Genomic DNA, 67485 nt, shown 5'->3' with positions numbered 1-67485 from the left:
GAATCTGTTCAGATGTGATCACTTTCCCGGTGTTACAGGAAACACCTGGTGTTCCAGGTGTTACAGTGTTGTTCTCCTAGGTAGGTCTCAATGCCAGGCAGATAAAGAAACTTCGATGATTTTGAGAGAGTTTATGGGGGGAAGGGAAGGTCAGAGAGACCGTGAGGCTGATTCAGTCAGTCCAGTATGTCAAAATGCCACATTTTGGGGGTAAAACATTTCTAATTTCCTTCATGTCATACACAGACACAGCCCTGAGCCCATGAGGACAGACCGGTGATAAAAGGGCCTTAGGCTGCTGCCCAATTGCCCACTTCCTGAGACATTCCAGCAACAGGGAGGCTGCATTAGACCTCAGAGAACACCAGATTGGCCCCGCAGGCTCCAGTAAACCATTTTGGAACCTCATTTGCAAAGATTAAATCTCTGCTTTCAATATATTTGTAAATAATTTAAAATGAATGAGGAAATAAAGCTCTGCCCAGCATTAAGAAGCCAGAGGCTTTGCCGTTCTCTCAAACCCATGGAACAAAACAGGGATTCAGAAACAGATCCTCATTCATACAGTCAATGCATTTTTTGATCAAGCCACAAAGTAGTTACATAGGGACAGGAAATACTTCTAGGCACTTGATGCTGGAAATACTGCCTACCCATAAAGAACCTTGGTCTCTACCTCACACCGTACACAAAAATTAATCTAAAATGGATCAAAACTACATACAAAAAAGCTTAAACTATGAATCTTCTGGAAGATAACCTACAAAAGTATGTAGGTGCAGGCATAGATTTCTTTGACATATTCAAAAGAGCACTACACCCAAGAGTAAAGAAAGAAAAATCAACTTCATTAAAACAAGAACATCTACTTAACAAAAAATATTGATAGGCAAACCACAGTCTGGAAGAATATTTGTAATATCTACAAATACTGTATGCAGAATATACATATATAACAATTCACTAATTAAAAGATACATCAATAATAAAAAAACATTTAACAAATGGGCAAATGATTTGAAAGATATACCCTAAAGGAATGCATGCAAATAGCTAATAAGCACATACAAATGTGCTTAACTTGCTGCACTTCCTTAGCTATATTGCTTACCTGCTTTCCTATCCTCCCTCACTGCATTGGCTGGATTTTGCCCCTTGAGTGCTTCAAGTACTTACCAGGCCTTCTTGCTGGGCTCCCTACTTGTTGGTTCTGGCAACCTCTGCACAGGGCTTGTCCTTCGAAAGTTCAACCACCAGCTGTGAGGCACCTCCAACCCTCTATCCAAGCACCAACCCTATAGAACATCTCCTCTGAGATTCTAGAAACTGGTTATGCTTCCTATTTCCATTTATTCAGCAGTCCTGGGAGTGGTAGCTTTTCTCTGCAGTTTTTTAGTCTTCCTATTTTCTCAGAGTCAACATTTTGCTCTTTTCCCCTCTCAGTATCAGAATAAATAACTCTCTGTTTTGAATAACTTCCTTAGGAAACACATAACACGCTATCACTTTTGTCTTTTTTTCCTCTGGGCCCATTTTGACACAGGGAACATATTTTATGTGATTTTGAAACACTGTCTTGCCCATGTCACATCATACAATCTTCACCAAATAGAACACATGAATCCCCAATGATAGGGTGTAGTCATTTAACTATGTAGTCTTTTCTGCCAAAATCATTTTTAAAAAGTCTTCTCCCCTTCCTGGGTTATAATTAAATCTAGGGATACTGATAGATCCCTTTTCACTACATAGGAATGCCCATTTGAGACTAAAATCCAAGCAGGGCAAAAGCGGGACAAGAGACACGCCTTCATGATATGATTGATTCTACCTTGTCTAGCCATACTAGAAGCCATTTGCATTCTTGACTGGTCAGTTTTATAGATCTTTTTGGCAAGGGCTGCTTTATCAAGGTAAGTTTGACTTGGATTCCTGTCACTCAGATTGAAAGAGCCCTGAATGTACATTGAGCCACATTGTGTGATATTCTACATTGTGTAACACAGTTCTTCATAGTGTAGTAGTTAAAAAAAACAACTTTGTGTTTATAAATACCAAGTATGAAACTTGCTCTGACAGTAGCTATTTTGACCTTGGAACGATCAATTATCCCTCCTAGGTTTGAGTTTCTTATATGCGAGACAGGGATGCCTAGTTTAGAGGGTTATTGTAAGGGTGAGATGAGGAAATGTATATAAAGAATTTAGCACTGTGATTGGGAAATAATAACTAATGGTGGTACAAGTCTCAATTTCCTTGTTTATCTCTCTAATTAGATTGAGGAATCCTAGGGGCAAGGTCTACATCTCATTCTGCTTATGTTCACAGTCAATTGCAACCTAAATGTTTAAAAAATTAATTGTATGAAATAAATCCATAAAAAGTGTATGATACAGACTATTTGTAGGGTTTTAGTTCTCATGCATCATCTACTCAGAGTATAATAGATCTGCTCAAGATCTAGAATTTTCTGAAAAGCAGTTATGTTCAGACTATATGGACAGACCAGTGCTTCTCAAGTATGGGTAAATTTGATACCCAAGGGAGATTTGACAGTAAGGAATATTTTGATTATAGCTACTCATATGTGTATGTGTTGGAGGGACACTATGGGCAACAAATGGATAAAGCAGAGATGCTATGCATCTTATACTGCACAGGACAGCCCCACAGCAAAAAAAATGATATAATCCCAAATGTTAAAAGTTACAAGATTGAGAAACCTTGATTCATATGAATATGGATGAGAAACAGGGAAAGGGATACTAACATCTATCAGGCTCTTTTAATGTGTCGGGCACATTTATAATACTTTATGTGAATTAACTCAGATAACTACCACAACAACTCTATGAGATAGGTTTTTTATTAACCTCAATTTAAAACCACACATAAATATATGTAGATCCAAATATACATATATGAAGGTCAGAGAAGTTCAATCACTTGTCTACAGTCTCACAATAAGGAAGTTAATAAGTCTGGATTTAAATTCAGTCTGACTTGAGAGCTTATTCCCACACTCACAACCACTTTACAAGAACTCATTATTTAGGTCAAATATGCACACATGTGTAGTGTTAAAGCTATGACCTAATATTTGACTAATGCAATCCCGGAGGCCTGTGGAAAAGTAGTAGAAATGGCAAGGGACTGAGCTCCTAGACCTTATCTTGTAGAATGAAGCACAGACTCCAGGGGATGAGGAGGAGGGTGACAAAGGGGTCACCCACTACTCTGCATGGAGAACTAGAATTTCCCGGGGTGAAATTATAAGCTAAGTAGAACATTGAGTCCTGAAGGACCTGATGTTAGTTCTGTGAAAAAGAATGTAAACACAGGCTCAGTAATATCTATCCTCCAGGGCCTCATCAAACTTGGGAAGAAATCATAAAGCAAAGAATAGTTCTCTGTGCTTCTAATCAATTCTACCAGAACTGCAGAGTGTGAGATAGATTTCCATTTGAGTTAGCTCTTTCGGAGGTTCGGATAAGATAGTTGTTTTCACCCTTGCAAGTGAAGAGAATCATATGGGATAATTCTCAAATAGAAATCATGGCATATTCCCTGGGATACCTCTTCTAGCATGCCAAAGACTGAAGACTGCTCTGATGGCTATTACATCCCATCATCAGAAATCTTGACCCCTGAGGACAGTGGGGAGGAAGGGCCCTAAGGGCCAGAAGCGGTCGGTCCTCCAAGGATAGGAAGGTGAGCATTGAATCACGTTTGTCTTGATAATTATCTTTGAAATACAAAACTATATAAATCAATGGTTCTGGGGGCCACATCATCTATTTATTGCTCTATCTAGCCCTAATCCTTAGAGAAGCCTAAGGAGAAGAGAGGGAAAGACGTGCAGAGACATTGGGATGTCTACTAGCGTTCTCTTTGCACAGAGACATACGTGGGTTGGAGGACAGAAAATGGGAAACACTCAGGAATCACCATGAAAAGCCTTGCTTTTTAGATGCCTTGTTGTGTGTTTTCAGACAAACCCGAGATTGCAAACCAGCACATTCAGCTCTCCCTCTGGATATAAAAAGGAGGGTCCATTGTTAATGTCGCCTTCTACCCTGTTCCTGCAGGTCACACCTGTGGAGTGAATGGCTGTGGAAAATGACTCTTCAGTGACAGAGTTTGTTCTCATGGGATTAACAGATCAGCCTGAGCTCCAACTGCCCCTGTTTTTTCTGTTCTGGGTGAACTACATGGTCACTGTGGTGGGAAACTTGAGCTTAATCAATCTAATTTGCCTGAATCCACACCTTCACACCCCCATGTACTTTTTCATCTTCAATCTGTCCTTCATTGATCTCTGTTACTCATTTGTCCTTACCCCCAAAATGCTGATGAGCTTTATTTCAGAGAGGAACACCATCTCCTTTACAGGATGCATGACTCAGCTATTTTTCTTCTGCTTTTTTGTCATCTCTGAGTGCTATGTGCTGACAGCCATGGCCTATGATCGCTACGTGGCCATCTGTAAGCCCCTGCTGTACACGGTGGCCATGTCCCGTCAGAGCTGTTCTCTGCTGATGTTGGGCTCATACCTGATGGGGTTTGCTGGTGCCATGGTGCACACAGGGTGCATGATCAGGCTCACCTTTTGTGATTCCAACATCATCAACCATTACATGTGTGACATCTTCCCCCTCCTCGAGCTCTCCTGCAGCAGCACCTATGCCAATGAGCTGGTGAGTTCTGTAATTTCGGGCACAGTTGCCATGGTATCTAGCCTCATTATCACCATCTCTTATGCTTTGATTCTTTTCAGTATCCTTCACATGTCCTCAGCTAAGGGTTGGTCCAAAGCCATCAGCACCTGTGGCTCCCACATAATAACTGTTGGGCTCTTTTATGGCTTTGGGCTGCTCACTGATCTTAGGCCATCATCTGCTGGGTCTATGGGCCAGGGGAAATTTTTTTCAGTGTTTTACACGAATGTGGTTCCCATGTTGAACCCTCTCATTTATAGTCTGAGGAACAAGGATGTCAAACTTGCTCTGAAGAAAACCCTGAAGAAAATGAGAAACTGAGCAGAGCCAGTGGTGCTGCCTTAGTCCCTGTCTCCAGTGCTGGGACTTTCTCTCCTGTTCCTGCTCCTCTTCATCCTATTCCTCCTTTTCTTCTTTTCATCTTTCTTCTAAAGTCTTCTTGGCAAGATTTCTACTTTAATATCTTCTTTTCTCTCAACATGCAATGTAACCATGTGGGCGTATTCTAGGACTCAAGAGTCATCTCAGCCCCACGGTGGCCCCAACCAGATCCTTATTCTCCTTACCAGATAGAGATCCTGAGCTGATAGACTTTCGTATGTAAGGATAATGCTACTGCCTATATTTTCTTATCTATCTTCATCGCTCAAGATAAGCCAGGGAGTTGGATGCTGTCTGACATTTTTTTTTATTTCTCGCTTTCTTTGAAGCAATAGCATAGAGCCCTTTCTTGTTCCAAGGATTTTATTAATTATTTATTACTGCATTTAAACAGAGAAGGGATGACGAAAAATTGTGTGGACATGTGTAAAGTTGTAAAAATATCCAGAATGTTTCATGGTTCTTTTAGTAATGGTTCTAATTAAGGATTTTTAGCCTCACATCTATAATGGAACTGTATACCTTATTGTACTGAGGTCCTATTCTTATGGATGTTTGTGGATGGACTGGGCTTATCACTCTGCTCACCAGTAATGACAATGCATTGGTCTACTTATATTTTGTTATAATAGAATTGACATTGTCACTGACTTGTACCTATGCCTGTGATTCTGCTTAAAAATTACACAGTCACATTCTTGGTGATAGAATCATTTCGCATGCTTTGTCAAGATTCTTTGATAGCCTAGCTGTGTAGCAAGGGTTCTCATTTGGAAAGGGAGACCTAATACTTCTTTTAAAACACAAAAGAAATGTATATGGTAAGAACCTTATGTGTTTGGGGTTTATTGCTTCAATATTGTTTCAAATGTAAATTTCACTTCTCCTTTTGTTTCTTAAAATAAAAATTTAAATATGAGGCCCATCCTGTCTGCCACTTTTTAAAAAATAAAATCTATTACACATCAGTCTCATTATCCTGTTCTTCAGATGAGGGGATTGTATGTGACTTGATCAAGGCCACACAGCTAAAGATACTGAGCCTGGTTTTTGAACCCATTGTTCATCTCATGAAGAAATGGAAGAGAGGAAAATAGGCTGGTGAGGGAACAAAGAGAACTTCTGGAGAGTTACTTCAGAATGAGCCTCAAAGCGGGGGGCTGTTTGGGAATGATGCCTTCAGTCAAGTTGCCTGTGACAGAGGGAGAGATGATCTTGAAGGCTTTGATGTCCAACTAGAAAAATGCACATCCTTCTGCAGAAGTTTGATTTCAAGGTTGGCTTGAACAGGGTTGGCTACAAAGAAATGTTTCATGCAGATCTTTTTGTAATAGTGACAATTTCCTGGGATGGTGAGGCTGAGCAGTTTGAGTCAAACCTTCCTAGTGAGGCATGTCACAATTTCCATAATATCATGTATCTGTACTGTAAGAAGCCTATTAGGTATTATGCCATTATTTGGAAACAAAAAGACTTATTCATAATAAAAGCAATAGAATATTGGTCTACAAAATTTTATTTTATGTGTTACTCAGAAATTAAATTGTCAATTGTCCATTGCTATTTTGGATGAATTTGGTGCAAGATGCCTTCCAAAGTATATATCATAGGCAGGAGAAATGGGTAATTATTGCTGTAATTTTTGTATTTACACAAAGATAGCATAATTATGGAAAATTCTAAAACATTGGTTTATAGAAATAGCATTAAAATGATGCTGCCCGTAAAATAATTTATGTCAATGTGATGAAATGTATTGCTATTAGGGGAACAGTCAAATATTTATATTTATTGTAATATTTATCTCATTTTTAAATTTCGGAATATTAAGGAGGTACAATTGTTTTGGTGATATAAATTGTTTGTGTACTGTTTGAGTCAAGTTTTAAATGTTCCTATCCCCCACATAGTGTGCATTGTACTCATTAGGTATGAATTTACTCATCCCCTCCAGCCCCCCACCTGCTTGATTTCCAATGAATGTTATTTTCATATGTGCACCTAAGTATGGGTTGATTAGAGTCAATTTAGTGGTGAGTAAACTAAATGTGGTGTTTGCTTTCCCATTCTTGTGATACTTCACTTAGAAGAATGGTCTCCAGTTCCATCCAGGTTAATACAAGAGGTATTTCACCATTTTTTTTATGGCTCAGTAGTTTGTTTAAAACGTTTATTTCTCAAGCAGAAGCTGAATGCCTAGTCTTTACCTCTATCCTTCTTTTGCCTACATTCATTATAGTGCCTGGTTAAACAGAAAGCTTCAAAGTGTTTTATTTGAATTTTGCTCTTAGAAGTTCACATGCTTTAATAAAGACATAAAATGAGGTGTATAATGCCGATGTCTATAAACCCTTGTTACTTATCAAGAAAGCAAAATGTGATGTGCAGGCATAGCATATAGTTTGTGGTCTGAGTACTATATTGGAGTTGCCAGTAATCCTTGGTGGAAAATGAATCAGCAAATAAATTGACTCAGTTTGTGAAGTCAACAGGCTTTTTTCTCAGGTTGAATTTCCTATATTGACCTATCAAAACTAATCAATTTAAATTTTTAATTAAAACCACACTTATAGATTGGCTCTTTTATTTGACCATCAATCATATAATACACATCTAAAAGTTCAGAAAACATTCATTTATAGTTTAATAAGGAAAAAAGTCAATGTAATTTCTATTGAAGTCATAAATTATTGCCAAAATTGTTTATTCAGTATTTTCCGCTCTTTTTTTTCCCCCCATGTGGATTTTTAGGTCCCCAAAATCTAGCCCAAAAATATGAAATAGGTAAGTTGTTAAAGCACTTATGTGGTCCAATTAATACAACTAGACTGGGTGCACTCACTGCATACTTCAATCTGTGGTGAATGTCTTCATAGTTGGAGAAATATTTGTATAAACAGATTTCTTCATTGTTAAAAAAGAAAGGTGCTGTATACTATAGTTTTATGAGTTTTTATAAGTGTCCTTCCATTAAATATTTGGTAGACTTTAACATTACACATAATCATATTAATAATGTAGCCAGGAGAGAGGATGCCTAGCTGAAGTTAGACGGCTGTGTCGCCATGGCTCTTTCCCTCTGAATTCTCCCAAGGCCCCTTGGGTTTATCTCCCTTTGATTCCCGCACCTGAATTGTTACACCTGGCCTTTCAAAATATGTTGATAATATTGTTTTGTGTCTGTCCAGGACCCTACTTTTGTTACTATTTTTTACCATATGATGGTTTTTCCTGCTGGACTTTTCAAGAAAGAAACTGTTAGAGAAATAATGAAAACTAACGATAAATATATACAATCTAAAATAATCAAGTTTCCAGAACTGAGGAGTTTTCTACAGGTTCTGATGGACTCATGCAGCTTTGTAAACACTTAAGCTGAGTCTTCCTTCCAGATTTTCTCAATGTATATTATTGTTTCTCTTAGTGTTTGAGCTGGATTCATCTTATGTGCCTAAAATGAATATATTAATCTTCTCAGCTTGTCTATTTATTGACAAACTGTAATTGTTCCTCTGATCTTTGTTTCCTCTTTCTCAATTGTCTCCACCACTGACTTCTCATTTCTAATGTTCTGACTTAAGTAATTGTCTAGTTAACCCCTAATTTTGAAGGATGCTGGCTTTGCTCTAGTCTTAGAGAGAGAGGAGGCTCTTTATGGCTTTAATTAGGCTGACGAAATATGAGGCACTTGGTGACAGTGCTTTTCAATTGTCCTCTCTTTCCAGACAGAGGCCGGCAGCCTTTGTGTTGAACGTTCAGTGGACATCTCATAGGCAGAAAACCTGGTGAGAACAGAACCTGCATCAAGGGAGCAGAGCCAAGAAAATGGTCCAGATAAACCAGGCTGTCGTTACCTCATCTGAACTGTTTGATCAGGCTTCACCTGAATCCAAGGAAATATTTGAATTTTTAATTCAAGTGATGCAAAAACTTTATTTTTTTGTTGAAAATACTTTTCCCCCAAATACCAATTGACTGGTTCTGTAACAATTAAATGTGCTCTAATATGAATGTATTTACTTACATTATGCAGCTTTATGCATGATAAATTTATAAAATCTCTTTGGTGAAAATGGATGGAAAAGCAGAAATTCTTATTCACAATGATTAAGAAATTCAATTAAGGCCAATTTAAATTGTTAGCCATAAATATATATACAGTAATTTTATAGCTCTACCTCCACTTGGCACTTTACTACAAGACTGATCAAGAACATTAGTCTGTTCTTTTTTATTATTATTATTATTTTTATTTTAGCATATTATGGGGGTACATGAGTTAAGGTTACATATATTGCCCATGCCCCCGTCCCCTCTCGAGTAAGAATCAAGCATGTCCATCTCCCAAATGTTGCACATCTTGCCCGTTGTGGTTGTATATACCCATCCCCTCCTCCCCCTCCCACCCTCCTGACACCCGATAGATGTTACTCCTATATGTCCACTTAGGTGTTGATCTGTTAATACCAATTTGCTGGTGAGTACATGTGGTGCTGGTTTTTCCATTCTTGAGATACTTCACTTAGTAGAATGGGTTCCAGCTGTATCCAGGAATATACAAGAGGTGCTACATCACCATTGTTTCTTAAAGCTGAGTAGTATTCCATGGTATACATATACCACATTTTATTAATCCACTCATTAATTGATGGGCACTTGGGTTGTTTCCACAGCCTTGTGATTGTGAATTGTGCTGCTATAAACATTTGAGTGCAGGTGTCTTTTTCATAAAGTGACTTTTGATCTTTTGGGTAGATGCCCAGTAATGGAATTGCTGGATCAAATGGTAGATCTACTCGTATTGCTTTGAGGTATCTCCATATTGCTTTCCACAGAGGTTGAACTAGTTTGCAGTCCCACCAGCAGTGTAGGAGTGTTCCTGTCTCTCTGCATCCACGCCAGCATTTGTTGTTTGGGGATTTTTTGATAAAGGCCATTCTCACTGGGGTTAAGTGATATCTCATTGTGGTTTTGATTTGCATTTCCCTGATGATTAGAGATGAAAATTTTTATATGTTTGTTGGCCGTTATTCTTTCTTCTTTTCAGAAGTTTCTGTTCATGTCCTTTGCCCATTTTTTGATAGGGTTGTTTGGTTTTTTTCTTGTTGATTTTCCTGAGTTCTAAATGGATTCTAGTTATCAGCCCTTTATTAGATGTGTAGCTTGCAAAAATTTTCTCCCATTCTGTGGGTTGTCTGTTTGCTCTCTTAACAGTTTCTTTGGCTGTGCAGAAGCTTTTTAATTTGATCAGGTCCCATTTATTTATTTTTGTTGCTGTTGTGATTGCCTTTGGGGTTGTCTTCATAAATTCTTTGCTGAGGCCAATGTCTAGAAGTATTTCCAACATTTTCCTCTAGAATTCTAATAGTTTCACACCTAAGGTTCAAGTCTGTTACCCAGCATGAGTTGATTTTTGTGAGAGGTGAAAGGTGTGGGCCTTCTTTCAGTCTTCTCCATGTGGCTATCGTTTTCCCAGCACCATTTATTGAATAAGGATCTTTTCCCCAGTGTATGTTTTTGTCTGCTTTGTTGAAGATAAATTGGCTACATGAGGATGGTTTTATATCTGGGTTCTTTGTTCTGTTCCACTGGTCAATGTCCCTGTTCCTGTGCCAGTAAAAAGCTGTTTTAATGACTATAGCCTTGTAGTATAGTTTGAAGTCTGGTAAATTGATACCTCCTATCTTGTTTTTATTGCCTAGGATTGATTTTGCTATATGGGGTCTTCTCTGGTTTCATAAAAAGCGTAAAATTATTTTTTCTATATCTGTGAAAAGTGATGATGGTATTTTGATAGGAATTTCATTGACTCTGTAGGTCACTTTGGGTAGTATAGACATTTTAACAATGTTGATTCTGCTGACCCATGAGCATGGTATATTCTTCCATCTATTTATGTCCTCTGCTATTTCCTACTTCAGTGTTTCATAGTTCTCCTTGTGGAGGTCTTTTATCTCCTTAGTTAAGTATATTCCAAGGTACTTTATTTTCTTTATTGCTATTTTGAAGGGAATTGAGTCTTTGATTTGGTTCTCACTTTGACTGTTGTTGGCGTATATGAATGCCTCTGATTTCTGTGTATTGATTTTGTATCCTAAGACTTTACCAAATTCATTTATCAGATCAAGGAGTCTCTTGGTTGAATCCTTGGGGTTTTCTAGATATAATATCATGTCATCAGCAAAGAGTGAGTATTTGATCTCTTCTGCTCCCATTTGGACGCCCTTAATTCTGCTCTCTTGTCTGACTGCTGTAGTGAGGACTTCCAGCACTATGTTAAACAGAAGTGGAGATAGTGGGCAACCTTGTGTTGTTCCAGTTCTAAGTGGGAATGTTTTCAATTTTTCCCTATTCAGTATGATATTGGTTGTGGGTTTGTCTTATATGGCTTGTATCATTTTTAGGTAAGCCCCATCTATGCCTATTTTGTTGAGCATTCTTATCATAAAAGGGTGTTGAATTTTGTCAAATGCTTTCTCTGCGTCTATTAAGAGGATCATATGGTCTTTGTTTTTGCTTCTGTTTATATGGTGAATTACATTTATAGATTTGTGTATGTTGAACCATCCCTGCATCCCTAGGATGAAGCCCACTTGGTTGTGATGAATTATTTTCTTGACAAGCACCTGGATTCGATTGGCTATGACTGTGTTGAGAATTTTTGCAGCTATATTCGTAAGGGATATTGGTCTGTAGTTTTCTTTTTTTTGTTGCATCCTTTCCTGGCTTTGGTATCAGGGTTATGTTCACTTCATAAAATGTGTTGGGGAGAATTCCATCCTTCTCGATGTTGTGGAATAATTTCTGCAGAGTAGGCACCAGTTCTTCTTTGTAGGTGTGGTAAAATTCAGGTATGAAACCATCTGGTCTAGGACTTTTCTTTTTAGGAAGGTTTTTTATTGCTGTTTCAATTTCAGTACTTGATATTGGTTCGTTCAGGAATTCTATTTCTTCCTGGTTGAGCCTGGGGAGGCTGTGTGTTTCTGAACAATAAAGGAGAAATTACAACTGATGCCACGGAAATACAAGATATAATTTATGAATACTACAAATACCTCTATGTACACAAACTGGAAAATGTGGATGAAATGGACAATTTCTGTTCTTTATACTTTATACTTCTTTTAAATTTACAGTTTTAACATAACTAAGGAACAGAATACTTCACTGATAGGTTTTTGATGTGAGACATCTTTTCTTTTTCAAGGTTGGCACTTAGGTGGAATAAATTGACCTGTACATGCTATATTTAAATATATTACACATATTTTGTGTTTACCTTTTCTTTTACTTTAAAAGTTTATCTGATTTTCGTTTTTATTTTGTCTATTTTCTTTTTAGAGGTTACTACTTTTTTTCTGGTGCTAACTTTATTTTTATTCACATATCATACAATTCACACATATAAAGTATAAAGTTCAATCATTTTTCTTTATTCACAGAATTGTATGAACATAAACACAATCAGAATTTAAAACACTTTTATCAGCCTCCAGGAAAACCTGATACTCTTTAATACTCACCTCTCTATTCTCCCACCCTGGGCTCTAGGCAACCACTAATCTACTTTCTGTTTCTATAGATTTACCTATTTTGGAAATTCAGTATAAAATAAGTAATTGAATATGTGGTCCTTTGTGACAGGCTTTTCTCATTCAGTATAATGTTTCCAAGGTTCATCATGCTTTATTCATAAAGGTATTTCATTCCCCCACTCCTTCCCCCTCCTTTATTTTTGCAGGATAATATTCCATGGTATGGATATACCACATTTTGTTTACCAAATTACTTGTTGGTAGATATTTTTTTCTATATTTTTACGATTATAAATCATGGTGCTTCAAATGTTTATATACAAGTTTTTGTGTCAATATATGCTTTCATTTGTCTTAGGCATATAACCGGGAGAAGAATTATAGGGTCAAATGGTAACTTTATGTTAAACCTTTTGAGGAACTGCAAATCTGTTTTCCAAAATAGCTGCAACTCTTACATTCTCACCAGCACTGCATAAAAATTCCAATTATTCTCATGTTTGCCAATGCTTAGTTTTACCTTTTTTTACTAAAAAATTATAGCCATTATAGGGTGTATGAAGTAATATTTCATTGTGGTTTTGATTTTCATTTTTCTGAATACTAATGATATTATCTTTATGATAGTATCTTTTGATACTATATTTATTGATATTTTATACTAAATGCATACATAATGATATGAGTATCTTTTGATACGCTTAAGGGCATATGAATAACTTCTGTGTAGAAATGTCTAATCGGATCCTTTGCCCATTTTAAATTGGGTTTTTGCTTTTTATTATAGAGTTGTAAGAATTCTTCAGGAATTCTAAATACATTGCATGATTTGCAAATATTTCTCCTTTTCTCTGGGTTGTTTTTTCACTTTCTTGATAATGTTTGGAAGTGCTCTTTATTTTGAGCAGTGTGAAAACTTGCAGAGAGTCTGTGGTTTCTGTGGCGTTTTGGCTAATGAGGGGATGCTCTCTATATAAACACTCAATGATTCCCTTTCCCTGCGAATTCATATAAGAAATATATATGTAAATATATCCTTAATGTCTGTGTGTGTGTATATATATATATATATATATATTCACATATATATTTTTATAATGGTTTTAATATGCTAAGGCAGGTGGGTTGATTTAAAGCTTAAAAGACTAATTCATTTAACATTAACAGCCATATTCTATAGCTAGATTGAACAAACACAATTTCCTATTATAAATGTTTTCATGAGCTTTTTTATTAAGAGAGACAGCATTGGTGTTCTACCCAATAGTAGACATTATTCTTTCCCTTATCCCTAATGACAGAAAATTCCTTTCATGATAGTGGCTAAACATGAGAGATGGTTGTTTTGTCAGTTGTCTTTGCAACTCTTTGGCCATGTGTTATAAAGGGATGTCATCTATTGACTTCCAGAGAAGATTTACTTCATAATAGAAAGAGATATGTGAGGAGAGTTCTTTTGCCTTGTTCTCTTGCTTTTGTATTTGGATACAATTGTGTAGAAGTGATTCAAGAAGGTGTGGCAGCTCTTTTGTGACAATTGAAGTTCAAATCCTGAAAATTAAGGCCAAGAGACTGAGGACAATCAAATGGCAGAGCCTGGGCTCTTGATGAGAATATTCAGTTACTGAACCAACCCTAGGACATTCTACTTCCAGATTTACTGTTACATGAGAAAAATAAGCTCATTATTTCATTAAAAATGAAATAATGTTAAATAGATTTTTACCTATGTATTCTGTAATGTGAGACTAAAGATTTTCTAATTGATAACATTCATTTAAAGTTATATTCCCAGGAAATAAATGGAACAAATATTTCAAAAGATGAATATCTTGAGGATGTTTTTGGTCCTTTTGGGTAAACATTGAAGGGAAAAAAGTATAATTTATTTATATGAGTAGTTTATGCAGATTTAAACTTAAATTTTAAATATAATCTTACATGACTAATGTTTTTTAGATTTTTAATATACTCTTGTGAACTCTGAAATGTAAGCATTCTCCAATACTTACTTTTCTCTATTTGTTGGAAGAGTAAGATTTCACACAGTACTTAATGTACTTAGAATACTTCAAAATAATTCATGACTTCTTATCAACTATCATGTGACTCTATTTCATCATTAATTTTAATCAAGACTGAATTATAGTATTGAGACTGATACTTTTAGTACATAGCCTCAATGCCCAGTGGGTAATGGAGAACCACTGGAAGTTCTCACACTAGGGAGACACAGAGGTGCACTTTCAGAGCTTATTCCAGGAGCATGGACTAAATAAGAGAAGTATATGGAAAAATGCTAGAATAACAAATAGAAGACACTATAATTAAGTAGTACAGTCCAGTTAAAGCCTAAAGGAATGGAATTCATGGGTTTGTAGATTCTATCCTTATCATATTAGAAATGTGCAAAAGGTTCTGAAGGTTTTCAGAAATTATAAAGAATGTAATTTCCATAAATATTTAAAGAGTTCCTATTATGAACTTTGCACTGTACTTAGCACGAGGAGCAAAGTAATACGCAGAAGTGATCCTTATCTTTACATAATTTAAAGTTTTTAGGGGGACACAGGAATTAAAGGAGAAAATATTTCTAATGAGTGTTACAATCAGGATCTATCCAAAGCTATGGGAACATAACTAATGAGAGCTGACATTGATTGTTTATTTACCATGTGTTAGGCACCATGCCACAATTTTACTTAATCTCATTTGGTCATCACAATCCAGTGACAATGAATAGGACAGGCTATTATTGGTATCACTATCTTAGAAATTATACACCTGAATCATAGAGAAGTTAAGTAAATTGCCCAAGACATTATACTTAGTAAGCATAAGGGGAGGAGGGATTCAAATATAGGATTTTGAACACCAGAGCCCACTCTTTTCTACGAAAAGAAGAAACTGATGATGTTATTACTGAAATGTCACATTTAAAGACAGAGCAGGACACTCACGTAGAAATTTCCAGTCGGTATTTAGAAGTAAAAGATGTTAGAAAAGACATAAGCCATTAAAAGTTGTTTTGTTGATGTATCAGGAGAGACAACATCTGAAGTGAATTACTTACAATCTTTGAAAATTTCCAGATAAAAAAATATAAGGAAGGCTGGAGATATATCTTTCTGTTGTTGTTATTGTTGTTGTTTATTTCAGAATATTATGGGATTACAAATATTTTGGTTACATATAATGCCTTTGCCTTGCCCAAACCAGGGCTACAAGTGTTACATTCCCTCATACAGTGCCCTCCGCATCCATTAGTTAGTTGTGCCTTTACCTACCCCTCCCCACCTGATTGGTACCCAATGAATATAACTACCATGTGAACACCTTAGTGTTGATCAGTTAGTACCAATTTGATGGTGAGTACATGTGGTGCTTGTTTTTCCATTCTTGTGATACCTCACATTGAAGGATGGGCTCAAGTTTTATCCAGGATAAGAGGTGCTAGTTCACCATTGTTTTTTGTAGAAATTTCCACTTAGGATGTGGGAAGAAAGAGAGAAAGAACCCAAACAATAGATTTCCTAATAGAGCAAGATGGTAGGGAGATGGGAGTTTATTTTTTGGCTCTGCCATGGTGGATGTACAATCCCTAGAGTGAAGGGAAACCTTGAGTAGAATATTGAATCCCTAAGCAGCTAAAGACAGAACATGGTCCCAGATGTAAATATAGTTCCCTTATTTCATTATTATTCCTAGAACTGTTCCCTGGGGAAGAGATTGAGTAAGCTCCTATCCTGTTTATAACCAAGTGCATTATATCTTTAAATTCACATGAAATGTATGTCTTATGTTGTGGTTAAAGTGTTAATAATGGAGACTATTTTTCTCTGTTGCTTGAGAGGAATCAAAGTCATAATCATAAATTATGATCTGTAGTTCAGAAATATTTTCAAGACATAGCAGAAATTAAGTCTGGACTGCATTTTCTTGGAATCAAAGGAACCCAAACATGGGATCCTGAAATTACTCTTCCAGGACCACAGGGAAATAACAAAGATAAGGAAGCACCAAGGTATTCTGGACTAAGAACAGTGAGTTCCTAAATTCTATTTATATCAATATCCTCCTTTTTGAGATGGAAATCCAGAGATCTAAGACATTGCATTAGTCTCCATATTGTATATTCTGGGACTCAAGTGAAACTAAAGCAAGTATGTGTTTGAGAAGGGGGCAAGGAATGATCAGAGGCATTAGTGGGCACAGTGGTTGCAGTGTCTCTATCAGTAAGTATGCTGCCCATGGACAGAACTCTCTCTGTTCTAGATTTATAGCTTTTTCACTGTGACATTAGATAGTTAATTAAAGTACAAGACTCTGGTTCCTTACTTTTGGATTAGAAATGAGAGTCTTGGTTCCCGTCCTAATAGAGTCTAACCTGCCTTAAAGGACAGCAACAGGCAGCAAAGTCCTCTGTATCCAATTTTACTGGATAAAAGAGGGCTCAAGTGAATAAAGAAATGATGAGATGCGAGAAGGACAATTCTGTCCTGATCATCCCTTCGTCTCCCTTATTAGTTGTGACTTCCAGAAGTCATGTTTGCATATGGCAGCACTGGCCTTCTCTCTGTAGAGTAAGTTGGTTTTCTCTGTAAAGGCAAATTTTGTGGGTCCAGGTCGGGGTAGTGTCAGACATTCATATACACTTTTGGACAGACTCATTATGGGAAGAACTGGGTTGTCCTTTAATGCAACTATTTTTTTGCCCTCACAGATCCTCTTAGAGAAGAATGGCTCTTGGAAATGGCTCTTTTGTGACTGAATTCATTCTGGTGGGGTTGACAGACCAGCCAGATCTCCAACTCCCACTGTTCTTCCTGTTTCTAGCAATGTATGTGGTCACTGTGTTGGGAAATCTGGGCTTGGTAACTTTAATCGGGCTGGACTCACATCTTCACACCCCCATGTACTTTTTCCTCTTTAACTTGTCCTTCATCGACCTCTGTTATTCTTCTGTGTTTACACCTAAAATGTTGATGAACTTCATATCAGAAAAGAACATTATCTCCTACATGGGGTGCATGACCCAGCTTTTCTTTTTTTGTTTTTTTGCCATTTCTGAATGTTATGTGCTGACATCAATGGCCTATGACCGCTATGTGGCCATCTGTAACCCACTGTTGTATAACATTGCCATGTCCCCTAAAGTGTGTTCCAACCTTATGCTTGGTTCATACTTGATGGCCTTCTCTGGTGCCATGGCCCACACTGGGTGCATGCTGAGACTGACCTTCTGTGATGCAAACACCATCAACCACTATTTGTGTGACATCCTCCCTGTGCTCCAGCTCTCCTGCACCAGCACCTACATAAATGAGCTGGTAGTTTTTATTGTAGTTGGCATCAACATCATTGTGCCCAGTCTCACCATCTTTATTTCTTATGGTTGCATCCTTTCCAATGTTCTTCAAATCAGCTCCAAGGAGGGCAGGTCCAAAGCCTTCAGCACTTGCAGTTCCCATATAGTAGCTGTTTCTTTATTCTTTGGATCATGTGCATTTATGTATCTCAACCCATCTTCTGCTGGGTCGATGGATGAGGGAAAAATCTCTTCTGTCTTTTACACCAATGTGGTTCCCCTGATGAATCCCTTTATCTACAGCTTGAGGAACAAAGATGTTAAACTCGCTCTGAGAAAAGCCCTGAGTAGTAGAAAAGCTTGATTCGTAACAGTAAGTCTCTGGGCATGTAGTTACAAGCCAGGGACATTATGTTTATTTAATTACAATATTTTAATGGCAGCCTTGTTATCCTATATCTTTTTACCATGGTAAAGAAAATTTGAGTTTTCTCTCAATTTTTTAATAATTTTTTATAATAGGGATTCTTCTCTTTACTATTTTCACAATTTCTTTCACTTTTTGACATTTCCCATTTAGAAATAATGTTATGAAAGTAATTTATCTGGTTTTCTTCCATTTGTCATCATGGACTTCCTTTTCTTCTGGAGAAAAAGATTAATATTTACCCCCTCAAAATCAAATAAAGTAGCACTAGGACAACATTGTGCCATTGGGTATGGGATGTCTTTTTTAATTTTATTTTTTATTGATACATAATAGATGTGCACATTTTCAAAGTACATGTGATAATTTAATACACTGGTGTGGAGTTTCTTATCTTCTACTTATAATGTACCATTGCAAGCTTAAACCTGATCATTTGCCTCTACTTCTGTCTGTTCATCCTCCACTGGGCAGAAATGTGTCTCCTTCTAATGCCAGTGTCCCAAATACAAAGTATTTGATAACAAATATCAAATATAACTCCTTTTGCAAGTGTACAGTATGCATTAAGCTTCTTTTGTTAGCAATTTCCTATTTACCTTTGTATAGCCTAACAGCACATAGTAGATTGTTAATATATATTTATTGTATAGAGAGGATAATGATGCTCAGAGATTAATAGTTTACTTAAAGTCACACAGTTTATTAATAAAAAAGTCTAGGATATACTATTCATTCATAATTTCAGATCTACTACTCTTTCTAGTATACTTTCTGTCTACGTAATTTTATAATTTTGATCTAATAAATATGAATACAAAAAAATTATATTAATATTTTGAAACTTGACTGAGCCTTGTTCCTAGGTGATACATTAGTTTTTCTTTGAATGTTTGATATTTTATTTTTTATTTAGAAAAACTATTGGATGGTTCTTTTCTTTTGAGACAGATGAAGCCTTTTGTCCTAAGATAGTTGGAAGATGATTGCCTCAACCAGGGAGCTGAATTTTTTTCTACAAAATTTTTAAAAACCAAAATATTTTCAAGGTCTTATAATTCAGAGAACAGGATCTGGGAGAAAAAAGAGCCCAGTTATATGTCATTTAGGCTGGGACTCAAAGAGGCAGATAGCCCATAAATAAGAAATCCCTTTTTAAGAAATTATTAGTGAGGTTTTAGAAACTGCACTGCAATCTGAATTTGTATCTGCCATGTAGATATTTATCTGCTTGAATAACCAGAACTGCTGTAAAACATTATGTAATCATAACCAGATATTACTATCATAATTCAATTTCAGAAGTGACTCAGTGTCTAGTAACTTTGTGTTGAGTCACATAATACTGGGTTAGAGCATGTTATATCTGACATTCCTGGATAAGCATTGTTCCTGCAGACCACTAATGGAAGTGAGTCTGAAGATTAAAGTCTCAGACTCAGTTAAGTAAAGACTAGAGGGAACAAGTAGTTGACTGTTGCCCTTTGCATGTATGTAATCATCATGCAATCATGATGGATTTTGCCTTTCTGTAAATAGGTCACAACAGGGAAGTTGGCATTGATTGAGAATAAATGATTTCTTTTATAAAAATGATGGTGAAATGTGATGGCCAAAAGTCATGAAAATAAATATTTTGGTAGTTACTGCTGGGAATGACAACAAAAAAAGGAAGAAAGAAAAGAAAAGAAAGAAAAAAAGAAAAAAGAGAGAAAGAGAAGAAAAGAAAGAAAGAGAAGAAAAGAAAGAAAGAAAGAAAAAAAGAAAGAAAGAAAGAAAGAAAGAAAGAAAGAAAGAAAGAAAGAAAGAAAGAAAAAGAAAAGGAAGGAAGGAAGGAAGGAAGGAAGGAAGGAAGGAAGGAAGGAAGGAAGGAAGGAAGGAAGGAAGGAAGGAAGGAAGGAAGGAAGAAAAAGAGAGAGAAAGGGACCATAAAAGTCTGCAACTAGAAAGGAATAATTATTTAGGATATGAACCAAGAACAAGAGCTCACTCACAGCTGACATGGGGATTAGGAAACGTGAAAAGGACAAAAGTTTGTCTTGAATCTTTGGATTAAAGTTCCCAAATTAGTGAAGTCAGTAGAGGCAAGATTTAATGGTATTTTTAATTTGCTCTTGCATTACTCATACAAAAGCCTTCTGATATTCTTGCTAAAAAATAAAAACAAAACACAGAACAGACACAACAGAACAAAACAAAATCCTTTTTAATTACTTCCTAAATACCTAACCCCCTCCCCCTACTCTCCAAGGAAAAGGTCAATTTATAGAAATTTCCATCAATGTACTGATGCCTGCTTATCAAAACTAAAGTTTGAAATTGGAGCTCATTATAGAAATTGTAAAGTGTGGTAGAATACTAAGTATCCTGTATACAGGTGCAAATTAAATTGTACAGAGTGAAATATAGTTTGTTACAGCTCAGAACCTTTGTTTTACAGTTGGCATAATGTTAATGCTTGAGCCATTCTATTCCCTGTGCCTGGATCCACTACCTGTATTTCTCCCCTATTTTGTTATTTACTGATTCTGTCTTCCTGGGAGCACTTTCTGATTCCCTAAGACTGCATGAAGGTTCTCTTTTTTAGCTTTCATCCCATTCATATTTACTTCTACAGTTCCATGTATTACATTGTATTATAAGTGCTTTTTACATTCATGTAAAATGGAGTTAAGACTTTTTACCTTCTCATACTTGAAGTAGGATAGATGCATGCTGAGTATAGTGGGTGAAGTTCATTTAGCATTCTGATGGTCTCAAAAACCTGTACTTTTTTTTCCTACTCAAGGGAGAAATGTACCACTACCAATAAGTCTTGGCAGATACAAGACTTGTGTTAGCTGCCCTGGAAGACCACAAGCTGTTTATGTGTGTATAAAAAAATATATGTGTGTATGCATATATATAAATTTTAATATGTAATATAATATAAATATATACTTATATACAAAAGACATAAAATACATAGATATGCTTTCATATCTAAATTACCATTGGTATTTAAACTCAAATTTATTAAAATTTAAATGTTAGCCAGCTTTATAATTAAATTGCATGAGCTTCAATAATAAGTATTTGATTGAAGGTCCAAGTTTCAATTTAAGAATGTCCTGGGCTCCCCTATAAATATCTCTATCCTGTACAAATGTACAAGATCTTTAAAGGTACAGCATCACTTAGTTAGCTGTTATCTTCTCAGACGCTAGTACTTCATTGGTGCCCAAGTAATATTATTTGAATACATTAATGAAACTGAGCTACTAGTATGATGATACTTATTGGTCCTAGTGAGTCACAGGAGTCTGGTGTATAATATCAGGTTAGTTAAAGTTTAAAATGGTGGCTTCCAGCTTAAGTCCATTCAGATTATTTTTTCTGTGCCAATTGGAATTATAAAGCAGTTCGAAATAAGTAATGCTATTCACTATATTTAAAATAGAAGTCCCCCCTCTTTAAAATCAGAATATATTATTTTATTCAGATAGAGAAACACTAGTATAAACCTTAGAAGCATGGCTTTTTAATATAGATTTTTACTTAAATATCAACTTTAGCTATGTCTTTTTTACCAATAAACTGAGTTTTCATATCTAGATCATTTCTTAATTTTACCTCCTCACCACTGAAATTTGACTTAGAACTGTTGATAATAATTTTACTACCTTAAGTTCAGATGAATATCCACACTTAAAATAATTTTTAAATACAATTAAATATCTGAGGTAAACAAGGTTACAAATTACTTTATCAAAATGAAGAGGAAACCAAACAGGAAATTTAAAATAAAATTAACCCTAGTATCTTCTGTTATTCCCCTTCTTCTGAAATACAGTGTTTGTAAGAAACTATTGGAGTGCCAGATGCCTTAAATGAGGAATGATTCAGCAGATGTATTGTGCTCTATAATGAACTGAACCAATTTTATGACCATAGAATTTTTCTCTCATTTTCAAATAAAAATAAAGTTACAAAAGCAAAACAAGATACAATTGAAAAAATGCTCAACATCTCTAATCATCAGGGTAATGAAAATCAAAACCACAATGAAATATCACTTATGTCCAGTGACAATGGCCTTTATCAAAAAGTCCGCAAACAATAAATGTTGGGGTGGATACAGAGAGATAGGAAAACTCCTACATGGCTAGTGGGACTGCAAACTAGTACAACCTCAATGGAAAGTAATATAGAGAAACCTCAAAGAGCTACAAGTAGAAGTATAATTTCATCCAGCAATCCCATTACTGAGCATCTACCCCAAAGAACAAAAGACATTCTATAAAAAAGACATCTGCACTCGAATGTTTATAGCAACACAATTCACAATTGCAAAGATGCGGAAATAACCCAACATGAGTGGATTAATAAAATGTGGTATATGTATACCATGGAGTTCTACTCAGCCATAAAAACAATGGCGATCTAGCACCTCTTGTATTATCCTGGATAGAACTGGAGCCCATTCTACTAAGTGAATTATCACAAGAATGGAAAAACACACCACATGTACTCACCATCAAATTGGTATTAACTGATCAACACTTAAGTGCACATATAGTAGTAACATTCATCGGGTGTCTGGCAGATGGGAAGGGGAGAAGGGGTTGGGTATATACACACATTGAGTGCGGTGCACAACATCTGGGGGATAGAGGCTTGGAGCTCAGACTCGGGTGAGGCAAAGGCAATATTTGTAATGTAAACATTTCTACCCCTGTAATATGCTGAAATAAAAAAAGTTTAAAAAAAGAAATAAAAAGAGGAGAAGCCACGCAAACAGGGGATAAAACCCCTAACGTCAGGATATATTTTACATACTGAAAATACAAAGATAAATTGGACACAGATCCTAATTCATATAGAAGATAACATTTTAAATACATATCTGGAAAATATTTTAAGCTGGTGTAATGGCCAATGAAAAAACCCTAGGGTGATAGTCTGGCATGTTTGAAAACCAGTAAAGATTATTGTAGTTAATGGAAGGAGTGAGGGAGACAGTCACATAAGCAATGAAGACAGAGATGGAACAACGGCCAAGATCATGTTGGATCTTGTGGACCATTGTCAAACTCGAGTTTTTCTCTGGGTGAAATGGAGTGCAGCAGATTAAAACAAAACCCGACTTTGTTTTAAAAAGATTATCCTGTCTGCTATGTTGAGAGTAAACAGTGTAAGGCAATGAATGAAGCCAAGAACTGATTAAGAGGACTTTGTAGTAATTCAAGTAAGGGCTAATGTTCTCTCCCATCAAGGAGGATGTGTCAGAGCTGTGATATGTGGAGTATGTGGAGTAGTGACCTAACTGTTATGTATATAAAGGTGTTCATATATTTATAACATTTAAAACTTTTGTTTGGCAAAGAATACATTATGCAAATAGGAACCAAATGGATTTTGAAAAAAATTTAGTTTAAATGCAGGTGATAGATATAGGATTAATATCCAGTAGGTTTTAAAGTTGAATAAAAAATAAAATAAAAATATCACAGAAAATAGGGAAAGTACATAAACACATGTCTCAGAAAAAGCAAATTAAAAATGGTTTACAAATGTATTTTAAAAAAAAGACACTCAAGCTCATTAATAGTCAGGTGAATACAATTAGGAATGCTGAGAGAATGAACTAGTTTTATGCATTACCTGTTAGAATGAGAATTACTATAACTTTTGAGAACATCATATGATTTTATATATATAATATATGTAGCATATATAATTATATTGTTACAACATATATTTTATGTTATTATAATATATATTTATTATAAATTATATTAATCATTATATTAACATTTATATAATTAATATGTGTATTATTTATTATGATTAATTAATATATTTATATTAATAAGATATAATATAAAATAATATATTATATCACATTATAAATGTAATATATCTTACAGACTACTTTCTGGTCCTAGTGTAGGGTGGGAAGCAGTAAGCTACACCTCACACAACCTTGTTCCACTTCATTGCTGTTGGGTGGGATGGATGCTCAGCTCCCCACTTGGCCTCATTGACACTACCTGGGCAGGGAAAGCAAAGTGCCAACTGGCACTGCTTTGTTCAACTTTGTTGCTTTTGGGTGGTGAAGGAAGTTTGTATTGTTGCTTGGATTCATACATACCATACTGATGGGGCATCAGATTGCCACCTACTACCACCAGACATGGGTGAAGTTCAGTCTACAGTTTGCCCCACTGACATCAATCACCCCTGTGAGGGAATCATTGTACCTCTTCCTACAACAAGCAAGGTGTGGAAGTTTATCCCACTCATTGCTGCTACCACAAGTGAGAGGCAGTTTTCCTGTAGTTTTTAGCTGTTGTGGAATGGGTTATTATGTAAAAAAGAGTCTTCTATTCTGCTAGAGCTGTACCTTTGATTAGAGAACAGTGTTGTGTTTGCTTGTTTGTTTGTTTTTCTCTTTATCTTTTGGAGGTTCAGGGTCTCAGGCTACCCCAATGTCCCATCTGAGATATATTGGAGACCCAAAACAAATCCTATGAGACTCACCACTATATTTTCCTCAAGTCTCAAGATTACTATGCTGTCTGTTTTCTTCTTTTCACCTTTCAGAGACTTCGTAAGCTTGTTCATTATGCTATGTCCAAGAGTAAAGGTCCTAAGAGGGAGAATGAGGGAGGAATGAACCACCTAATCTTGGCTGGAACCAGACATTATTCCATTCAGATTTTTAAAAATTCTTGTTCCTCTCCTTATGCCTGGCACCTGAGGGATTGCTCCTGCATCAGCACATCTAAGTGGTCAGCCAATGACTGGACAGAAGTTGAACTCAAACACCTGAAGTCACTAGGGCTTCCGATTGCTGCCATGGCATCTTTGCTGAGTAGGAGAGTGTGTTCAAAACTCAGGTCATGTTCAAATATGCCCCAGTTTTCAATTTATCCTGTGGCCTTTTGCAGCCTCTGGTCTGCTGGGAGTGTGTTGGTAAGTTGGGTTTTTGCTATTCTCTGCTGTGCATTCCTGCAGTTAGTCTAGAATATACTTGCACTAAGCATGACCACAGCCTCAGGCTAGCAGAATCATTGACCCTTTTTGCTTTCCTGTCACTGAGAGTAACATTTCCACAACCCACGACTCTGAAACAACTCTGATATGGGTGTTACCATTTGTTCACAATTGAGTGAGAACCTTTTGTTTGTGCTGCACTGCTGCTAGTTCTCGTGGCCTGGGCCACTTTTACATAACCTCACATCACCAAGTGGGGTAGGGGGTAGGGGCTGTTGATTGGAGGAGGCCTGTGCAAAAATGACACAGAGTCCCACTGTTCTTATGTATTTTTTATACTCAAATGCCTGTGAAGTGAGCTGAAGTGAGTGAGCCGTCCTAGGGTCAGATTGGCTGAGACCCCAAGTCAGCAGAACAGGAGCCCATCGCTTGTTCCCACAATTAGCAGGACGTGGCTTGTTGACCAGCTGAAGAACTGTTTCTCCAGGCAAACGGCCAAGAACCTGTGGCCTCCGGTGAGAGCTACGGTTGCCTGGTAACCAGCACGCGGTGCTAGGCGCCGCAAGATGGTCAAGGATTTTCCGTCTGGCACTCGAGCGGAGATTGTTTGTTATCTGAAAACAGTGTGCCGAACATCAAAGAGATCTCTTGTAGAAGGCCATGCTTTTTGCTTTGAGTGGAAAAGCAGTTAAGGTGTTGTTGGCCGTGGGAAGTCAGGTACCAAAAAGTAGCTGACAGGAGAAAATAGCTGCGGGACGCTTGCCCAATTAAACTGTATAAAATAAATTGGGTTGCGCAATTTTGATTGCTGCAGTCTGAAACTGTCTCTTGTCCCCGTGTCCTTTTTTCTTCCGGGACTGCAGCCAATTCTGTCTATCTGTGTCTTATGTATATGTTCTGTGTGTGTCATCCCCTGTTTTGTAATCGGGCCAAAACAGCCTGTCCCTGACTGGTTTTGTTATGACCGGTCATTATGATATTGTGCACTGTCATGAAGAATAATGGTGGGACATACTCTGTATTCACCTTGCCTTCAACACATTGTAGAACCTATTCAATTTTGGGTGTCCCAGTTATTATTTTGGAGGAAAAAGAATGAGACTCTCTCGACTTAAAGAAAATTCTGAAAGAAACCAGTCTCAACTGTGATCCTGGAGCCTCTGCCTCTGAAACACTTTCTAGAAATAAACCAGATTTAGTTTGGTGTCAAAACAAGGATCTAGTAATATTTAGATTACTACAGAAGGTTGAACCAACCTGGCTTTTCGAAAATGGAATGCTGCCCAGTAATAAAAGGATCAAACTGTTGATATATGTGACAATTTAGATGGACCCAAAGGGCATTATGATAGTGAAAAATAAAGTCAATATCAGAGATTCCATATTGTATGAGTCCATTTATCTCCTCAAAATTACCAAACTATAGAGATGAAGAATAGGCTGGTGGTTGCCAAGGACAGAGATGAAAGTGGGAAGGGAAGCATATGACCACACAGGGGTGGATAACAGTCTGTTTATGGTAGTGAAACAAAGTCTGTATCCTGATTGTTCTGGCGGTTACGTGAATATGTACATGGGGTTGAAATGTATAGATCTTCACATATATACATACACATATGCACACACAAATAAGTGTGTGTTAAACTGCTGAAAGCAGAGTAAAGTCTGTAGTTTAGTTAACATTTTTATGCAATGTAAATTTCCTACTTTTGCTATTGCCCTACAGTTGTAGAAAATGTCACTATTGGAGGAAGCTGGGTGAAGAGTTCAAGGGCATCTATGTAGTACTTTTGTAATGTCCTATAATTATAATTATTTTAAAATAAAAAGTTAAAAAAATAGTTGCCTTCCTATAAGCAAAGCACAAATTCATACGTACTTGCAAATTCTAAAATCCTACTTTCTTGAAACTGTAGCCCAGTAAGAATGATCTTTCTTACAGATTTGACTTCAACCTCTTAAAGGCAAATGCATGTTGAGTCAGAACAACCCAAGATTATTAAATTTGCATGAAATACAGGATCATTCTACATTACAAACTTTTTTTCTTTAAAAAAATTAAAATAAGGTCTCCTTTTTCTGTCAATAAAATAGTCACAATTAAATAATGATTATTTAAAAGGTCTCAAAATACTTAAAATGAGCATAACAAATAAACTTTACTAAATTACACATAAATTCTTATTAAAGTCAATATACTGCCTAGAATTATAATTAGCTAAAATTTCAATGACATTATTTATATGTATGTATTTATGAATAAAAACAGAGGCTTATTTCTCCTATACCCTATGGAATATATAATCCCTAAGGGTAAGCTCACATCTACTATCATAAATTAGGGTGTAAACACAGGCATCATAATTTCTTCCCTGCAGAGTTTACCATGATAAAGGAGATCCTAGGGGAGACCTAATATTGGATTTCTAATTACATCAAAAAATTATAAGACTTAAGCAAATACCATGTGCTCTATGACTTAGTGCCTGTGGTGTTAAGGCTGTGGTTTTCCTTTTCATCTTTTTGGCAGATTTATAAATAGAAGTTTGATCTGCACTTGAGAATGCCTCCTGGAACATTCAGGTTATAAGATCTATGCTTGATGCTCTTGCCAGTCAAAGGAGAAGATTCTGTGACTCTATCTGGTCAGCTTTGATACCTGAAAAGCCAGTGCTTCCTCTAGGACAGTGGAGGTGAAACACACACAAAGGTCATCACTGAGTGGAAAGTGGGTGAGTTAATCAGATTTCTATTTTTCTGTCTACTGCATGTTGCCAAAAAATGAGGAACAGTATTACATTGAGTAATAAGAAACTCAGTGGTATGGAGCTCTGAGTCTACTGTCTTAATTTCTCTCATATGCTGTGTTGGCCACATCCTCAGTCTGGTAGCAAGACAGCCATCAGAACACAGCAACCCTGGATAAGGAGAGGAGATTTGTCTCTTTCTCAAAAAAAAATTAATGTGTGCTATACTTATAGAAGAGATAAAGTATCTTAAGAATATAGTTTGTTAAATGTTTACACCTTAGTAACTAGTATAACTAGCCCCCAAGTTAATTATGTTTCTCTTCTGACCTCTGATGAAAACTTGTGAAAATACATTCACCTTCCTTTCTTCGCCTGTCTAGGTAGCATGGAGTAGAGGACAATGTGTAGAAATACTGGGTGGTATGGTTAATTATAAATCTGAGGTTGCCAAGGGTCTCTTCAATAGCTGTTAGCAATTGTGACTTTATGGATTCTTATAATAAGGTATCTGGGAACCCTATAGATCATGAGAGACTCCTGTCTGGGACCAGAATATCGCTACAGTCTCTCCCATAAAGAAATCCTCTCTTACTTGATGATCATGACAGGTGAAGTGAGGTGTCTAGAATAACAGAAACATGAGTAGGAACTAGGAAGTGAACATGAAAGAAGAGGGATGAGAGACACATCCCCACAACCCAAGCTCACTGGCAGGTGGGCTTGTCCTTCAACTACTGCACCTCTCTATCTTCTAGAAAGGACAAGCCTAATTCTCACAATCAGTTCATGCAGACAAAACACAGAGTGCTTGAATTTTGAGGGGTGGATGTGGCAGTACATTAAGACCCCATGAAACAAAGGAGAATTCTCCTGAATTCCACCAGTCTGAGTCCCTGCCTCATAAATGAGAATTTGTAATGAAAGAGCTGAGTTTTCTGTTAATGGAATTTTCTTCTGTCCTCCCAGATTTTGAAGATGAAACTGTCTTCTGGAAATGATTCCTTAGTGACTGAATTCATTCTTGCTGGATTAACAGATCGTCCAGAGCTCCAACAACCCCTCTTTTACCTGTTCCTAATGATCTACGTCGTCACAATGGTGGGCAACCTTGGCTTGATCACTCTTATTGGTCTAAATTCTCACCTCCACACCCCCATGTACTATTTCCTCTTCAACCTCTCTTTCATTGATCTCTGTTATTCTTCTGTTTTCACTCCCAAAATGCTGATGAACTTTGTATCAAAGAAGAATATTATCTCCTATGTTGGGTGCATGACTCAGCTATTTTTCTTTCTCTTTTTTGTCATCTCTGAATGCTACATGTTGACCTCAATGGCCTATGACCGCTATGTGGCCATCTGTAATCCATTGCTATATAAGGTCACTATGTCCCATCAGGTCTGTTCTGTGCTAACTTTTGCAGCTTATACAATGGGATTTGCTGGAGCCACTGCCCACACAGGGTGCATGCTTAGACTGACCTTCTGCAGTGCTAATGTCATCAACCACTACCTGTGTGACATACTCCCCCTCCTCCAACTGTCTTGCACCAGCACCTATGTCAATGAGGTAGTAGTGCTCATTGTTGTGGGTATTAATATCACAGTTCCCAGTTTTACCATCCTAATTTCTTACATTTTTATCCTCACCAGCATTCTTCATATCAAATCCACTCAAGGAAGATCAAAAGCCTTCAGTACTTGTAGCTCTCACATCATTGCTCTTTCTCTCTTTTTTGGGTCAGCAGCATTCATGTATCTTAAATATTCTTCTCCTGGATCTATGGACCAGGGAAAAGTTTCTTCTGTTTTCTATACTAATGTGGGGCCAATGCTCAACCCCCTCATCTATAGTTTGAGGAATAAGGATGTCAAAAGTGCACTGAGGAAACTCCTGATTAAAATTCATAGAAGACACATATTCTAATTAGATGCAGGAGAAACATAAAGAAATTGAAGGTTCTATAATTTTTATTGGTGTTTTTGATGTGGAGACTTTGTTCATAATTTTGTTGCTTCTACAGATTGTGTTATGTGTGGTTTAGTACAATTGGTTTATTCCCCTTGTAGCTAATCTTGTCTAATTATTTGTTTTCATATGTCTTGCACCTCTCACAAGTTTACTAAATAAGAAACAGCATGTTTATAAAAAGAACATATGCACCAATATCTTTTATTATCATTTCATACACTTTCTGTCCCCTGGGCTATTTTTAATCGGGACAAATTTTGATGAATTTTGTAAATTGCAAAAAAGTAAAAATTACAGCTTTCTCATCTAAACATAAGTGCCAAATATGATAGAAGCATTCTCATTTTATCAATATTGTTGCTTGCACAGGTAGCAGTGTTCAATGAAATGTCTTCATTACAAATTGTGTGTAGCCTAAAGTAGAATCAGATCCTCTTGATCTTGTCCTCTTATTCTATTCTATTTTTCACCATTTTTTCCTTTTATTATTATAATTTTTCTTGTTATCTTTGAGAATGGCACAATCTGTACCTCATGCCACCAGCTTCTGAGATCCACTATCAGCCCAGTCAATCTAATATTGCAGAGAATATGTATAACTCCACATTTTGTTGCCACAGACAGCATTAACAGAGGATGCTTGAAAAAGGTAATACATGTTTGTCTCAGGTTTCCAATAAGGGGAGAAAATAGTTTACATTACAAAGCTTTAACTTATTACTATCTAAAATGTCATCAAAATTTTGGAAAAACACCATATATTATTAGTTCCTGCTATAGATGCTATATTTTATTCCCTGTAGGAAAATACTGTATATTGAGTTAGTAGAAATATTTTAGCTAATGGTTTACTCATTCAATGGGGTTTGCAATGAAAAACTGTTTATTAATGATAGTGAATTATATTTCTACAAATATTTCACATGTTACTTAAACTTTGTCTCACCACTAAGACATGGAACATATTTATCATGGAGGTTGTTTCTTATAATTCATCTATGTTTGTATATTTAGAATGTCAGATATTTATGAGACCAAGGAATACTTGTTTAATTGGAGTGTCTTGTCAGATAACACCAATAATACATACATTATTATAATATTAGTAATAACATATAATAAATAACAATAATTATAAATCAGAAGAACATTGAGGCTTAAGTTCTATTTTTGGAGGTGGACTGTGGCAGCCTTAGAAAAGGACTGTGCAGCTCCCCATCAAGAGAACCAGTGGTGGGGAGTGCAGTTGACTGCAGGTCTACAGATGGTACTTCTTTGGATCCATCATGATGTTCAGGTAGAGTCCAGACTTACTCTGAGATGGTCTCAGCCAATGACTTAGCAGGGTGGGTGGGACTTAACTAGAGCTGGCCAATTTCTGTCTAACACGGGTGTCTTCTGACAGGCAATCTTTGCTTAGAGACTTCTTATCACCCTGACCAAGACTTGTTAGAACTTCACTGTGGTCTGAGATTTTCATACTTAATCCTCTCATTTCTTTCTCCTTTCTTATGTGTCAGACTTTCATCTTGGTCTGAGGCCTTCATCACCGACCCTCAGTCCCTCTTATTTTATCTTTCATGGGCATTTACCAAAATAAATGTGTTCCAAGTCTAATCAATTTCCTGGTATTTCCTTCTTAGAGGATCCTAAATGACAAGGAGGTCTTACATTAACCGATTTTAAAAATTAGTATAATAGTGTGATAATGAAGAGAGATTGGTTTTGTTATAAAAATAGGTGAATAAGTCCCTGGGCCAAGATAAGAGTATTCAGGAACAGATCCTCATTCAATAGTCAATTGATTGTGGATAAAGCAACAGAGTAAGTTCATAGTGAAAGAAAAACTTTGAAGCACTTGGCACTAGAAATAATGCCTACCCATAAGGAAACAATGAACCTTGGTTTCTACCTTACACCATACACAAAATTAATCTAAAATGGATCCAAACTATATTAAAAAACTTAAATTATAAATCTTCTACAAGAAAACATGAAAAAGCATGTTAGTGTAGGCATAGATTGCTTAGAAATATTCTAGAAAACACTAAACCCAAAAGAAAAAAAACAAACTTCATTAAAATGAGAACATCTATTTATCAAAAAATATTCATAGGCAAACGACAGGCTGGAAGAATATTTGTAATATATACAAAAATTGTGTTCAGAATATATATAACTACTCACTTATTAAAAGATACATCAATAATAAAAAAATTTAATAAATGGGCAAATTTTAAAAAAAAGAGATACCCTAAAGGAATGCATGCAGATAGCTAATAAGCACATGCAGAAGTGTTTAACTTGCTGCACCACTTTAGCTGTATAGTCAGCAACTGGGTAGGACTGGCTTACCTGCTATCCTATCCTCCCTCACGGCATGCCTGGACTTTGCCCCTTGAGTGGCTCAATCCCTTATCAGGCCTTCTTACTGGTCTCCCTTCTTGTTGATCCTAGCAACCTCTGGGCAGAACCTCTACATCAAAAGTTCAAGAACCAGCTGTGAGGCACCTCCAACACTCTATCCAAACACCAGTCCTATAGAACATCTCCTTTGAGATTCTAGAATCTGATTGTGCTCCCTACTTCTATTTTTTTACCAGTCCTGGGAGTGGTAGCTATTTTCTGTAGTTCATTAGTCTTTCTATTTTCTCAGTGTCATCCTTTTGCTCTTTCTCCCTGGCAATATCTGTATAACTAATTCTCTGTTTTAAATATCCTCTTAAGGAAATACATAGCATACTATTTGTTTTTTTGGCTGGACCCATTTTGATACAGGGAACACATTTTATGCAATTTTTGAAAGACTGTCTTGCCCATGTCACATCATACAATCTTGTCCAGTTAGCACATGCAAAACCTTGATGACAGGAAATAGTTATTTAACTATGTAATGTTTTTTGTGTTTTTTTTTTTTGCCAAAATTATTTTTACAAAAGTCCTTGTCACCATCCTGGGTTATAGTTAAATCTAGGGATCCTTGTGATTCCCTTTTCACTACATAGGAGAGCCCATTTGAAACTAAACTCCAGTAGAACCAAACAGAAAAAAAGTGGGATGAGAGACAAACCCTCATGTATGATTGACTCTGCCTTGTCTAGCCATACAAGAAGCCTTTTGAATTCCTGAATGATAAGTTTTACATACCTTTTTGGTGTAGCCTGGTTTATCAAAATAAGTTTGACTTGGATTCCTGTCATTCAAATTGAAAGAGTCCTGAATATACCTTGTACAACATTGTGTGATTGTGATATTCTACATTGTGTAACACAGTTCTTCATAGTGTAGTAGTTAAAGAAAGCAACTTTGCCTTTATAGATACCAAGTATGAAACTTGTTCTCCCAGTAGATGCTTTGACCTTGGAACAATCAATTAGTAATCCTAGGTTTGAGTTTGTTATATGTAAGACAGGGATGCCTGGTTCAGAGAGTTATTGTAAGGGTGAGATGAGGAAAGGTATATAAAGAATATTATCACTGTGGTTGGCCAATAATAACTAATAGTGGTACAATTCTTGGTTTCTTTGTTTATCTCTCTAATTAGATTGAGGAATCCTAGGGGTTAAGGTCTATATCTCATTCTGTTTGTGTTCACAGTCAATTGCAACCTAAATATAAAAAAATCATTGGATGAAATAAATAAGTAAAAATTATAAGATAGAGTCTATTTATAGGATTTTAGGCCTCATACACCATCTACTGAGTATGATAGATCTGCTCAAGATCTAGAATCTTTAACTGCCAGTCTCCAGGCTCCTGTGGGCTTGGTGTGTTCCTAGCTGTTGTCCTAGAAATGCAGCCTGAGGATTCTGGCTAAAGATGGCAGATGTAATGTAAACACTTTGTGTCTATTTCTGCCTGAAAGTCACTAATGTGACACAAAAGGGATTAAAAAATGGCATTAACTCACAGGGACAAACAAAAAAAACTAAATAGTAGAATAACAACTCCAAAATTTGGAGAGTTAGAATATAGACAAATGAACAATATCTCATTAACATTCTCACGACATCTGACACTAAGAGCTGGATAAAACAAGAAAACACCTGGTTTTCACCATACAATCTCTCATCTGCTCAGAATTTTGTGGCACAGGCCCCTTTGGCAGAAGTGAAGGTGGGGACAAGACAAATGGAATGCTTTAAAGTCTGTTCAATGGCTAATTAGATCTTCAGATCTCCCCTACCTCTGCATGAAGCTACATGACTGCCTCCATTTACACTCAGTAAAAGACTAGAGGATCATTCACTAAAGAAAGTAAAGCAGAGTCTCTAAATCAGAAGACTATATGCATATTTGAGGGAGAGTTTACCATATTGTCAATGAGGCAATAAAGTAGAAGTTTCACCTCATAGATGTTAACACCATTGGCCTTCTTCCTCCTCTCATCTCAGAGAATGTTGGAAGGTAGGATTATATCCTTCAGGAATACTGAAATACTCTTCTCTGTTTAATCAAATTAGTTCACAATAAATGACCTAAAGGTATTACAGCTAAGAGTTCCCTCATTGAAATGGGACAGTATACAGTGTAGCAACATTTGATAAGCACCAAGTGCCCACATGGAGACTCTATCAGCTTTTAGAACCCCACTCCCTGATGGTAAGGCATGGGCAAGTATGCTGAGACACTCAAAGAGAACTTTAAATATAAAATTTACTTCTTGAAAATCAGAGACAATTTGTAGGAAAGAAGTAATTCAAAGGAAAGAAAACTCCAAGAAAACATCATAAGAGGACAAAGTATACTCCTGAGCATTAGAAATGATATAAAAAAGGAACAAGAAAGATCCAGAGGGAAAATTGAGTTAGGGAAAATACAGGAAATAATTTTTTAAAAGAGAAGTATAATTATAGTAAAGAAAAGACAAAATTCCAGGATTTCAGCTTCTGAATAATGAATATTTCAGAAAAGGTAACAAAGTAGTAGGAGGACATCATTATTTATATAGTTTCAGAAATATTTATCCAGAACTAAAGGACTTGAACTTCCTGAATAGATTTAATTAATACTTCTCTTAGTGTAGAAGGGATCTTCAAGAAGTTTACAGAAAATGGGTATTATGAAAAATCTATGCATAAATATTAATTTTTTGCAACAAAATAAAGTCCTACTAACTTACTGTAACATGTTCAAACAGGATCTAGTTTGAGACACTAAGAAGGATTAGACAATAGTTTGAAAAGAAATCCTATCAGAACAATATGAATTCTGCTGAATTTGAAGCAAGAATAAAGATCAAATTTATAGATAAACTTGGTGGAAGACTGGTGAAATCATTGATGTTCTACAAAAAGTGTATGGGAGAAATACCACCCCCAAATCAGCACTTTACTAATGGATAATTCATTATAAGAAGGAACATGATGATGTTGCAGATGAAGCCTGCAGTGGAAGCTCATTCACATCAATTTGGTAGAAAAAAAATTCATCTTGTTTTTGCCTTAATTGTAGAGAACCCATAAGTAGAAGCAGAAATAATAGCCAACACCACAGACATCTCAGTTGGTTCAGTTTACATAATTTGGACAGAAAAATTAAGGTTGAGAAAAATTTGCATTTGATGGGTACCAAAACCATTGAACCCATATCAGTTGCAGACCAGAGCAGAGCTTTCAAAAGAAATTTTAAACAAGTGAGAGCAAGATCTTGAAGCATTTTTTCAAAGAATTGTAACAGTAGAAAATAAATTTTGCTTTACCAGTACAATCCTAAAGACAAAGCACAATCAAACCAATGGCTACCAAGAGGTGGCAGAGGTAATCAAAGCAAAAGCAGATGAGTCAACAGCAAAGGTCATGGCAAGAGTTTTGTGGAATGCTCAGAGTGTTTTGCTTATTGATTCTCTATAGAACCAAATAAAGACAACATCTGCGTATTATGAGAGTGTTTTGAGAAAGTCATTCAAAGCTTTAGCAGAAAAGTGTTCAGGGAAGCTTCACCAGGGAGTCCCTCCTCACAACAATGTACCTGCTCATTCCTCTCATCAAACCAGGTAATTTTGTGAGAGTTGTGGATCATCAGTCATCCATCTTACAGTCCTGATTTGGCACTTTCAAATTATTTTTGTTTCCTAATCTTAAAATATCTTTAAAGGGCACCCATTTTAGACACACATTAAGATACAACATTGCAAATATTCAGAACAATAGAAAAAATATAAGATCTTAAAAGCTTTTAAAATAGAGCAAAAGTAACCTATTTTCACAAAGAAATCAAGAATCATAGAAGTACTGAGCTCCTCAAGATTTGATTAATGCCTTCAAAATTAAGAGGAACAGTGGTCTCTCAGTCAGTTGTCTATTTCCATGGAAGTGGCCAATAAATAGAAATGTGCTTACAGGCAATTTCAATCATGCAAGGTCAAAAAAAATTGTATTTCATGCACCTTTCCTCAAGAAAGAAAGGTGGCATGTCTTGTATCAAAATGAGTAAGGAAACCAAGAAATAGGAAGATTAGTGATCCAGGAAATAGAAAATTTAGTACATGATAGAAGTAAAGTGAGTTCTTAGGATAATGATGAAGAAAAATATCAAGATTTCAGATTTCTATCATAGATAGAAAATGATTTCTCAAGATGGAAGTTTGTTAAAAACTTCCTCAAGAGTTTATGTAAGAAGATGAAATTGAATATTCATGATTGAATGTGTTAATACTAAGAAGAGGATTCTAAAAAAATGAGAAAGAAGTTGGAAAAGAATCAGGGAAAATACATGGAATAATAAGGAAAAAATAAAAATGTTGCAGAAATGAAAACAATCCTAGCATTTGATAGATTAGATGTAAATAATGTTTAAAATAGGCTTAATAATATAACATAGAAATAGTCATATAACTGAATTTATGATTATAATAATATTGGTGAAGATTAGGAATGAGGAGCAAGAAGAGAAGGGTGTGAGTGTATGCAGCAATTGTAGGGGCTGAAATGGTCCAAATTCTCACCTTTTATACAAATTCAAGTTGGGAAACAGCATAATCTAAATTTGAGATGAAGAGAGACTACAAAGGCTATTTAAGTAAGAGGAAAGTCCAGCTCTCTCATGGAGGTGTTTTCCTTGAGCCTTGAACACTGATGAAAGTAGTGACTGAGAAGAAAGTACTTAAGTTTAGTTTGTGGATTAGTTGCCCAGATGGTGGTAAAAGTAATATGGGAAATAATGACCTGTAAAGGAGCATCCCTGGGAATTATAAGAAAATGATGAATTCAGTTTGCTGCACTTTGAGCTTAAACCCATACATGGACATAAAATAGAACTTGCTGAAAAGGAGTTATGTCCAGTCTACATGGACAGAGCAATGGTACTCAAATATGGGTAATTTTGCCACCCAAGGGACATTTGACAGTGGAGAATATTTTGATTGTAGCTACTCATATGTGTATGTGTTGGAGGGACACTATTAGCATCTAATGGGTAAAGCAGGGATGCTATGCATCCTATATGGCACAGGACACCTCCACAACAAAAAATGATCTCATCCCAAATGTCAAAAGTGCCAAGATTGAGGAACCTTGATTTATATGAAAATAGATGTGGAAAAGGGAAAGGGATACTAATATCTATCAGGCTCTTTTATGTGTCAGGCACATTTAAAATACTTTATGTGAATTAACTCATGTAATTCCCACAACAACTATATGAGATAGCTCTTTTGATAAGCTCAATTTAGAACCATACATAGGTATATGTAGATTTAAATATACACAGATGAAGATCAGGGTAGTTCAGTCACTTGTCTACAGTCTCATAATTAGGAAGTTAAGAAGTCTGGATTTGAATTCAGTCTGACCAGAGGCCTCATTCCCACTCTCTCAACCACTTTACTACGTCTCTTTATTGAGGTGAAATCCACAAGCATATGCAGTGTTAAGGCTATGATCTAATATTTTACTAATGCAATCCCAGAGGCTTGTAGAAAAGTAGTAGAGATAGCAAGTGACTATGACCCTAGACCTTCTTCTTGTAGAATGGAGCATAGACTCCAGGGGATGAAGATGAAGGTGACAAAGGGGGTTGCCCACTACTCTGAATTTGGGATTAGAATTTCCCAAGATGAAATTATAAACTGAGTAGAACAAGGAGTCCCAAAGGATCTGATGTTATGTCTGTGACACAGTATGTAAACACAGGCTCAGTAATATCTGCCCTCAAGGGGCTCATAAAACTAGGGGAGTAAATCATAAAGCAGAGAATAACTCTCTGTGCTTCTAATCAATTCTACCAAAACTCCAGAGTGTGAGATAGATTTTCATTTGAGTAAGCTCTCTAGGAGTTTCATACACGGTAGTTGTTTTCCTCTTTGCAAGGGAAGAGAATCACATGGGAAAATTCTCAAATAGAAATCGTGCCATGTTCCCCAGAATACTTCTTCTAACACGTCAAAGACTGAAGTCTACTGTGATGGCTATTACATCCCATCATCAGGAACCTTGACACCCTCAGGAGAGTAGGGAGGAAGGGCCCTAAGTCGGGCAGTGATCAGTTCTCCAAGGATAGGAAGGTGAGCATTGAATCACTTTTGTCTTGATAATTTCTTTTCAAACACAAAACTATATAAGTTGAAGGTTCTGGGGGGAACACTATCTATTGCTCTATCCAGCCCTAATCCTTAGAGAAGCCTAAGGAAAAGGGAGGGAAAGATGTGCAGAGACATTGGTAGGACTACTAGTGTTCTCTCTGCACAGACACACATGTGGGTAGGGGAAAGGTAGAAATGGGAAATACTCAGGAACCACCATGAAAAGTCTTGCTTTTTAGATGCCTTATTGTGTGTTTTCACACAACCATGAGATTGTAAACCATGAGATTCAGCTCTCCCTCTGGATATGAAAAGGAGGGTCCATTGTTAATGTCGCCTTCTACCCTGTTCCTGCAGATCACACCTGTGGGGTGAATGGCTGTGGAAAATGACTCTTCAGTGACAGAGTTTGTTCTCATGGGATTAACAGATCAACCTGAGCTTCAACTGCCCCTGTTTTTTCTGTTCTGGGTGAACTACATGGTCACTGTCATGGGAAACTTGAGCTTAATCAATCTAATTTGCCTGAATTCACACCTTCACACCCCCATGTACTTTTTCATCTTCAATCTGTCCTTCATTGATCTCTGTTACTCATTTGTCCTTACCCCCAAAATGCTGATGAGCTTTATTTCAGAGAGGAACACCATCTCCTTTAATGGATGCATGACTCAGCTATTTTTCTTCTGCTTTTTTGTCATCTCTGAGAGCTATGTGCTGACAGCCATGGCCTATGATCGCTATGTGGCCATCTGTAAGCCCCTGTTGTACACGGTGGCCATGTCACCTCAGAGCTGTTTTCTGCTGATGTTGGGTTCATACCTGATGGGGTTTGCTGGTGCCATGGTGCACACAGGGTGCATGATCAGACTTACCTTTTGTGATTCCAACATCATCAACCATTACATGTGTGACATCTTCCCCCTCCTCCAGCTCTCCTGCAGCAGCACCTATGCCAATGAGCTGATGAGTTCTATTATTGTGGGCACAGTTGCCATAGTATCTAGCCTCATTATCACCATCTCTTATACTTTGATTCTTTTCAGTATCCTTCACATGTCCTCAGCTAAGGGTTGGTCCAAAGCCATCAGCACCTGTGGCTCCCACATAATAACTGTTGGACTCTTTTATGGCTTTGGGCTGCTCACTGATCTTAAGCCGTCATCTGTGGGGTCTATGGGCCAGGGGAAATTTTTTTCAGTGTTTTACACGAATGTGGTTCCCATGTTGAACCCTATCATTTATAGCCTGAGGAACAAGGATGTCAAACTTGCTCTGAAGAAAACCCTGAAGAAAATGAGAAACTGAGCAGAGCCAGTGGTGCTGCCTTAGTCCCTGTCTCCAGTGCTGGGTCTTTCTCTCCTCTTCCTGCTCCCTCTCACCCTATTCCTCCTTTTCTTCTTTTCCTTCTCTTCATCCTTCTTTCTAAAGTCTTCTTGGCAAATTTCTACATTAGTATCTTCCTATCTCTCAATATGCAATGTAACCAAGTGGGCCTGTTCTTGGACTTGAGAGGCATCTCAGCCCCACAGTGGCCCCAACCAGATCCTTATCCCCTTACCAGTTGGAGATGCTGAGCTGATAGCCTTTCTTATATAAGGATAATGCTACTGCCTATTTTTTCTTATCTGTCTTCCCCATCCAAGATAAGCCAGGGAGTTGGATGCTGTCTTACAAGATTATTTCTTTCTTGCTTTTTCTGAAGCAATTGCAGCGATCCCTGTCCTGTTTCAAGGGTTTTATTACTTATTTATTTACCATATGAAAACAGAGGAAAGGTGACAACAATCGTGTGTACCTGAGTAAAGTTGTAATAATGTCCAGAATGTTGTATGGTTCTTTTAGTATTGGTTCTTATTAAGGATTTTTAGCCTCATATCTGTAATACCTTATTGTATGGAGGTCCTGTTCTTACGGATGTTTGTGGATGGACTGGGCTCATCACTCTGCTCAACAGTGATGCCAATGCATTGGTCTACTTACATTTTGTTATAATAAAATTGGCACTGTCACTCACTTGTATATGTACCTATGTGTTGTGGCAATGATTAAAAATTGCACAGTAATATTCTCAGTGATAGAATATTGTCACGTGTAATGTCAAGATTATTTGTTTGCCTAGCTGTGTAAGAAGGGTTACCATTTTGAAATGAAGATCAAATACTTCTTTTAAAACACAAGCAAATATAAATGACATGAATCTTGTCTGATTGGGATTTAGTCTTTCAGTATGTAAATTTCATTTCTCCCTATTGTTCCTTAAAATACAAAATTAAATATGAGGCCCATGCTATGTGCCACTTCTTTTTTTTTTTTTTTTTTTTTTTTTTTTTTACAAAATCTATTAAAGAAAAGTCTCCTTACCCCCTTACCCTGTTCTTCAGATGAGGAAATGGTATGTGACTTGATCAAGGCCACACAACTAATTATACCCAGCCTGGTTTTTGAAGCTATTTTTCATTCCATGATGAAATGGAAGAAAAAGAAAGGAGAATTATGAGAAAACGAAGTGAACTTCTAGAGAGTTTTTTTCAAAATGGGTCTGAAAGTAGGGGTCATTTGGGAATGATGCCTTCAGCCAAGATGCCTGGGACAGAGAGATGATCTTCAAGGCTTTTACGTGCAACTAGAAAAATGCACATCCCTCTGCATAAGTTTGATTTCAAGGTGGGGTAAACAGGGTGGGCTACAAAAAATGTTTCATGCAGATCTTTGTGCAGTAGTGACCATTTCCTGGGATGGTGAGGCTGAGGAGTGTGAATTAAGCCCTCCTAGTGAGGCATGTCAGGATTTCCACAGTAGTACACGTACTGTAACAAGTTTATTAGGTATTATGCTATCATTTGGAAACAAAAAAGAGTTATTCATAATAAAAGCAATACAAAATTGGTCCACAAAATTTTATTTTATGTGTTACACAAAATTAAACTGTCAATTGCCCATTGCTACTTTTGATGAATTCAGGGCAAGATGCCCTCCAAAAGATATATTATAGCCAGAGGAAATGGGTAATTATTGCTGTAATTTTTATATTTATACAAAGATAGCACAATGTTTGAAAGGTCTAAAACATTGGTTTATAAGAATAGCCTTAGAAGTTGATGCTGCCAGTTATTTATTTCAATATAATTAAATTTATTGCTATTAGAACAGAGTCAAGCATTTATATTTATTATATTTATCTCACTATTTTAATTTTGTTTAAAACTTTTATTACTTAAGCAGAATCTGAATGCCTAGTCTTTTCCTCTACCCTCCTTTTGCCTACATTCATTATAGTGCCTGGTTAAACAGAAAGCTTAAAATTTTTTTGTTTGAATTTTGCTCTAAAGCGCAAATTTTAGAAGTTCACGTGCTTTCATAAAGACATAGTATATGGTGTATAACACACATGTCTATAAACTCTTATTACTTAACAAAAAAGTAAAATGTGAACTGCAGGCATAGCACATACCTGTGGTCTCAGTACTACTAATGTATTGGAGTCACCACCAATCCTTTTTGGAAAACAAATCAGCAAATAGATTGACTCAGTTCTTTGAAGTCAACAGGCTTATTTTAGAGGTTGAGTTTCTTGTATTGACCCAGCAAAAATAATTGGTTTAACTTTTTAAATAAAACAACATTTATAATATTTATAACTAAAATTATTTAAATTAAATTCTATTATTTTTTTAATCTGCATAGTTTCTGTTGCTCTTTAGTTTTTTTCTTTTTCTTTTTTGTTATTTCAGAATATTACAGGGTTACAAGCCTTTAGGTTATATATATTGCTTTTGTAGGACCCAAGTCAGAGCTACAAGTGCACCCATCCAAGAGGCAGGGCTCATCAGGAAGTTCTTGATGAACCCAATAAGATGAAATATTATTGCTTCAATCATTTATTATTTATCTAAATAAACACACACATATACACAAATATACGCACCAAACATTTTGTACCTGCTTAGTGCATGGCAGCTTTTAGCAATGTGCTATATGTCAGTAATATAAATAAAGTATGGTAATAGAGAATTATAAAGGCAAGTTTCATAATGTATGTATGTTGCATTGTGCATTGTGTATGGTAGAGTCATTTCCTACACGTGGATAGATTTTTTTGTATCAGTCTTATACTGATTGCTCAAAATTGCTCTGAAAATTGGTTGTGTTAACATCATGTCTACATTGATACTGGCATGGAATTTTTGTATAAGTCTGTCCCAGTTGTTTTTTCCTTCAACCATTAGGACATTTTGCTATTAATTAATTTGTGCACCAGGTCAAATAAGTGGTTTATCTTCAGGACTTGGTTGTACCAAATAAATACCTTTAAACATTAAAATGCCTCTCATTGTCATAAAGTATTACATTCTGAGGTTATAGGCTCCATATTCACAGTTGCTCTTAGGAGGAGCCTGTGCACAGTTTTCTCTGCACTATTCTACCTGTCAGTCTCTGTGCTCCCCAGGGAAGAACTGGGGGGTAAATGGAGGAGGGAATCCAAGTTCCCATTTCGTAGATGATGGGCCTGGTGCCCAGAGATATTCTTGGCTTGCTCCAAATCAAAACTTATAATGGAAGAGTTGAGACTGGGACTTGGCTGTGTTGATTTCAAATCTATTAGGGCTTTAAAAAATTTATTATTTTACTAATTTATCTACTTTTAAAAATCAGTGAAATAGTGAGTAAAAATGTTTTAAAGCACAAATAAAAGCAAAATATTCAAATAAGAAAAATCTCCAGAAAGTATCTTTCACATTTCATGTTTCATAGCTCCATTGCCTAATTTAGAAGGTGTGAATACACCATCATTTTATTGTGGCCTATACAGCAAATGGAAACACATAAGGGTGCCCTGACATAATCATTCTTGTTAGTGATGCTTACTAAATCCCAAGGTCAGCCATACATTCTTATAGTCAATATCTTATTTAGTCTCACATCATTGACATTTTTTATGCACAATTTGATTAACCCAGTGTGGCAGAGATTGCTGCTGTTCACTCTTCTTCCAGAACACACATTTGCCAATCTTTCCTGAAGTGTACTGTGGCATGCGAAAGCTCCAGATATGATGGACACCATTCCAGGGCCACATCGTGTTCTCCCCACATTCCTTATGTCCTTCTCTGAGCTGAATGAAGATGACAATGAAGATCCACTTCGATGATGAAGGTATAAAGAAAGTATGGAAGTGATTGAAGTGAATCAGGATGGAGAATGGAAGAACAGATGGAGCTACAATCAAGAAGGAGCCCATGGAATGCTCTGGGGTGCTGGGAATGTTCTACTTATAGATCTTCATGGTAATTATATTGAAATGTACATTTTATACACTGTATGCATATATTTATGATAAATTTGACAATACATTAAGGTTACAAAACTTTGATTAGGTCTCTAATTCAGCTGAATATTAAATTAAACCATAACCAAATGCTAAGATTCTCATGTTTATGAGAACAACTTTTGTAGTATAGAATGACCCACACAGAATAGGACCAGCATAGATTGGGTAACACCCACGGAGTAATATATAGCACTTCAGGACACAAAAAATTATTTTTATCATACTTGATAAGAATTTTCCACCAGTGTCTATGGGAGAAGGAAAGTCAATGTCATTTCCCTTGTGTAGATTTATAGTATGTTATGTATTAATTATTACACTTACATTAATGGTATGTAAGAGAGAGTGTAGCTCACATTTCAAATTACATAATTTTGTTTTCTCAGCCCTTTCCACATTCTCGATAAAGTCTTTTCTTAATGAATTTCTTTAGGCACTATTTTTGATAGCTCTGAAATGAAATGAATTAGGGAATTTAGAAATATGAAAGTATTTGGGGATGTAGAAAGAACTGTGCTTCACTAGCTAGAATTGTTGTAAATCATAATGATTGAATCAGAACCATATATCACATTTCAAGTTCAGACATGATTCTGCACTGTCTGACTTTATGTTCAGTCCCAGATATTGAATTAGAGTAATTTATATGTCACCTGCCTTGATAAACATTTTTCTTGGAGACCTGGATAGGTCTGAATCTGAACATGGGAGTCAGCTATACTCAGTAAAGGAAACTTGATAGTAAGTAGTTTTCCACGGTGTTTACATGTAAATAATGCATTACATGCTATAATGCAATCATCATGAGTTTTAACTTTGTATGAATAGGTCACACATTGGAAACTTGCCATGGATTCAGGTTGGATTTGATTTGATTTATAAAAGCAGTGAGAATGAATATTTCAGAATTATTACCAGGAATGGCAAAGATAAAAGAAACATAAAAGATCAGAACTAGAAAGAAACAATTATGTAAAACGAGGTCCAAGGATAAGAGTTTGCTCACCACTCACTCTAGGATTCAGAAATGTGAAAAGATTTGTATTACTTTTACCAAACTCTTAGTTGTATTCTCAGATTGAAATTCTCAAACCAGTAGTGTTAGCAGAGGCAAAGAGACAATGAATTTTTTTTTAATTTTTCTGAATTTCCTCCTGCATTATTCAGGCAAAAACCTTCTGATAACAGCTCATTAAATTTAAAAATCAAACCTTTTAATTAATGCCTAAGTTTCTAAACCCCTCTTTATTCTCTAAGAAAAGATCCATTCATGGAATTTGCATCAAGGAATTGATAGTTCATGCTTATTGAAACTCAATGTGGAGCTGTAGCTTATTATAGACATTGTAATGTGTGACAAAATCCCATGTGTCAGATAAACTGCTGTGGATTAAACAGTAGAGTTACATATCATCTTCCAAAGCTCAGAACATTTCTCTTGTAGTTGATGTAATTTTAATCTTGGTTAATATATTTTCCCCTTTCTGGATCCACTACTTCCTGCTTTTCCCTGTCCTATTACTTACTGGTTCTATCTTCCTGGATGCATGTTCTGATGACCTAAGACTGGGCAAAAATTTCCTACTTTGGCTTCCATACCACTGATGTTTTCTTCTCCTGTAGCATGCATCACAGTGTATTATAAATGCAATTCACATGCATTTGCTAATCTGAATAAAGTGCAGATAGAAGAAGATTTTTTTTCTCTTAAAATGACTGAGCCTTTGCACAGAGAACACACTTAAACTGTATGTGAAAATTGAACAAATAAGAAAAACATATTTCAATGGCATCTTTTTTCAAGATAATCTAGAAGAAAATGGAATAAAGTAAGACTTTATCATTTTGAACATTTTTAAGTCAGTAGAGTTTGAGTCTCATCGTCACTGAGTTTGGTGGGTGGTGTTTCACTAAACTGATTGTTTCATGCCTGGTCAGGCAGGTGACACACTACTGTCAGTGAGTCTTAGAACATAAAAATCTTGCCTTAGCTTTCCCTGGAGAGAGGTCCACTTTGATATTTATGGAGCCAACTGGATATTGTCCTGACTCGTGTGGAGAGTTGCTGGGCAAGCCTTCAGGGCCTGACTTACTTGACTGCAAGTTACATGTACATAAACATATATACATGCATGTTTATGTAGCCCATTGATATACTTACATTTCAAATAAAGCACTGGTGTCTAAAATAAAATTAATCTGTTATAATCTAAATGTTTTAGATAGCTTTACATTTAATTCACATGAGCCTCAATGAATGGGCTTTGATTGAAAGCCTCAGCTTCCAATAGAATTTCCTAGGTATATCTCTACCACAAAAATATCCCTGGCTCTTACTGGTGTATAAAATCCCTAAAGATAGAGTGTTACTTTATTAATATGTCTTCAGTATTTTTACTTTATAGGTACTTAACTAATTTTTTTTTAATAAAGAGTAGCTGAGATGCGGATCTGTGTCTGCCAAGTGGTCCTAGTGAGTTACTGGGATCTGATCTGTTAGGTTAATTGAAGCTTTCTGATTTAGTCTATTCAGATTATTTTTTATTTATATATTAGTATTATTTGAGGAGCTTTAAATAAGCACTGGGATTCATCAGACTTTTTTAAGATTTCAGAATATTATGTGGGTGCAAATGGTTTGGTCACATATGCCTTTGCACAGCTTGAGTCAAAGCTACAAGCATGCCTATGCTTCAGACAGCACGTACTGCATCTGTTAGATGTGAATTTACACCTCCTCCCCCTTCCCACCTGCCAGATCCCCAATTAATATTACTTCCATATCTGCACATAAGTTAAGTGATTAGTTCCCAATTAATGGTGAGTATGTGTGATGTCTGCCCATTTTTGTGATACTTCACTTAGAATAATGGTCTCCAGTTCCATCCAGGATAATACAAGAGGTATTATGTTTGTTGGCCATCAGTCTATCTTCTTTTTAAAAGTTTCTGTTCATGTCCTTTGCCCACTTGTTAATGGGATTGTTTGACTTTTTTTCTTGCTGATTTGCCTGATTTCTATATAGATTCTAGTTATCAGCCCTTTGTCAGATGGATAGCATGAAAACATTTTCTCCCATTCTGTAGATTGTCTATTTACTCTACTGATAGTTTCTTTGGCTTTGCAGAAGCTTTTTAATTTGATCAGGTACCATTTATTTATTTTTGTTTGTAATTATGATTGCTTTTGGGGTCTTCTTCATTAGTTCTTTGCCTAGGCCAATGTCTATAAGAATTTTTTCAACATTTTCTTCTAGAATTCTTATAATTTCCTACCTTGTGTTTAAGTCTGTCATTCATCATGAGTTGGTTTTTGTGAGAGGTAAGAGGTGTGGATCCTGTTTCAGTCTTCTACATGTGAGCCTCCAATTTCCCCAGCACCATTTATTAAATAGGGATTCTTTTCCTCATTGTATGTTTTTTTCTTCTTTGTCAATGATCAAGTGGAAATAGGAATATGGTTTTATATCTGGGTTCTCTGTTCTATTACATTGGTTTATATCTCTGTTCTTGTGCCAATACAATGTCATTTTGGTTAGTATAGTCTTACAGTATAGCTTAAAGTCAGGTGAATGGATGCCTCCCAATTTGTTCTTTTTGCTTAAGGTTGCTTTGGTTATATGGAGTCATCTTTGGTTCACTTCAAAGCATAGAATTATTTTCTCTAGATCTGTGAAAAATGATGCTGGTATTTTAATAGGGATTGAATTGAATATGTAGATCACTTTGGATAGTATAGACATTTTAACAATGTTGATTCTGCTGATCCATGAGCATGATGTGGTTTTCCATCTGTTTACATCCTCTGCTATTTCCTTCCTCAGTGTTTCATAGTTATCCCTATAGAGTTCTTTCACCTCCTTAGTTAAATATATTTCTAGGTATTTTACTTTCTTTGTTGTTATTGTGAAGGTTATTGAGTCTTTGATTTGGTTCCCAGTTCACCTGTTGATGACATATATGCATGCTACTGATTTGTCTACATTGATTTTGTAACCTGAGACTTTGCTGAATTTATTTATCAGTTCCAGTAGTCTTTTGGAAGATTCTTTGGAGTTTTCTAGATATAAGATCATATCATCATCAAAGAGCAATAGTTTGAAATCTTCTGCCCCCATTTGCATATCCTTGATTTCCTTCTCTTGTCTTATTTTTTTGGCTAGGACTTCTAACACTAGAAGTGGTGATAGAGGGCAACCTTGCCAGTTTCCAGTTATAAGTGGGAATTCTTTGAATTTTTCCCTATTCAGTATGATGTTGACTGTGGGTTTGTCCTACATGGCTTTTTATCATTTTGAGGTAAGTCCCATCTATGCCTATTTTGTTAAGTGTTCTTATCACAAAATGGGGCCGAATTTTGTCAAATGCTGTTTCTGTGTCTATTGAGAGGATCATAAGGTCTTTGTTTTTGCTTCTATTTATGTGGTGAATTACAATTATAGATTTTCATATGTTGTTGAGCAATCCTTGCATCTCTGGGAAGAAGCCCACTTGGTTATGATGGATTATTTTTTTGATATGAGCAGCTGAATTCGGTTTGCTAGGATTTTATTGAGAATTTTTGCATCTATATTCATAAGGGATATTGGTCGAGATTCATCAGATTTAAAAAAGGAATTCACACCTTAAAATTAGAATATGTTATTGATTTAAATGAGCATTAGCAATGTTTCTAGAAGTGATATAATGAAGACAAAAAGCATGAGTTGTGAATTTGTGTCTTTATTTAGACAACACTATGTTTAGCTATGTCTGCTTATTCCAATAAACTAAGTTTCCATCTCTAGGTCATTTCTTAACTTTACCCTTTTCCACCCACTCAGCTTTAACCTAAAACTGTTGATAAGAGATGAATTGACAACCCTAAGACCAGATCAGTATCTAAGAACCCAATCAAGAAATAGATAGCAAAGAGGTAGCTTCAAACTGAAAATCAAACTAACATGTCAAAGGAAATAATCTTAATGTCAATGCATTGAAAGTTCAGTGCCTAAATGATCTATTTCATCTCTCTCGCTAGAGAGACACCATATCCAAAAAGACCCCACAATTATAGTATTAGAAGTCATTATTTTGTGTTTAGAGGCACTATTTATTTTAAGTAGTTTGAAGACATTCAGAGAATCTTTTTGACAAATAATGGAACACACATTTTTGGCTTTTTGACTGGTAAAGGAACCCTCTTTATATAAGAATAGAGCACCTTTCATCCTCACCTCAATACATATATGAGTGTGTGTAAATTTATATTTATATATTTTTGTGCATATATTTTTATGTGAGCTTTATTATCTCTATATATGTTTATATATACACATTTATATATGTAAGTATTTTATAAATATTAAGAAAAGGAAGGAGAACTCATATAATCAACCCAGTTCTCATATCTTGGGTTGATTAACCCAAGTCATGTGAATTGATTTAAAGATCAATTTAAAAAGAGTAAATAACTAACAAGTATTTCCTTTAAAAATAATACTTTTTTACTTTAAAAATAAGAGTAATCACCTAAAAATAACAGTTATACATTTTAGCTAAATCAAAAGAACACAATTTCCTATTACAAATATTTTTCACAATCTTTTAGTTTGTGAGGATAGGGTTGGTGCCCTCCCCAATAGATACTCCTTCTCCCTTTTTCCTTAATGCTAAAAATTTTCTTTCATGATATAGGCTGAAAATGGGAGTTTCATTTTTCTAGCTTTCCTTGGAGTTATGTTGGCCATATTACATAACCCATAACTGAAGAGAAATCAAGGGGAGTCGTCTATTGGCTCCAGAAGATTTATTTCATAATATATAGGGAGTTACAAGAGGGGAGTTCTCTTCCCTTTTTATCTGGCTTTCTTCTTTGGACATAGTTGTGTTTACATGTGATTTTTTAGAGCTACAGCAGCTATTTTGTGACCACGAGGTGATAAGCCTGAGGACTGAGGCCAACAGACTGAGGACAGGGAAATGGAAAAGCCTGGTCCTTGATTAGAGCGTTTAGTTGTTGATACTACCTGGGGTACTCCATCTCCAGATTTATTTTTACATTCTTCTAATTTAAATGGTTTTTTAAATGAACAAGTGCTCAAAATACTTAAATAATCAGAATATTTTTTTCATAGCTTCTCATCAATGTAACATTTCTTAAAGAAAACTCAATTTCTTCTTCAGTTTTAAATTTGGCTGAATCATAGTTTTGAGATTCCTATATTTACTACATGGCCTCAATTGTCCATTACATCTGTGCACATTATTACCAAGATTGCCAGGATGTGGGTCATGTGAGTGGGTAATGGGGAACCACTGGAAGTTCCCAAACTAGGGAGAGACAGAGCTGCACTTTCAGAGCTTATTCTAGTAGCAGTGCTGATGGTTTCATAAGAGGGAGCATGTGGGAAAATGTTAGCATGAGGGTTAGGAGCCCCTACATCTCAGTAGAACAGTTCAGTCAAAACCTAAAGACTGCCTGAACTTGGGCAGTAGTGTAGGGAAAGTGATGGAGGCCATTGTGTTTGTAGACTCTAGTCTTAGCATGTGAGAAATATGGAAAAGCTTCTGAAGGTTTTCAGCCAGAGAACATAATTTCCATAAACATTTAAGGAGTTCCTATTACGTAGCCTGCTTGTACTTAGCACTACAAGCAAAGCAGTCAGCAAAGAAAAAGTGATTTTTGTCCTTACAGAACTTATCTTTTATAGGGGAAAAGAGGAATAAAAAGGAAATAATATCTTATGAGTGCCAACATGGAGGATCTAGCAAGTTTTTGGGAATATAAACAATGACAGCTGACATTTACTATTTATCATGTGCTACACAATGTTCTAACCATTTGAGTCATTGTATCCTATTTTATTTTTAGAACAACCAAAGAAAAGAGATGCTGTTATTACTCTCCCTCTTTTAGCAATCATGAACCTGAATCACAGAGAGTTTAAGTAACATTTAAGTTAGCGGCTACAGGATCTAAACAGGATCCTGCTAAACTCTCAGCAGGATCATCAGGTAGGTGTTTAGAAGTAATAAGGTTAGAAGGAAGAAAGGAATTAAAAATAAAAAACTGTGATATCCCATGAGAAACAACAACTGAGATAAGTTACTACAATTCTTGCAAAATTTGAAATAAAAATGCAGAAAGTATAGAGGTAGACCTGTGGAAAATTTCCACTTAGGAAGTTGGAGAGAGAGAAAGATTCAAACCAATATATTTCCCATAAGATATAAAGATGATGGGGAAATGGTAGCTTTTTTTTGGTTTTATCTTGGGGGATATACAAGCCCAAGGGAGAAGGGAAGACTTGAGTAAAGTTACCAGTCCCTAAGGAACTGCAGATCATAGTCCAGGGTGTAAATACACTACCCTTATTTCGCTTTTAGACCTATAAGTTGTTCTCTTGGGAGGAGACATAGAAGCTTCTATCCTGTTTATAACCAGGTGCATTATATCAGCAAACTTAAATATTCTATGTCTTATCTGGTGGCAAATGTGACAATAATAATGACTTTGTTTTTATCTGTTGTGTAAGAGGACATAAGTCATAGTCAGAAATTATGATCTGTAGTTCATAGCAATTTGCAGGGCATATTGCAGTTTATAGGTGGACTGTACCTTCTTAGTATCAAGCAACCAAAGCCAGAGAACCTGAAATTTCTCTTCCAGGACCATGGTTATAAATAACAAGAATAAGGAAGCACCAAATATTTCTGATCCAAGAAGGGTGAGTTATGGAATTCCATGCATAATACTGTTCTCCTTGTTTTGAGATGCAGGTCCAGGAATCTAAGATAGCCCACTTTCTTTTCTGTATTATTCAGTTTTCAGACTCAAATGAAGGTGCCGGAAGGATCTCTTCAAGGAGCAGCAAAGAACATCCAGACATTAGTGGACCCAGTGGTTGCAGTGTCTAATCAGTGAGTTCCCTCTCCACGGACAGAACACTCTCCGATATAGATATAGGGCTTTCATTGTATCACTTGGGTCAGTAACTTAACCTCTCCTGGACTCTGGTCCCATATTTGTGGATTAGAAACAATATTTTAGCTCCCACCAAACAGAGTTTAATCTGCATTAAAGAACAGCACAATGTCACTAAGGCCTCTCTCTGGCTCCAATTTTGCTGGTGTGGAAAGGGATGAAGTGAATGAAGAAATAATGACATGAGAGAGGGATGATTCTCTCCTGGTTGACCCTTCTTCCCTCTTATGCCCTCTTATTTCCAGCAGTCATTTTTGCAACTGATAACCTCAGTTTTCATGCTGTAGGCTAAGTTGGTGGCACTGTTTGCTGTATGTAGTTTAGTCAGACTGATAGAAGAGGCAGCTGGTACCACTCAGCATCATGGTGGTGGTAACGGCAGATTCTGTGGGTCCAGGTTGGGCTAGTCTCACACAACCCCAGCATATGCCCAACTCTTATGGGAGCAGCTTTGTGGTGAGAGCTGGGTTGCCTCTAATATAACCGTTTTTTTCCTATGTACACAGATCCCTTTAGAGAAGAATGGCTCCTGAAAATGGCTCTTTTGTGACTGAATTCATTCTGGTGGGATTAACAGACCAACAAGGTCTCCGACTTCCTTTGTTCCTTCTGTTTCTAGCAATGTATGTGGTCACTGTGTTGGGAAATTTGGGCTTGGTAACTCTAATTGGGCTGAACTCATACCTTCACACCCCCATGTACTTTTTCCTCTTTAATTTGTCCTTCATTGACCTCTGTTATTCTTCTGTGTTTGCTCCCAAAATGCTGATGAACTTCATATCAGAGAAGAACATTATCTCCTACATGGGGTGCATGACCCAGCTTTTCTTTTTTTGTTTTTTTGCCATTTCTGAATGCTATGTGCTAATGTCAATGGCCTATGATCGCTATGTGGCCATTTGTAACCCACTTTTGTATAACATTGCCATGTCCCCTAAAGTGTGTTGCAACCTTATGCTTGGTTCATACCTAATGGCCTTGTCTGGCGCAATGGCCCACACTGGGTGCATGCTGAGACTGACCTTCTGTGATGCAAACACCATCAACCACTATTTCTGTGACATCCTTCCAATGCTGCACCTCTCCTGCACCAGCACCTATGTTAATGAGATGGTGGTTTTCATTGTGGGGGGCATCAACATCACTGTGCCCAGTCTCACCATCTTTATTTCGTATGGTTGCATCCTTTCCAACATCCTTCAAATCAGCTCCAAGGAGAGCAGATCCAAAGCCTTCAGCACCTGCAGTTCCCACATAGTTGCTGTCTCTCTGTTCTTTGGATCAGGTGCATTTATGTATCTCCGGCCATCTTCTGCTGGGTTTATAAATGAGGGAAAAATCTATTCTGTCTTATACACCAATGTGGTTCCCATGATGAACCCATTAATTTACAGTTTGAGGAATAAAGATGTTAAATTTGCATTGAGAAAAACCTTGAGTAGAAGAAAATTTTGATCAGAAGCAACATGCCTCGGTGCATGTAGTTACAGGGCAGGGAGTCTCTATATTTTATTATAACAGTTTAGGGAGTAATATTTTTTCCTATTTTTTGATTTCCTCTATGTATTTCCAACTATTTTTTAATATAGGTTTTCTTTTTCCCCATTACTTGCACATTTTCCCCTTCTCCATCATTTTTCCAATTTTGTAATGAAGTTAAGAAAATTTTAATCTCTGTTTTTTCCATTGTCATTATGGACTTTTTTTTGTCCTCCTGGAAAAGGTGGATGCTTCTGCAAATAATCAAGTGAAGTAAAACTAGGATAACAATGGGTTATTGATGGCTGTGAGTTTCTTTTTTTTGACTTGCAATATGCCAGTGCACACATGAACTTGACAACCTGTTTCTACTCTTGTCTTGCCATTCCCCAACTGGACAGCATCTTGTCTTCTTCAAATGCCAATGTTTCACACATATGCAAGGCTCTACAAGGCCTATCATATATAACCCATTTTGTCTTTGTAAACACTATGCATTAATCTTCTTTTGGCATAAATTTCACATTTACCTTTGTATACTAAAAATAACTCACAGTAGACCACCAAAATACATTTATTGCATGAAGTCACACAGCTTCTTGATGAAAAAGCCTATAATACTCTAATAGCCTCCTAATTTTAAGGCTACCTCTCTTTCAGGTATACTTTCTTTTTATTTAATTTTATTATTTTTAATTAGCTTAGCATGAAATTGTATATGCAAAAATATTACTTTTGGGAAATTGAGTATGCTTTGTTTTTAGTTTACATATTAACTTCTCTCAGGCTGTATGTTGCTTTTTTTTAAATCCAAATAGTAGTTTGATCATCATTTTCCTTGTGAAAGAAGAGATCTGTTAAGCTAGAATAGTTCAAGATATTAATAATTGGCTCAAGTAGGGCGATCACTTTTTTACAAAACTGCAAAAGAAAAAAAAGCATTTGAAATATTTTCAGATGCTTGTAATTCATAGAAAAGGGCATGGAAGAGAAAGGAGCCCAGGACATGTCATTAGGTCAGGAAAGTAAAAAGACAAAAAATGAAAGCTTCTACCTATGATACTGTATACATTTTAAGACCCTACAAATATTACAGTGATCACAGGGTTTTCCTGAGCAGGATGGAGACTTCAGCCATTTGGTATTAAAGACAGGATAAACCTAGAGGGCTGGAGGCCTTGGGAAAAACCAAATCACTCCTGTTTATGTTGGTTGTCATTTGCTATTTCCATGTGGATTTTAAGGTACTAATATCTCACATTATAGTTCAGACATAAATGATAATTTGAAAGAAATGTTTGGTGAATAAACTAAATCTTGATGATGACTTGTTTGAACAGGATGTTATATTATTTTCCCTTTGAGAAAACAGTCAAAAAGATGATGGCTGTTAATTTATTTTTAATTTAAGAATATTATGGGGATATAAATATTTTGGCTACATAATTGCTTTTGTATCATTTGAGTCAAAGTTATATGTGTGCCCATCCCCCAGATAGGGTGCATTGTACACGTTAGGTGTGAGTTTACCCATCTTCTCTTGCCCACTCCCACCTGCTTCATTTCTGATTAATGTTATTTCTATATGTCCATGTAAGTGTTGATCAATTAGTTCTAATTTAATTTTGAGTACATGTGGTGTTCATTTTTTTATTCTTGTGATACTAGACTTAGAAGAATGGTCTCCATTTCCATCCAGGTTACTACAAGAGGTATTAGTTCCAAGTTGGGAATGAAAGGATATTTTCCATAAGTCTGGAATAGTTTGTTTCTGTGCTCTTCAAGGAAGAACTGAGAGACAAACAGGGGAGGGAATCCTACTTTCCACTTCACAGTTCAATGGCCTGGTGCCAAGAGATTTTCCTGGCTTGTTCCAAATCACTACTCATAAATGCTAGAGCTAGGACTGGGACTTGGGTGTTTTGATTCAAAATCTATTAGGGTTTTTTAAATTTACAAAATTTTCCTACTTGTAAAAAATCAGTGAACCTTCAACAATGTTTTTAGTGAATTTAATGAATGTGCCTCAGAACACAAATAACAGCCTAATACTCAAATATGAAAAATGTCCACAAAGTAATCTTCACATTTTTTAAACTAAATAATAAAGGGGATACAAATTATCAAAATCTTTTGGACACAGCTAAAACAGTCTTGAAAGGAAAATTCATATCCATAAATGCCTACATCCAAAAGACAGAAAGATCACAAATCAACAATCTAATGAATCATCTAAAGAATGAAAAGATGATGAGCAAACCAATCTCAAAGCCAGCATAAGGAAAGACATAACAAATATCAGAGCAGAACTAAATAAAATTGATAATAAAAATAAGATACAGAAGATTAATAAAACAAAAAGTTGATTCCTTCAAAAGAAAAATAAGCCGGGCATGGTGGCTCACGCCTGTAATCCTAGCACTTTGGGAGGCCGAGGCGGGCGGATTGCTCAAGGTCAGGAGTTCAAAACCAGCCTGAGCGAGACCCCGTCTCTACCAAAAATAGAAATAAATTAATTGACCAACTAAAAATATATATACAAAAAATTAGCTGGGCATGGTGGCGCATGCCTGTAGTCCCAGCTACTCGGGAGGCTGAGGCAGTAGGCTCGCTGAGCCCAGGAGATTGAGGTTGCTGTGAGCCAGGCTGACACCACGGCACTCACTCTAGCCTGGGCAACAAAGTGAGACTCTGTCTCAAAAAAAAAAAAAAAAGAAAAATAAAATTGGCACACAACTTGCAAGATTAACCAGAAGCAGAAAAGAAAGGACTCTAATAAACTCAATCAAGAATGAAAAAGGAGAAATTATAACTGATACAATGGAAATACAAAATATCATCTATGAATACTGTAAAAATCTTTATGCACATAAACTTTAAAATGCAGAGGAAATGGACAAATTATGAGAGACACACAGCTTCCCTGGGCTCAATCAGGAAGAAATAGAATTCCTGAACAGATCAATATCAAGTACCAAAATTGAAACAGCAATAAAAATCTTCCTAAATAATAAAGTCCCAGACCAGATGGTTTCACACCCAAATGTTAGCAAGCCTACAAAGGAGAAGTGGCGCCTATTCTGCAGAAATTATCCCACAACATTGAGAAGGAAGGAATCCTCTCCAAAATGTTTTAAAAAGCCAACATCACCTTGATACCAAAGCCAGAAAAGGACTAAACAGAAAGAGAAAACAACAGACTAATATCTCTTATGAATATAGATTCAAAAATTCTCAATAAAATCCTAGCAAGCCAAATTTAGGTGCTTATCAAATAAATAATCCATCACGACCAAGTGAGCTTCATCCCAGAGATGCAGGGCTGGTCCAACACATGCAAATCTAATTAAAAATATAAATATAAGTAAAAGCAAAGATCATATAATCCTCTCAAAAGATGCAGAAAAAGCATTCGATAAAATTCAGCACGTTTTTATGACAAGAACACTTAAAAATAGGCATAGACAGGACTTACCTCAAAAAGATAAAAGCCGTATAGCTTCACATTTATAAAATAAGTATGGTAAAAAATAGCACCTTTCATAGGGTGGCTGTGATGATTAAATGAAATTATGTAAGTAAAATGGTTAGAAGAGTGGTAAGTAGGCCATAAATATCAGCTGTCATATTTATGTTCTTACCACTTGCGGTACATTCTCCAACATAAAACCTATCAGAAATTTTTGTTCCCTTTGAGTTCTATGTTCCCCTTTAAAGTTCTATATAAACAAATATCACTTCTGTCTTTTTTGTTATACACTTGGCTCCAGATAATAAGTACAGTTCATAGTACATAGTATGTACTAAAGAAATATTTGTGAAAATCACATTTTTCTCTAGCTAAAACTCTTCAGAAATTTTTTTACCATACTTATTTTATAAATGTGAAGCTAAGGCACAGGGAGGTCAAGTAACCTGCCTAAACCTGGGGATAGAATTCCCGTGCATTTCCTATAACTCCATAGCCCAAACTCTGCATTGCCATAATTACTAATAGAATTAATTTATTATATCATTAATGAAATGTTAAATTTAAGTACCCAGCAGGACGCTTATGTAGAAATTTCTTTTGGGTGTTTAGATATAAATACTTAAAGAAGGACTTACTACATTAAATTGTTTTTCAAAGATATCCCAGGAGAGATGTCAACTGAAGTGAATTACTGCAATCGTAGTGCTGTTGTCTGATTGTTTATGTCTCCCCAAAATTCACATATTGAATACCTCACCCCCATAGTAATGATATTAGGAGGTGGGGATTTTGGTAAGTGATTAGGTCATGGAGGCTGAGCCCTCTTGATTAGGATTAGTGCTCTTATAAAAGAAGCCAGAGAGAGCCTTTTCCCCTTCTGCCGTGTGAGGTTAGAGTAAGAAGAAGGCTGTCCGTGTGGAAGAAGGCCCTCGCCAGACACTAAACCTGCTGGTGCCTTGATCTCAGCCTTTCAGTGTCCAAAACTATTAAAAATCAATTTCTGTTTTTAATAAGCTACCCAATCTATGATATTTGTTGTAATGGCCTGAATACATTAGGATGCTTTGAAAAATCTCAGGTAAAGAAATAAGCAAGCCAGGAGACAGACCCTGTGGACAATTCCTATTTAGAAAAGAGAAGAAAGAAAGAGAGAAAAATCAATATAATCGATTTCCCATCAGGTGTGAAGATGATGGAGGAGATAGGAGTTTATTTTTGCTCTGCCTTAGGAGATGTACAAAGCCTAGGGAGAAGGAAAAAATTGAGTGAACAATTGAGTCTCTAAGGAATAACAGAGAAATCTTGGCCCAGGTGTAAACACAAAGCTGTTATTTCCCCTTCAAACCTAGATGCTGTTCCCTGAGGAAGTGACTGAGCTGGCTTCTACCCTGTTTATAAGAAGGTGCATCATGTCATTAAACTCACATCATCTCTTTTATGTCTTACCAGGGAGCAAAAGTGATAATGATAATAAGACTGTATTTTTTGCTGCTGCTTGAGAAGAATCCAATTTATAATAAGATGTAATAATCTATAGTTCAGAAGCATTCCAGGGCACAATGAAATATGAGTCCAGGCTGCATCTTCTCAGACTTAAAGAAACTTAAGACTTAGAGGCTGAAACTGCCCTTCCAGAACCCCAGTGGTTAATAACAACAATAGGAAGCATTAAGGTTTTCTGGACCAAGAAGGGTGAGTTTCTGAATTCCGTGCCTATCAGTATCCTCTTTGTTTTGAGATGGAAGTCCAGGGATCTAAGATATTCCTCCTTCCTATTTTGTGCTTTCCTGAGGCGCAGGTGAAACTAGTGGAAGTGTCTGTTTGACAACGGAGCAGAGAATAAACAGCGACATTGGTGGACCCGGTGTTTGCAGTGTCTAATCAGTGAGTTCCCTCTCCATGGACTCAGCTCTCCCTGCTCTGGATTTAGGGCTTATATTCTATGACATGAGACAGTACCCTAACTTCTCCTGGACCCTAGCCCTTGTTTTTGGATTGGCAACTGTGTTCCTGGCTTCCACCCACCAAAGTCTAATCTGCATTAGAGATCGGCACCAGGGTGCTCAGGCCTCTGCCTCTAATTTTACCAGTGAGGAAAGGGCTCACCTGAGTGTGGAAATGAGTGAAGGATGATTCTGTGCCCTTCCACCCTTCTTCCTTCTTACCCCATGGTCTTTCTAAGCAGTCACATTTGTATATGGAACCACCAGCCTTCACTCTTGAGCAAAATTAGAAATATTTTACTACAAAATATATTTCTTTGATATATTCTGAGATGGCTGCTATGGGTCTCACAGATAGAAGTAACTCTGCAAAGCTGTCTTTTTTTTTTTTTTGGAGGGGAGGAATTTATATCTTTTGAGAATCTCCTTTAATACAGCTAACTCTTTCCTTTTCCAATCAAGGAAAGAGTAACTGGGAGTCTGACATCTTTTAAGGTCTAAGAAGAGAAAAGCATTTACCATCTAGTCTCTCAGAGGGGTGGTACCTGTAAGTTTTCATTCACGTAAGACCACCTTTGCTAGCTAGCCAAGCCTCTGCCTTTTTCCTTTGCAAAAGCTGTCTTACTGCTTCAAAGCCCCAATTCTTCCAAAAGCTCTGTACCTCACTGAGGAATTGAACCTTCATTCTGAAGATTCCCTTCTATACACACTAAATAAATTTGCCTGTCTTTTTCTCAAATTAATCTGCTTCATGTCAGTGATTTTTTAGCATACCTTAGGGGGACAGAGCCTTGCTCCCTACAAGCTGTGGGCTGAGTTGGTGGTGCTTTTTGCTGTATTTAGCTTAGTAAGTCTCTCACGAGGGGAAGTCAGTGCCCACCAGTATCATCGCAGTGGTAGAGGCAGATTCTGTGGGTCTATGTTGGGCTAGTCTCAGACAATCCCAGTGTACACCCCATACTCTGAGTGCACCTATGGTGGGAAAAGCTGGATTGTAATCCAATGCAACCCTTATTTCCTGTCTCCACAGATTCCTTAAAGAAGAATGGCTCCTGAAAATGGCTCCTTTGTGACTGAATTCATTCTGGCGGGATTAACAGACCAGCCAGGTCTCCAACTCCCTTTGTTCTTTCTGTTTCTAGCAATGTATATGGTCACTGTGTTGGGAAATTTGGGTTTGGTAACTCTAATTGGGCTGAATTCTCACCTTCACACCCCCATGTACTTTTTCCTCTTTAACTTGTCCTTCATAGACGTCTGTTATTCTTCTGTGTTTACACCCAAAATGCTGATGAACTTTGTATCAGAAAAGAACATTATCTCCTACCAGGGGTGCATGACACAGCTTTTCTTTTTCTGCTTTTTTGCCATTTCTGAAACTTATGTGCTGACATCAATGGCCTATGACCGCTATGTGGCCGTCTGTAATCCACTTTTGTATAACATTGCCATGTCCCCTAAAGTGTGTTGCAACCTTATGCTTGGTTCATACTTGATGGCCTTCTCTGGTGCCATAGCCCACACTGCGTGCATGCTGAGACTGACCTTCTGTGATGCAAACACCATCAACCACTATTTGTGCGACATCCTCCCTGTGCTCCAGCTCTCCTGCACCAGCACCTACATTAATGAGCTGGTGGTTTTCATTGCAGCAGGCATCATCTTCTCTGTGTCTACTCTCACCATCTTTATCTCTTATGGTTTTATTCTCTCTAGCATCCTCTGTATCAGGACCAAGGAGGGCAGGTCCAAAGCTTTCAGCACCTGCAGCTCCCACATAATTGCTGTTTCTCTATTCTTTGGATCAGGTATATATATGTACCTCAAACCATCATCAGCTGAATCCATGGATCAGGGAAAAATCTCTTCTGTCTTTTACACCAATACAGTTCCTTTGATGAACCCCTTGATCTACAGCTTGAGGAACAAAGATGTCCATCTTGCCCTGAGAAAAACCATTAGTAGAAGAAAGTTTTGATCAGAAATAAGATGTCTCCGTGCATGTAGTTACAGGACAGGGAGATTCTGCTGTTTAATACAGTATTTTAGTTACAGCCTTCTTATCCTGTTTTTTACTATGGGGAAGAAAATTTGAGCTTTTTCTCAATAATTTATTTTCACTGTTTATGTAGTATGTGTTTTTCGTTTCCTTACTATTTGCTTAATTGCTTTCTTCTCACCTTTTATCAGTATAGTGACAACATTACGAAAGAAATTTATATTTTTGATTTTTTAAAATTGTTACTTGCAGCATTATTGCTTTTTTATTTGGAAAAAATAAATAGTATGCATATAATCAAGCAAAGTAACACTTTGTGAATCCTTGTGTCATTAGAGGGGTAGGAATTATTATCTGCCACTTGCTATTGGTGGCATTAATCCATTAATCTGTTTCTACTCTCATCTTACTATCAAACACTGGGCACGAATATGTCTTCTTTAAATGCCAGAGATGGGAGGTTTTGTAAGGACTATTAAGTATAGACTACTTTGCAACTGTAAATACTGTGAGTTGGTATCATCTGGCTAAAAGTTTTCTGATTAAACTTATTATGCTTCTTTTTACATTCAGAGTAGCACATAACAGGAGGACAACATTTATTTGTTACATACATGGGAAAGTGAAGCTCTGTATGGTAATGATTTACTTGGTCACACAAATTCTTAGGATCAGACAAGATCAGGCACATTCAGGGTGGTATGGCCATAGTCACACAACTTCTTAACAAACAAACTAAACTCATCATCTTCTTATTCAAGTCTACTGCTCTTCCTAGTATATTTTTCTTCTGCTTTATTATTTGTATTTCAGTAAACATGGAATATGAGAAAACATTTCTAATTTGGAAGTTGACTGTGCTTTGTTCCAGATTGATACATGAATTTCTGAGGGGGAGGGTATTGCTTCTTTTAAGTTTGTTTGTTTGGAAACAGAAAAGAAGTTTGATAGTTCTTTCTTTGGGGAAAGAGGAGGCCTTTTAAGCTAGTATAGTTGGGAGATCATTGGCTGCAAGAGGGAGGTGACTTTCTCAGCAAATTGAAAAAAGTGAATTTGAAATATTATCAGGGACATGTATCTCAGAGATCAAGGCATGTGAGAAAAAGGACTCCAATAACATATTATTAGCCCAGGACCCAAAGAGACAGACAGTCAATAATTAAGAGGTCCCTCTGTAAGGAATGTTTGATGAGGATTTAATCCAAATTTGTATCCTGTTCTGTGGAACACTGTATTTATTGTGCACTGTCCAATGAGTTTTGGTAAAAATTATAATATTCAATGGCCATACAGTAATATTATTTGAGGAATGAAGGCAGAAACACTGTGGCTATGTTTGTGGGGAATTTTGTAGAAAAGAAATAGCAACTTCTTGATAAAGAATTTGGAGTGGTTTTTGAAACTCAAGTTAGGAAGACAAAATTTAGAACGTAAAATTATGAAAAAATGAAATGCCTACCTATTACTCTCTTCTTTTTGGAAAACCCTAGGATATTACAGAGATCACAGGATTTATCCAAGTAGGATAAAAGCTTAAGTTATTTGATATTTAAAAAGTTAATCCTAGAAGTCTGGAGGGCCTGGGAACAACAAAATTACACTTGTTTTTCTTGGTTTCCATGTGCTCATTCTATATGGATTTTAACTTTTAAAAACTTCAAATTACAGCTGAGAGAGAGATGATTATTTGAAAGAAACATTGGTAAATAAAACAAATTATGTCAGTGTCGTTCCTGGAATAGGATGTTGGATCATATTTCCTTTTAGGAAACAGACAAAAATATGACTACTCAAAAATCATCAATCTGATATAAAAAGTAATAATTACACATTTTCAATATAACTATAATATTATTTATGATTTTCCAATTTTTCTAATCTCTATTTAATATTTTGACACTACAAAATTCAGCATAGTTTGTTTGTTGGCTTGTTTGTTTTTGATGTTCAGCATTGCTAAATCCTTGATTTATGGATTGAAATGGTCATTCATTCCCCATTTGCAGGTCCTAGTATGAACATCCTTTGTAACAGAGTAGTCACGCCTCCTCCCATAGATATGGAAGGGAAATATTGACAGTGGGAAATATGTAACAAAGAGAATGGCCTGGGAAAAAACAGCAAAAATATTTTCTGTCTCCTTAAAACACACTCCACTCCTTTTTGAGGACTAAAGCCTGCATCCCTGCCTCAGGCCAGTGGTTGGGAAGGGCAGGGTAAGTCTTTTGTTTATCTATATGTGCAACAGGAGATGGCCCAGCCCAACTTGGTAAAGGGAGGTCCTGGCCAGAGGTCATGAGATTGTCTTCAGTGGAGATGGCATGATCAGAATCATCAATTGTAGTTGAACAGTAATTGCCTCAAGCTGAGAACTCATCCTTTAAAAGCTCTGTATTTCTGCAAATGTTCAGGAAATTTGGATTTAGAGATGGGAAGGTCTACCATTTTTACTCCTTTGCTAGCAAAGTACTAAAACTCTTTCCTTCTCCCCATACCACCTCTACTTGTTCTTCTGATACAGCCTCATGGACAAGTGCCAAGTTTTTGGTAACAGCTTGATTTTCCCTCAATGAGTTCTATTTTTATAAAATATTTGAACTTGATTAGAAGTTTATTTTTGTTGTTTCTCTTACTTACTGTCCCTTTTGATAAAATTCTTCTCGTTATTGATAAATTTTTCAATTGGAGAATATCTGGGCATCTGTACCCAAAAATGTATCTATCCCTTACTAAAGCATAACCTCTCTAAGGGTAGACCATTATTTTTTAACCTAATATTTTCAATTTCTAGTACCCTATAGGTGTTCAACTATTAATAATATTATTTCAATAAATAGTGGCTATACTATAGGTCTGGGGCTTTCAAGTGGTCCTAGTGAGTTATCAGGTTCCTTGAGGCTTGATATGGTGGTTTTCTGATTTAGTCCATCAGTTTAGTTTTTGCTTTCCACGTTAGAATTACTTGAGAACTTTACATAAGTACCAAGATTCTTCAGCTATGAAGAAAGAGTTCTCAGAACTTTCCAAAAAGAAAATTCCAGGCCCAGATGGATTGATTACTAAACTCTTCCAGACATTTAAAGAAGAATTAATAATAATTCCTCTAAAATTCTTCCAAAGAAAAAAAGTAAAAGGAATATTTCCAAACATATTTCATGAGGCCACCATCACCCTGATACCAAAGACAGATAAAGACGCTACAAGAAGACAAAATTACAGTCTATTAGCCTCAATGAACATAGATGAAAAAATTCTCAATAAAATAGTAGCAAACCAACTTTAACAGCACATCAAAAAGACTCTATAGTATGAAAAAATGGAATGTAAATCTGGAAGGGGATGCAAGTTTAGTTTAACATATCCATGTTTGGATATGTTTGAAGGAAGATTTGAAGGAAACTGGAGGAGGCATATATAGTACACATGGGGAAGGACAGGAGGAGAGAATCCTGGGGCTTCACGCTCCACCAATGGACACTGTGGTTTGAGCTGTGAGGCTTTCTCCTCCACCACACAGATCCCTCAACTGATCTAGAAGTTGCTTGGAGCCTGTGCAGTGACATTGCACTGGACAGCATGCATAGCAGGGACCTGGTGACTTCCATTCCCTGGTCACTGTAACTGACACCATTCTGAACTCTCGAATTCAAAAATGCAGGTCTACACAGGGCTCAGCTTTGCTGCAGCCATCTCTGCATTTCCCCAGCTGGGATGGGGAGAAAGCAGGGAGAGTGGGTACTTTCATGTCCCCCATGACTTGGAGCCAAACACTCCTTCCCCAAAGGGGGATTTGAGCAGAATAGATGCCACAGATGCCACCTGCTAAGTCCCTTGGCAACTGCCTCCACAGGACCTTGGCAGGGAGAGTGCCTGGGCTGTCTGGCAGCCTGACTCCATGGACCCAAATCCATGAATCCCATGCATCCACCTGGCCCTGTGGCTCTGCCCCCAAGTCTCCCCAGTTGCCAGTGGGCCCTCTGGGTCCACCCTTAAGGCTCCTACACTGCCACCAGAGCCCACGGCCCCAGCCTCAAAGGTCCTACCCACAGCCTGTAGGGAAATGCCCCCATGGTTCAACTCTCCAGAAGGAACCTGTTAGCATCGAGCTGCCAACACATCTCAATCCAGTAGGAATAAACACTCATAGCTCTGACACCCATGACCACCACCTAGATAATCTCATTCAGCTGCCACTGTCACTGCACAGGGATACCTGGGTAAAGCACTCCCTTGCAACACCAGCCTCTGTGGAGAGGGACTCACCCAGCACCCCACCTGAGCTTCCAACAAAGGCTTAGGGAACAACCCACTACTCTTCAGAAAGACCATACTACACTGGCTTGGACTGTGACATCACAGGGGAATGGGACAATGTAGAACTGCTAAATTATAGGTTATCAGTGCCTCTCCCCCTATCCTGCCAGGTCAGCCACCTGGAGTAGGTAAAAGAAGTACCATCTACAGACCACTCCTTCTTTTCACTAAGTAGGAGAGTGTCCAGAAAAGGAACTCAGGTATGCAGCAAATCTATCCACCCCGAGTTAAGAGAAGACTATTCAGATGAGAAGAAACCAGCAAAAGAACTCTGACAACATGAAAAACCAAACAGTTTGACACCCTCAAGGGATCACAACTGATCTACAGCAATGGGCCCTGACAAAGAAGACATGATCAAAATGTCATACATGGAATTCAGAATATGATGGAAAATAATACGAATGGGACTGAAGAGAAGGTTGAAAACCAACACAGAAAAGCCAAAACAAAAAACAAAACAAACAAACAAAAAAAACTTCAGGACATCAATGAAAAAGATGAAAAAGTTGCTAAAGAGCTAGATTACATAAGAAAGGATGTAGCAGAACTTAAAGAAGTGAAAGGACATTTAGGAAATTTCAACATATAGCAGAAAGCTTCAACAAGAGGCTAAATCAGGCCGGGCGCGGTGGCTCACGCCTGTAATCCTAGCTCTCTGGGAGGCCGAGGCGGGCGGATAGTTTGAGTTCAGGAGTTCGAAACCAACCTGAGCAAGAGCGAGACCCCATCTCTACTATAAATAGAAAGAAATTAATTGGCCAACTAACATATATATACAAAAAAAAAAAAATTAGCCGGGCATGGTGGCACATGCCTATAGTCCCAGCTACTCGGGAGGCTGAGGCAGAAGGATCGCTTGAGCCCAGGAGTTTGAGGTTGCTGTGAGCTAGGCTGACACCACGGCACTCACTCTAGCCTGAGCAACAAAGTGAGACTCTGTCTCTCCAAAAAAAAAAAAAAAAAAAAAAAGGAGGCTAAATCAAGAAAAAGAAGAAGAACAAAAATCAGAAGAAAGAATCAGTCAAAGATGCAGAAAAGAGAATAAAGAATACCAATTGCTCACTCAGAGAAATATGCTACTACATGATATGAACTAATGCATGAATTACAGATATCCATGAAAGAGAAGAAGAAAAAGCAAAAAGCATGGAAAATCTATTTGAGGGAATTATTATGAAAAACTTCCCTGTTATCATCAGAGATTCAGATATCCAGATAAAAATGCACATTGAACACTGGGAAGATTCAAAGCAAATAGGGGAGTTCTCTAAGACACATGGTCAACAACTTGGCCAAAGTCAAAATGAAGGAGAAAATTCTACAAGCTGCAAGACTAAAGCAATAACTAATCTACAAAGGAAAACTCCTTAGGCTAATATTGATATTCTCTGTGGAGACTTTAAAATTTAGAAGGGATTGGGCCCCCATTTTAGTCTTCTTAAACAGAACAATTGCCAGCTAAGAATTTTGTACTCTGCAAAACTAAGTTTTGTAAATGATGGAGAAATAAAGACTTCCAGACAGGCAAACACTAAGAGATTTTGTTATTACTAGACTTGTCCTACAGGAAATACTAAGAACAGCATTATACATGGGAAAGCACAACACATACCCACCAGGGTAAAAACACCCCAAATTTAAAGTTCACAGCTCTTGTAAGGCAATAGCAGAAGAGGGAAAACAAAACAACAAAGGACAACCAATATGATGAACAGAACAGTATCCCACATATAAATATTAATATTGAACATGAGTGGTCTTAATGCCCCACTTAAAAGACATACAGTGGCCAAGAAATACATCTAAGATGCAAGGACTCACACAAATGGTACAGCTATTGTCATATCAGTTAATATAGACTTCAGGCCGGGCGTGGTGGCTCACGCTTGTAATCCTAGCACTCTGGGAGGCCGAGGCAGGCGGATTGCTCAAGGTCAGGAGTTCAAAACCAGCCTGAGCGAGACCCTGTCTCTACTATAAAAAAATAGAAAGAAATTAATTGGCCAACTAATATATATATATATAATTAGCCGGGCATGGTGGCGCATGCCTGTAGTCCCAGCTACTCGGGAGGCTGAGGCAGTAGGATTGCTTGAGCCCAGGAGTTTGAGGTTGCTGTGAGCTAGGCTGACACCACGGCACTCACTCTAGCCTGGGCAACAAGCGAGACTCTGTCTCAAAAACCAAACAAAAAAAAAAAATATATATATAGACTTCAAATCAACAATGGTTAAAAAGATACAAAGAAGGTCATTACATAAGGTAATGGGGGTAAAGAGGATAAAGAGGGTAATTCAATAAGAAGATATAACAATCACTAATATTTATGCCCTAACACAGAAGCTCCCAGATTCCTAAAGCAATTTATACTAGATCTAATCAAAGAAAT

At 36.7% G+C, this 67485-nt stretch overlaps 6 protein-coding genes across 6 annotated transcripts; all 6 read left to right on the top strand.

The window, feature by feature from the left end:
- Positions 1-4082: 4082 nt before the first annotated feature.
- LOC105864541 (olfactory receptor 8C8-like) lies at positions 4083-5039 on the top strand. The gene has a single exon (XM_012752475.3). It carries the CDS (start codon positions 4107-4109, stop codon positions 5037-5039), a length of 933 nt encoding a protein of 310 aa, XP_012607929.1. The 5' UTR covers positions 4083-4106.
- Positions 5040-17364: 12325 nt separating this feature from the next.
- LOC105864530 (olfactory receptor 8B3-like) lies at positions 17365-18306 on the top strand. The gene has a single exon (XM_012752464.2). It carries the CDS (start codon positions 17374-17376, stop codon positions 18304-18306), a length of 933 nt encoding a protein of 310 aa, XP_012607918.1. The 5' UTR covers positions 17365-17373.
- A 10758-nt stretch (positions 18307-29064) lies between these two features.
- On the top strand, positions 29065-30031 carry LOC105864573 (olfactory receptor 8B3). The gene has a single exon (XM_012752553.3). The coding sequence runs from the start codon at positions 29073-29075 to the stop codon at positions 30021-30023; it is 951 nt and encodes a 316-aa protein (XP_012608007.1). The 5' UTR covers positions 29065-29072; the 3' UTR covers positions 30024-30031.
- An 8909-nt stretch (positions 30032-38940) lies between these two features.
- On the top strand, positions 38941-39897 carry LOC105864577 (olfactory receptor 8C8-like). Its single transcript, XM_012752556.3, has one exon. The coding sequence runs from the start codon at positions 38965-38967 to the stop codon at positions 39895-39897; it is 933 nt and encodes a 310-aa protein (XP_012608010.1). The 5' UTR covers positions 38941-38964.
- A 12511-nt stretch (positions 39898-52408) lies between these two features.
- On the top strand, positions 52409-53341 carry LOC105864574 (olfactory receptor 8B8-like). The gene has a single exon (XM_012752554.2). It carries the CDS (start codon positions 52409-52411, stop codon positions 53339-53341), a length of 933 nt encoding a protein of 310 aa, XP_012608008.1.
- A 6475-nt stretch (positions 53342-59816) lies between these two features.
- Positions 59817-60758, top strand: LOC105864576 (olfactory receptor 8B8-like). The gene has a single exon (XM_012752555.2). It carries the CDS (start codon positions 59826-59828, stop codon positions 60756-60758), a length of 933 nt encoding a protein of 310 aa, XP_012608009.1. The 5' UTR covers positions 59817-59825.
- Positions 60759-67485: the final 6727 nt, after the last annotated feature.

The sequence above is a fragment of the Microcebus murinus genome, chromosome 4 (assembly GCF_040939455.1).
Source record: "Microcebus murinus isolate Inina chromosome 4, M.murinus_Inina_mat1.0, whole genome shotgun sequence".
Taxonomy (NCBI): domain Eukaryota; kingdom Metazoa; phylum Chordata; class Mammalia; order Primates; family Cheirogaleidae; genus Microcebus; species Microcebus murinus.
The sequence above is the reverse complement of the archived record's forward strand: the minus strand, read 5'-3'. Positions and strand labels throughout refer to the sequence as shown.

Bases quoted from the DNA above. Each gene is read 5' to 3' on its own strand.
- LOC105864573 (XM_012752553.3), top strand. From the start codon at position 29,073: ATGAAACTGTCTTCTGGAAATGATTCCTTAGTGACTGAATTCATTCTT.
- LOC105864576 (XM_012752555.2), top strand. From the start codon at position 59,826: ATGGCTCCTGAAAATGGCTCCTTTGTGACTGAATTCATTCTGGCGGGA.
- LOC105864574 (XM_012752554.2), top strand. From the start codon at position 52,409: ATGGCTCCTGAAAATGGCTCTTTTGTGACTGAATTCATTCTGGTGGGA.
- LOC105864530 (XM_012752464.2), top strand. From the start codon at position 17,374: ATGGCTCTTGGAAATGGCTCTTTTGTGACTGAATTCATTCTGGTGGGG.
- LOC105864577 (XM_012752556.3), top strand. From the start codon at position 38,965: ATGGCTGTGGAAAATGACTCTTCAGTGACAGAGTTTGTTCTCATGGGA.
- LOC105864541 (XM_012752475.3), top strand. From the start codon at position 4,107: ATGGCTGTGGAAAATGACTCTTCAGTGACAGAGTTTGTTCTCATGGGA.